Source organism: Alexandromys fortis, unplaced genomic scaffold, assembly GCF_014885135.2.
Source record: "Alexandromys fortis isolate MF-2015 unplaced genomic scaffold, M_Fortis_MF-2015_v1.1 scaffold_0, whole genome shotgun sequence".
Lineage (NCBI taxonomy): Eukaryota > Metazoa > Chordata > Mammalia > Rodentia > Cricetidae > Alexandromys > Alexandromys fortis.
In genome coordinates, this window is record NW_026067949.1 from 46,770,688 (window position 1) to 46,826,431 (window position 55,744).

The 55,744-nt window shown below is 43.5% G+C and overlaps 1 protein-coding gene across 3 annotated transcripts; it reads left to right on the forward strand.

Annotated features, from left to right (window-relative positions):
* The first annotated feature begins 31,443 nt into the window (after positions 1 to 31,443).
* Prdm8 (PR/SET domain 8) lies at positions 31,444 to 37,959 on the forward strand. 3 transcript variants are annotated; one of them, XM_050150332.1, is made up of 4 exons: positions 31,444 to 31,700; positions 33,842 to 34,062; positions 34,911 to 35,139; positions 35,606 to 37,959. In XM_050150332.1, the coding sequence occupies exons 2-4, from the start codon at positions 33,844 to 33,846 to the stop codon at positions 37,225 to 37,227; spliced, it is 2,070 nt and encodes a 689-aa protein (XP_050006289.1). In that variant the 5' UTR covers positions 31,444 to 31,700; positions 33,842 to 33,843; the 3' UTR covers positions 37,228 to 37,959. The 3 variants fall into 3 exon arrangements, with proteins under 3 accessions (XP_050006289.1, XP_050006290.1, XP_050006288.1); XM_050150331.1 differs by lacking the exon at positions 31,444 to 31,700 and adding an exon at positions 31,905 to 32,377; XM_050150333.1 differs by lacking the exon at positions 33,842 to 34,062.
* The last annotated feature ends 17,785 nt before the right edge of the window (positions 37,960 to 55,744 follow it).

Sequence of the window (55,744 nt, forward strand, 5' to 3'; positions counted from 1 at the left end):
CATATAGAAAAAAAAATCAGCTCAAAGTGGGTTTAAGATCCAAATGTAAGATTTCAGAATGTAAAATTGCTATTTTGGAAAAAAAATAGTTTGTTAACAGTGATCTCAATAACAACAACAAAAATGTTGGACATGTTCCCAAAAGCACAGGAAGAAAAGCAAAAACAGACAAGGAATTACATCCAACTAAAAAGCTTAAGCGTAACAAAAGAATCAACAGAATAAGGAGAGCTAATTTATGAAATGGAGGAAATAATTGCAAAGTTTACATCTGATACAGGATTAATGTCCAAAGTATGTAAGGAATGCAGAGAACTCAAAAATGTGAAAACAGCTCAACTGAAAATAGATGAAAGATCTGAATTGGCACACCTCAAAAGATATTCAAATGTTCAAAAGATATGTAAAAATGATATTATCCAGGAAATTAAGTTAAAACTAAGATGAGATACCTTCTCAATTTTTCTAGAATGGAAAATAGAAGATGGTAGACATTGAGAACAGTATGGAGTAAAGGGAACCTTATGTACTCTTAGTGAGACACTATAAATAAGTGGAGACAGTATAAAACTATGTGGACAGCATGAAAACAAAATGTAGGTTTCTCAAAAAAATTAAATGGTGCTATCATATTCAGCAATTCCTTTTCTGAGTATATATTCAAATAAAATGAAATCGGTGTGAAAGAAGTCTCTGCACTCTGATTTTCATGGAAGCATTACTCATAACAACAGCAAGTTATGGAACAAATTAAGAGCCCATTAATAGATAAAAACATAGAAAGTGTGGAAGGATGCAATGCAGCTCAGTGGAACAGTAATTGTGTAGTATGTGTAAGACTCTGGGTTCTATCCCCAGCCACAAAATCACACAGATGATCAAAATGAGTAAGACAGAGAAAGGGAGGATTCACGCCTACACAATAGAATAGTACTTGGGCTCAAGGAGCAAATCAAGTCATTTACAATCATGTAAGCAATCCTGAAGATCATTACACTAAGTGTGATAAACCAAATAGACGAAGGAAAACCCTGCCTGATCTCACCCAGACAAGGAATGTAAAAAAAATGGACCTCTGAGAGGCAGAGAGCGTAGAGCAGTGGATACAAGAGCTAGAGGAGAATAGAGGAGGATTTAAACTTCAGTTATAGAGCAGAACCAAACTCTGTGACAGATCTAGCATGTTGGCTGTAGTCAGCACTTATGTGCTACGCAGTGAAATTTTTTGTGTTGAAAGTATGGGATTGGAGGCTGGGGAATAGGGAAAGAAGCAGGAAGTCAGGAAGTTAATTAAAATTAAGGATGTATAAAAAAGTTCTTTGGAAACCCATTTGTTAGTAATCTATTTTGAAAATACAACCTCAAAAGAAAGAGTTTGGGCAGAATTGTCCTTCGTGGGTTGACAATTTCACTCCAAGAAAGCAAGGGCTATTAAATGAACAAATTGTGTAAGGTATGGGAGACCTCTGGGTTGTCGGTCAGAGAGACTCAACAGGTCTCCAAAACAACAACAGGCTATTACTGTTGCCCTTGGTTATCCACCATATATACATTGTAAGACCCACTGCTGAATATATAATACACTTTGGCTTTGGAGAGTAAAGAAATCAATCTTAACCTGACAAAGCAGCTTCCTCCCTGCGGGCTAGCTTTCACAGTTCTAGAAAGACTATACAGGCTCCTGGAGGAAGAAAGGTACCAACCATTTTGCCCTCCATTGGATACTGCATGCTGCAATATTGACATGCCAGAAAAGATGTGCCCAGTGGTGCGATAGTGGCACAATTGCTAGAGGGTAAATAACTGCTTTCTGATGAGATTTCAGACATGTTCCATGGGAGGAAACATCACACCTAAAACTGTAACCCCAGTCAAATGCCCATAGCTAGGGAGATATAGACCCATAGAACCTGTCATTGTTATATATTAAAGGCTCGTGCTCTCAGGGTGCTTGTAGGCATTTATGCTTATATCTGGGGAACTGAGCTGATTTAAAAATTGGTCAGAGAACCCTCTTTTAGCAGGAAGCAGTATGTGAGAGATGCATAAATAGTCAAAGTGCTGAGAATAAGGGACAGTGCTCAGAGCTAAATGGAATATTTCCATGAACCCTTTCCTCTGCCGTTGAAGAGGAGGCAGAAGGAGTCAGGAAAGCTGCTGTGAAATTATGTCTGCATGACAAGGCACAGCTACTGAACTCATAAACTCACAGCTGCTGGAATTATCTGGACAAGACCAGGCCAATCAAACGTATAGCATTGATGGAGGCCAGGGTGATTTCCAGGCTTCAGGATTTACTGGGAAGCTATTGACAATTGATTATCAATAATAATGAGGGAAGATCATTCTATTTTGAGGATGTGACTAATGACAGGCTCCCCATGCTCCAGTGGATGGGCCAGTTAGTGCATATTAGCAGGACTAACTGGACTTAGTGGGTTATTTTTAAGAAGACATAAAGTAAGGAACATGCTTCCAGAGGTTCAGGGAGAACTGGGAAAAGAAAATGGGGATAAGCATGATCATGCATGAAATTCTCAAAAATAAAGAAAAACATTTTAATGTGATTTTCATATGTTCATCACACACAAGCCTGAGCATGGTGATGCACACCTCTAACTCCAGCACTTGGAATGCAGAAGCAGGTAGATCTCTGCAAATTCAAGACTACCCCCTTGAACACAGAAATTCCCAGTTTTTCTGTATATGTGTCGCTTTTATTGGTTGATGAATAAAGCTGTTTCACCCAGTGGCTTAGCAGAGTAAAGCCAGTCAGGAAAATGAGAGAGAGAGAGAGAGAGAGAGAGAGAGAGAGAGAGAGAGAGAGAGAGNAGAGAGAGAGAGAGAGAGAGAGAGAGAGAGAGAGAGAGAGAGAGCAGAGTCAAACAGACACCACGTAGTTGCCAAAGGAGAAGGATGGCAGAACCTTAATGGTAAGCCGTGGCCTCGCAGCAATACACAGGTTAATAGAAGTGGATTACTTCAATGTGTAAGAAATAGCTAAGAATACACCTGAGCTATTGGCAAATTGTTGTAATTAACAGAGTTTTTGTGTGTGATTATTAGGGTCTAGATGGCCATAAAATGAAAGCACAGTGTCTGTTTACAAAATGTTGAACCTGATAAGCTGTTGAGGATTCATGGACAAGGATTGAATACATTTTTCCTTATGAAGCTGACATGAGCTTTTGTGGGCCATGGGTGGGATTTTATTTTCTGAAGTGAAGTAATTCTGACAAGCTGTAGACTTGTGGCAGTTAATCTTCACTGTCAACTTGACTATATCTATTCTCCTGTAGATTAGTGTGCACACCTTTGAATATGCAGGCAAGCATACTTTCAAAGAAGATTAAGTGATAGGGGAATACCACCTCTGGGCTGGGTGCCTGGATGTACTAAAAAGGGAAGAAAGAGAAAGGCAATGGAGTCCTCAAACTCCTACTAACTCTGCTTCCTGGTGCACCATGATCTGAACTGCACTGCTCTGTGGGATGTTCTCATTGTGAAGGACTGGACCCTAGGGAAGTAGAAACCAAGTTTAGCTGCTCCTTGAGTCTCCTGCTCACAATCACAATAAAATGAACTAGCACCATGCTTGGTTTCCCGCCCATTATAGAGAAAGGAGTGTCTGAGACTCCACCTGTATTTGCATATTAGCTTATGTCTCCTCACATGTCTGTAGCTTTTCATACTTATGATTTAAAGTGTGGTTGTTGCTGATTTTTTTACCTGATATTTCCCTTAGCTATGAAATTTGTATCTGCTAGTGATATAGCCACTACATATATCTTCAATTATATTTTCATGTAACTATTTTTATGTCTCTATATTAACTTATCCTTATCATTATTTTTGAGATAACAGTTTTATGATGGCATCAATTTGATTCGTGGTGACATTTCCCCTTAACTCACTTTTTATCGTGTTTAGAACAAAAAAAAAATTAATGCAGTTATCAAGTTTGCACTTCTACTCTGAGCTGTCATTTTATTATTCTTTCTTCCACATATGTGGTTTTCACACTTCTGTTTCTTCTGTTTTACCATTTTAATGTGCTAAATCATGTAATAAATTCGATTTAATATTTGAGGCCCTGCCATGACCTTTGTGATTGTCTGTCTTATATATCATAGCAATTCTGGAAATGACATCACATGATTTTGACTCATCTTAATTACATTTATATATAGTTTTTAAAGAAAGATGTCCCACACAGCATAGCAAAATTTGCCAGCTAATTCTTAAGGGAATAATTGTCTTTTAAATTACATTACCAGGTTGATATGAAAGTACATAGAGAAACACAGCCTGCTACTATACAGAGAGGATCAAGAAGTGAGTGACCAGCCATCCTGTGGGACATCCCACTCTCTAGACCCTCCATACCAGGGCAAAACCCTGGGCCACTCCCCCATCTGTCTTGGCTTCTCTAGTCAACCAGCAAGAGAGTTTCTTGCAGGTAGGCTGTTCCATTAACCCTATCCTGACCACTGGACCCTGCAAGCTACAAGTCCCATTCTGCTTCCAAACCCTCCTACCCCCTACAACCTCAGTGGAACTCTGAAACACAGCCTGCTACTACACAGAGAGGACCAAGAGGTAGGCTGCTCCACAACCCCTAAAACACAGACAGTAACAGTACAAAGCAGACCAAGAATAGTTCCCAAGACAAAGACAGCCACTGCAAGTATTGGACCAAGAGGCAAAGACACTTCTATCAATTGAAGGAAGAGATGGGTAGGTGCCAATGCAAGAATTTATCCAACAACCTAAAAAGAAACATGGTAGCACCAGAACCCGGTCATACATCAGAAAGACTTGATCATCCTAATCCAGAATAAGCAGAAGAAAATGATATTTTAAACATAACTTTATGAAGATGATGGAGACCATTTAAGAAAAAATGAAAAACTCCTTTAAAGAATCAGAGGAAAAGACAAACAAAAAATTGGAAGAAATTAATAAATCTCTCAAAGAAAACCAAGATAAAACAACCAACAGGTAAAGCAAACAGTTAAAGATCTGAAGTCTAATGGAGGCAATAAAGAAAACACAAACCAAGGGAATTCTGGATATGGAAAATCTGGGTAAATGAATGGGAATTACAGAGGCAAGCTTAACCAACAGAATACAAGAGATAGAAGAGAGAATCTCAGAGGTTGAAGATACTATAAAGGAAATAGATTCATTGGTCAAAGAAAACATTAAATCCCACAAATTCTTAACATAAAACATCCAGGAAATCTGGGACACAATGAAAAGACCAAACCTAAAAATAATGGGGATAGAAGGAGAAGAACTCCAGCTCAAAGGCACAGAAAATATAGTCAACAAAATCATAGGAGAAAACTTTCCCAACCTAAAGAAATTATGTACCCTATGATGGATGGTACAAGAAGCTTACAGAACACCAAATAGACTGGATCAAAAAAAGTTCCCTCACCATATAATAATCAAAATGCAAAACATACAGAATAAAGAAAAATATTAAGAGTTGCAAAGGAGCTGTATTGTAATGGTGCATGCCTTTAATCCCAGCACTTGTCATTAATCTCTCTTAATATCAATGGTCTCAATTCACCTATAAAAATATACAGGCTAAGAGAATGGATTCAAAAGCAGGATCCAGCCTTTTGCTGTATACAAGAAACACACCTCAACCTCAAAGACAGATATTACCTCAGATTATAGGGTTGGGAAAGATTTTCCAATCAAATGGACCTAAGAAACAAATGGGTGTAGCTATTCTAAATTCTAACAAAATAAACATCAAACTAAAATCAATCAAAAGAGATAGAAAAGGACACTTTATCAGAATGGAGTCTCAATCTGGAACATGTATGCCCCAAATACAAGGGCAACCACATATGTAAAATAAACATTACTAAAGCTTAAATCACACAGCAAACCCCACACACTAATAGTAGGAGACATCAACACCCCACTCTCACCAATGGACAGGTCACCAAACAGAAACCTAACAGAGAAATAAGAGAACTAACAGATATCATGACTCAAATAGAATTAACAGACATCTACAGAACATTCTACCCAAACACAAAAGAATATACCTTCTTCTCAATACCTCATGGAACCTTCTCTAAAATTGACTATGTACTTGGTAACAAAGCAAACCTCAACAGATACAAAAATATTAGAGTAACCCCATGTATCCTATCAGATCTCCATGGTTTAAAATTAGAATTAAACAGCAACACTAATTTCAGAAAGCCCGCAAACAAATGGAAATTAAACAGTGCTCTATTGAATAACTCCTGGGTCAAGGAAGAAATAAAGAAAGAACTTAAAGTCTTCCTTGAATTCAATGAAAATAAAGAAACAACCTACTCAAACTTATGGGACACTATGAAAGCAGTGCTGAAAGGAAGTTCATAGCACTAAGTGCCTACACAAATTAAAAAAAAAAAAAGTGGAGAAAGTTCACATTAGTTACTTAACAGCACACCTTAAATCTCTAGACCAAAAAGAAGCAGATTCACCCAGGAGGAATAAAAGACAGAAAATAACCAAATTGATGGCTGAAATCAACAAAATAGAAACAAAGAAAATAATACAAAGAATCAATGAAACAAAGCTGGTTTTTTTTTTTTGAGAAAATCAACAAGATAGACAAACCCTTATCCAAACTAATCAAAAGGCAGAGAGAGAACATCCAAATTAACAAAATCAGAAATGAAAAGGGGGACATAACAACCAACAATGAGGAAATCCAGAGAATCATTAGGTCATACTACAAAAACCTGTACTCCATAAAATTGGAAAATGTAAAAGAAATGTACAAGTTTCTGGATAGGTACCATATACTAAAATTAAATCAAGACCAGACGGACAATTTACATAGACCTATTACCTGAAAGGAAATAGAAGCTGTCATCAAAAGCCTCCTAATCAAAAACAAAACAAAACAAAACAAAAAAACAACTCAAGACTGGATGGTTTCAGTGCAGAATTCTACAAGAACTTCAAAGAAGAGCTAATCCCTATACTCCTCAAAGCGTTCCACATAATAGAAACAGAAGGAACATCGTCAAACTCTTTTTTTGAGGCTACAGCTACCCTAATACCAAAACCACACAAAGACTCAACCAAGAAAGAGAACTGGCAAACAGAATCTAAGAACACATCAAAAAAAAAATCATCCCCCATAATCAAGTTGGTTTCATCCCAGAGATTCAGGAATGGTTCTGCATATGAAAATCTATCAATATAATCCATCATATAAATACATTGAAAGAAAAAACATAATCATCTGATTAGATGCTAAAAAAGCATTTGAGAAAATGCAAAACCCCTTTATGATAAAGGTCTTGGAAGAGATCAGGGATACAAGGAACATACCTAAACATAATAAAAGCAATATACAGCAACATCTAATTAAATGGAGAGAAACTCAAAGCAATCCCACTAAAATCAGGAACAATCTCACTAAAATCAGGAACAAGACAAGGCTGTCCACTCTCTCCATATATATTCAACATCATTCTTGAAATTCTGGTTAGAGCAATAAGACAATAAAAAGAGATCAAGGGGATTCAAATTGGAAAGGAAGAAGTCAAACTTTCGCTATTTGCAGATAACATGATAGTATACATAAGTGACCCCAAAATCTCTACTAGGGAACTTCTATAGCTGATAACTTCAGTAATGTGGCAGGATAAAAGATCGACTAAAAAAAATCAATAGCCCTCCTATATACAAATAATAAAGAATCTGAAAAAGAAATCAGAGAAATATCACCCTTCACAATAGCCACAAATAACATAAAATATCTTGGAGTAACACTAACCAAAGAAGCTAAAGACCTATTTGACAAGAACTTTAAGTCTTTGAAGAAATAAATTGAAGAAGACACCAGAAAATGGAACGATCTCCCATGATCTTGGACAGGTAAGATTAAAATAATAAAAATGGCAATCCTACCAAAAGAAATCTATAGATTCAATGTAATCCTGATCAAAATCTCAACACAATTTTCACACACCTTGAAAGAACAATATTCAACTTCGTATGGAAAAACAAAAAAAACCAGGATAGCCAAAATAATCCTGTACAATAAAGCAACTTCTGGAGGCATCACCATTCCTCACATCAAGCTCTATTATAGAGCTACAGTAATAAAAACAGCTTGGTACTGGCATAAAAACAGAGAGGTGGACCAGTGGAATCTAACCAAAGACCTGGATATTAATCCACACACCTATGATGACCTGATTTTTGACAAAGAAGCTAAAATTATACAATGGAAAAAATAAAGCATCTTCAACAAATGGTGCTGACATAACTGGATGTCAACATGTAGAAGAATGAAAATAGATCCATACTTATCCTCATGCACATAACTCAAGGATTAAAGCCCTCAATATAAATTTGACGACACTGACCCTGATAGAGGAAAAAGTGGAAAGTAGCCTTCAATGCATGAGCACAGGAGACCACTTCCTAAATAAAACCTCAGTAGCACAGACACTGAGAGCAACAATAAATAAATGGGACCTCCTGAAACTGAGAAGCTTCTGTAAAGCAAAGGACATGGTCGGTAAGATGGAAAGGCAACCTACTGAATGGGAAAATATCTTCACCGACCCCACATTAGACAGAGGACTGATTTCCAAAATATATAAAGAACTCAAGAGATTAGACATCAAAATTCCAAAACTTCCAACTAAAAATGGGGTACAGAACTAAACAGAGAATTCTCAACGAAGAATATTGAATGGCTGAAAGATACTTAATGAAATCTTCAACATCATGAGCCATCAGGGAAATGCAAATCAAAACAACTCTGAGATACCATCTTATACCAGAGAATGGCTAAGATCAAAAACACCAATGATAACTTATGCAAGGGGAACACTCATCCATTGTTGGTGGAAATGCAAACTTGTACAACCACTTTGGAAATCAGTATAGTGGTTTCTCAGAAAATTGGTTATCAATCTCAGGTTATCTCAGGACCCAGCAATACCACTCTTGGGCATGTTCCCAAAAGATTCTCAATCATACTACAAGGACTTTTGTTCAACTTTGTTCATAGTCACATTATTTGTAATAGCCAGAACCTGGAAACAACCTTAGATGCCCCTAAGCTGAAGAATGGATAAAGAAAATGCGGCACATTTACATATTAGAGTACTACTCAGCCTTAAAAAACAATGGCATCTTGAAATTTGCAAGCAAATAGATGGAAGTAGAAATAAACATCCTGAGTGAGGTAACCCAGACCCAGAAAGATGAACATGGTATGTACTTACTCATAAGTGGATACTAGCTGTAAAGCAAATGATATCCAGCCTATAGTTCATGATCCTAGAGAAGCTAAGTAACAAGGTGAACCCTAAGAAAAACATATATAGATCCACCTGGAAAGGGGAAACAGACAAGATCACCTGACAAAATTGGGAGCATGGAGGTGGGGAAAGTAGGGAGGGAAGAAGGGGAAGATGAGGGGAGGAGAACTTGAGGGAATGGGATAGTCAAGATGGAGGAAGGACAGAGAGCAAGGAAATAGATACTTTGAGGGAGCTATTCTGGGGCTAGCAAGAAACCTGGCACTAGAGAAATTCCCAGGAACCTACAAGGATGACCCCAGCTAAGACCCTAAGCAATAAAGGAGAGGGTGCCCCAACTGGCCTTGCCCTGTAGTCAGACTGATTATTATCTTAAATATCACCATAGAGCCTTCATCCTGCAACTGATGGAAACAGAGGCAGAGACCTGCATCGGAGCACTGGACTGAGCTCCCAAAGTCCAGCTGAAGAGTGGGAGGAGTGAGAATATGAACAAAGAGGTCAAGACCATGATGGGTACACCCATTGAAACAGTTTACCTGAGCTAATGGGAACTCACCAACTCCAGCTGGACAGGGAAGGAAACAGCGCAGGTCCAAACTAGTCCCTCTGGATGTGGGTGACAGCTATATGGCTGGGACAGACTGTGGGGCCACTGGCAGTGGCACCAGGATTTATCCCTATTGCTTGTACTGGCTTTTAACCTATTCTCTTTGAATGGATACCTTACTCAGCCAGATACGGTAGGGAGGGCCTTGGACCTTCCCCAAAGCAATGTGCCTTACCCTCTCTGAGGCTTCAGTGTGGGGTGGGACAAGGGGGAGGGTAAGTGAAGGGACTGGGAGGAGAGGATGGATACTGGGATTGGTATGTAAAAACAAAAAAAAAATAGTTTGTTTTCTTTTTAAAAAAATAAATATTTTAAGAAAAGAAAGTATATAGAAAAACATTATTGTCTTACATATTTATTATGATGCTGTCATTTCTTTATCATACTCCTTTTAATAATAACTTAATGGCTTTCTTGGATTTTTTCTGTATAAGGATCATCTCTTCTACAAATAGATATTGTTGAGTTTCTTTATTTTTAGGTGTGAATGCCTTTTCTTTATATTTCTTTCCTCAGTGCTGTGTCTAGGATTTTCAGCCCAGGCCTGAAGAGATGAAGGAAAATCAGATATCCTTGCATTGCTCCTGATCTCAAGAGGAAGGCATCCAGCCTCTTGGCAGTAAGTGTGGCATGGGCCTTATGGGTATCCTTTATTAATTGAGGAAGTCTTCCTCTATCACCAATCTGTGGATGTTTTAGTCATTTAAAAATGTGTTAGTTTTGTCAAAAGCTTCTTATGCATATGTAAAGTGATCATATCACTTATATTTATTCTGTTGATATTTAATTGAATTTCAATTAAACCAAACCTGAATCTCTGAGTAAAACTCCAAGTGTTACTAATATATATTGCCTTTCATACTATGTTGTTTTTTTTTAGATGATTAATGTCATTCATAAATATTTTCTTGAAGATTTACCCACTTATGTTAACAAACAATATTAATCCAGAGTTTCCTTTTCCTATGCCTTTGTCTCATTATAGAATCAGGGTAAAAATGACCTCATAAAATTAGTCAGGATTTGTTCCCTTGTTTTCTATTTTTCAGGAGTTTTTGAAGAATTATGAATATTAACTTCTGAATACTCATTAAATATTAGTAGTTAAGACACATCTTCTGGGTTTTTCACTATGGATAATTTCCCTTTTAAACATTTTTTTGGTTTAAGAAGATATTTATTTATAAAATGAATAAAAACTGTCAGCTATAAGATGTGAAGAGCATGTAAAAAGTAAAGTGGATAGTGCTGGGGTTGGAGAGTTTTGGTTTCTTAGTGAACACAGCCCTGCTGGCCATGCCATGGCGCTCACAAGTAAAGCATTAGCTTGGCATGCTCAACATTCAGGGTTTTGTTGCAGCACATAAATAGTAAGTAAATGAATAAGTAAATAGATCAAAATGGAAAGTTGTAGTATTAGCTGTGCATGGACCACCTACAGGACAATTCTTCCCAATAATTTCAGTGCTACACATTTATATAAGGACAAGAAAACCCTTAGTCAAATGCCTCTTAAACTTCTACAAAGCAAAACCAAAAAAAAAAAAAAATCCACAAATAAAGGCTGATCCAATTCAACACAATCACTATTTTTTAAAGATTATTGTTAATTCCATGTATATGTATGTTGGGGTGTTTGCTTGGGGATATGTGTACTGATGCCTTGAATTGATCTGGTGAGGGTGTTTCATCCACTTGAGTTGGAGTTACAGGCAGTTGTGAGCAGTCCCAACATGGATGATAAAAGTGTAGGAACTTGTAGGGCTCCTGTGCTCAGGATATCACCCCGTGTCTCAGTTGACTTCCTGTTGCCTGCAAGATGTAGGACTCTCAGTTCTCCAGCATGTCAGCATACTCCCCCCTTGATGATAATGAACTGAACCTCTGAAACAGTGAGTGAGTTAGCCCCAGTCCCATGTTCTCCTTATGAAAGCTGCTGTTGTCATGGTATCTCCCCATAGCAATAGAAACCCTAACTAAGACAATGCGCTCAGCAAGTAGTGAGTGACTCATTTTACTGAAGCCACTTCTCCATTCTTTATCCCCCACCCTTCTTGAGCAGAGTGTTAAATCTCTGGTGTCTCTTATCCAGGACCCACAGCTTTGACTCTATTGCACAGGGAGCCTGAGCTTCTGGTAATGCTGAAGGTTTCTCTTCCAGTCTTTAGGGCCTCTTCGAGTTGGTAGGCCCTACTAAGTTCTGGGCAGTCCCTATCCCCCAGCAGAGCCATCATGTACAAACTTCTCCCAGATGGTTCTCATCTGTGTCATCTCAGTGAAAAGAAAAATGCCCTGACTTTAAAGCTCATCTATGTGTGTATCTTACCATACTCTTTGGCCTACAGCTCATTTGAAGATCACTTTGCAGCTGTGCACTTACTTTATAGGTTCGTTTTGACCATTTCTTGGACTTTGAATTTATCAAGAATGTAGAAATTTAAGGTAGCAGGTAAATGTTTGTGACTTCACTACCACCTGTGGTGTGTAAATGTGTGTTTTACAATGTGGAATGCTTGAGAATGACATTTCCTTCCTACGTGTTCTGGGTTACAAAATAAGTATTTTAAATGTGAAAATTTTATTACAAGCATGTTGCTTATGATAATTTGTTAAAACTAACTAAACTTTGGGTGTTAATTGTAGTTAATTGCATCCTGTAGCCTGAAAATACTAGTGACGTACATATGCAGGTATTCAGAAATTAAAATCTTAAGACTTAAAACAATAAATATAAATAAATAAATCCCTCCCAGACTAATTCATTATGCTCCTAGGACTAAGATAGGGTGTTTTCTGGAGTCAGTGCTGATATAAGTGTTCGCCTTCTCTTTTCTGTTTGTATCTCACTCGCACATATGGTATGGTATCACTCATTTTGGTGGCGTTTTCCACACTTTATTTTCAGAAGTCAATCCATCACACTTAAATTTATGATTTACAGTAACCTGCAGAAGGTACGAAATGAGCCCACCTTTGTTGTGCTTCTAATTGTCGTCAGTTTTTCTATAGTTTCTCTCTATGAAACACTGCAAACCTTAGTGTTTCATGTTTTCAGATCTAGCAGAATCAAATATGCAGTTTTGTTTGTGGTAAGATCTAAGTGCCAATTCCAGCCTCTCATCCACCTGTAATTTCTACCTTAGTCTGCAGTGGAGAGAACAGATTTTTCCACCACTATGTTCTTTCAGTCTGTTGTCTGTGACTTAGGGGTTCAGAAGAAGAGGTTAGGAATGGAAAGTCAGGAAGAGGAAGTGGCTGCACTCTGGGGTTGGAAGGAAGTTGCAGAAGACATCTCTTGCTCGGCCATTGGTGTACTATGAGGTTTGCTATGAGGTGATCCTCATGCTGAAACCCGGCTGATTTTAAGACAGAGTCAGCAAATGACTAACCAAATGTAATGAGGCTGGTCCTAACACGGGAAGCCAGAAAATGATGAAAGCCAACCCCCACTCCAGGTGGTTACCCAAAGAAAGGAGAGGAATAGGGTGTGCCTTCCAATCTTCCAGATCTTGGCTTGCAAAGCCTTCCAAGTCTTCTTGCAAACTGATAAGAGCTCTTCAGTCAAATGACTCATAAATGACTGTAAAGAAATTAAGCTTGAATTCAGGGAGGGAGGGGATTTAATAAAAAGCAAAACTTGAACGCTTCAGGCTGGAAAGATACAATCAGCCAAGCGCTTGCAATGAAAACAAGCGAGACCAGAGCTGGGATCACTTTGGAGACAAGCCACCAGTCAAACTTGTGGGAAATTATTTGGTCTCTGGATATTTTTATGAGGGTTTATGCTCAATCAGCTCACTGAAGTGAGAAGACCTACATTAGAAGTGGGCCGCACCATTCCTTTGGCTTCAGTTCTGGGCTGAACAAAAAGGAGAAAATAGCTAAGCACAAGCATCCATCCATCACTCTGGGAATGGGATATGGCCTGAAGCTGTAAGCTCCTGCCTTCTTAACTTCCCTGTGGTGGTAGACTGTATCCTTGAACTGTGCTCTGAAGTAATATATATTTGCTGGTATCTATGGCCATGTGACTCAGAGCCAAGTCACAAAAACTTAAAGTAGTTTCTTCACTGATGAAAAGAAAGAACCAGAGCTCTTTGCCCCATCCCTTTCTGATGGCAGAAGTCACAAAATAATCCCATACTAGTTCAGAATTATGTATAATAAAGGGTTATTTATTTAGAGGAGACTTACAGATCACTGTCCTAGATCAGAGTCCTCTGCATGAATGCGGAACAGGAACAGTCTATCAGCCAGAAGTGAAAGCCAGAAGCAAAAGAGCAAGCGCAGGATTTACAGCTACAAGCATAATATAAGAGACCATGCCCAAGTGGGCTAGTATCTTAAAGGCTGTTGGCTGAAGGAGCGGAAGGAACTCCCACAGCATCTTTCTTTAACCTTAAAATGACAATGTGACACCTGAAATTACAGTAGCTATATTATAACACATCTACAGCTGTTAAATAATGTTTCTATATGGCAAATAAGTAAACAAGATGCCCAATTAAATATAAATTTCTGATAAATCAAGTATAAATGTGAAGCATTCATGTCTTAGTTAGGGTTTCTATTGCTATAATCTAACACCATGACCAAAAAGCAAGTTGGGGAGCACAGGATTTATAGTCCATCTTTGAAGATCATGGTCCATCACTGTAGGAAGTCAGAGCCAGAACTCAAGCAGGGCTGGAACCTGGAGGCAGGAGCTGATGCAGAGACCATGGAGGGAAGTGCTTACTGCCTTGCTTCCTCTGGCTTGTTCAGCCTGCTTTCTCATAGAACCCAGGACCACCAGCCCAGAGATGGCACCACCCACTATGATCTGGGCCCTCCCCCATTGATCACTAATTGAGAAAATGCCTTACAGCTGGATCTCCAAGAGGCATTTCCTCAACTGAGTCTCCTTCCTCTCTGATGGCTCTAGTTTATGTTGACACAAAACCAGCCGGTACAATTGACTCCTTCAATTCTGGGCCTTCAACTGTCACTGAGGCTATACCTTCCCCACTGGCCTCTCTTTGCCTCTCACAGTGCCAAGCCCTAGCTGCTTACCATGACCCCTTCATGCCTTCAAAACCAGTACCACCACCTGTGTGACTCTTACACATTACCAAGTCTGTCTGCCAGCGGGAGGTACAACCTTGGCTGCCTCTGGAGCACAGTTTCTCTGTGCTCCCAAGATACACTTTCCAGAAGATTTCACTTCAGGGACGCTGGTCTCTTCTTAATCACTGGTAATTTCCTAGCTCCAGCTGGCCAGCATCAAATAGCCCAGCAACACAAAATTTTGCTTTAGTAGTTCTGGTATCTTCCTAATCACAGCTGATTCTTGAGTCTCAGTTAAACAGATCCTTAATTCAAATTAACACGGCCCTGATAGAGTCTTCAAACTTCCCTGTTGAAACATCACAAGGCAGACTTCCATCTTCTGCACTACTCTTAACACTCTTATCTTCCAAGTTCCCACAGAAAATCCCATTGAACTCCTAACAGTCAGTGGCTTTTCAAGCCTAGAGTTTCAAAGTCCTTTCACAGTCCTCCCAAAACATGATCAGGTCTGTCACAGCAATACCTCCACTATACTGATACCAATTTCTGCCTTAGTTAGGGGTTCTATTGCTGTGAAGAGACACCATGACCACGGCAACTCTTATAAAGGAAACCATTTAATTGTGGTGGCTCACTTACAGTTCAGAGGTTCAGTCCATTAGTATCATGATGGGGAGCATGGCAGTGTACAATCAGACATGGTGCTGGAGAAGCTGAGGGTTCTACATTTTACAGGCAACAGGAAATGAATTATCTCACTGGTTATGGTTTGAGCATGCATGATACCTCAAAACCTGCTTCCACAGTGACTCACTTCCAAAAAGACCACACCTACTTCAACAAGGCCACACCTCCAAATAGTGCCACTCCCTTTGGGAACCATTTTCTTTCAAACTACCACAATTAGTATGTTCAAAATGTTTTAAAGTGTATATTTTTAAAAGCATAATTTCGTAGATAAAAATTCACAGGTATACTAGTTATATTGTGAACAAGAGCCAGCATAGTAGAAATAAAATAAAAAGCTGTTTCAATGAATTTTATACTGAGTGCCACAAACTCTTTAAAAAAAACATCCATTGGTGGGATTAGAGAAATAGCTCAGGGGTTTAGAGCACTGGCTGCTCTTCCAGAAGTCCTGAATTTGATTCCCAGCAAGCACGTCGTGGCTCACAACCATCTATAGTGGGATCTGATGCCCTCTTCTGGCATAAAGGTGTGCATGCAGATAGAGCACTCATACATAAAATAGATAGATAAATCTTCTAAGTTTTGTTTCTACTGGTTTTGTTATTAACTGTTAAATACAAAACTGACAAAATGATGTTTATAGAGTGTGCATGCCAAAAGGAAAACAATGGGCTGATGATCTAGCGAACACCTAAGACTACAACAACCTCTCCCAGGGTTGTGTTTAGTTTTCCTTTTCCTCTCAGATCGTTTCCTTGTTCTATTCAGCCCTGACTGATGAGAAAGTCTAGGGATTGAAGTTAGCAAGGCCTTTGCAGCTCTGCGGTAGAATGAGCACAACATCCCTCTGCCGCCTTACAAAGCCCTGGGCTGAGGGAAGCAAATTCAAAAGACCACCACCAAGACAGAGAAGTTGATCTTTTCAGACCCAGTCCGGGTTCTAGACAGACAAAGGTACAAGACACAAGCCGCAATCAAGCAAACCTTGCAGTCGACGTTGGAATGTGGGTGTCTGTGTTTTCAGAGAACCAACCTCAACCTCCAGGTTTTCTAAGGAGTTCCTCTGCCTTTTCCCACCCCACTCAGCCGCAGGCATGAGGCACACCCCTGCCCAAGCCTCCCTCCTGCGATTCTGCATATGCTTTCTTGCTAAACGACTCTTACCCTGGTTATCTCCTCACGGGATACATCTGCTGGGTGCCTAGCATCCTCAGCTCCGCTTTCATCTTTTCGTGTCTCAACACATTGTTTCCTCCAGTCCTGATGGCGGTGTGGAAGGCAGCCATCCCACCCGGCCGCGCTTTGGGATTGGCAGTGAGTGAATGATTGGCAGCGGGCATCTCTGTCAGAGCTTTGGCATGCCGCAGAGTGGGAGCCCCGTGCTAATGAATGCCATCTACACCTACCAGATGTGCCACTGGGTGACATGCCAGGTCTTTTACATAATGCCATTCTGCCGGACACGAGACAGCTGGGGGTGGGGGTGTCTTTTAATGCCTTGGGGTAGCAGTGGGTCTGTCTTCCCTTTATTTTATTTTTGTAGTCAGACGGTCCTTCACTATCCATAAGCCCTATCAGCTTCCATTATGTTACCCTAAAGACTATAAAGCTGAGGATGTCTAAGAGGCAGCTCTTTAACTGGAGAAACTTGAGTTCGCGAAATGTGTCCCCTGTCGTCCTGCACGCCCCGCCTATTTTCTACTTTCTCGAGTTTGCTCTCAGCTGGCATCATTAGAGAAACCTCTTAGAAGTATATAGTAAAAAACTAAGTAAGCACCCATAAGATCTGAAATGAAAGGAGGGGAGGGGAGACGCCACAGTTCCAACCCACCCCCAGGTTAAACGTGCACCGTTCTTCCCACGCTTCGGGGGAACCCTGGTTCTCCTATCTGCCACCACCCTTAGGAAACTAAAGACAGGTTTCCCCAAGGAAGATGCCTTTCCCAGTGGCTGTCTCAAGTTAGGGATAAAGTGTGGAGGTGTCCAAAAAACCTGTCTTTAGGGAGAGGAGGAGTGTTTCCTCGGGTAGGATGAACTATGTGGGAGGCAAGGGAAACTAAAGACTAGACTAACCACAGTTCTGAGCGAGACTGGAGGTGACGGTCTCCACCTTAGAAGAACCGCGGAGCTCAGGGGGATGCTAGACTATCCTTTAAGCTTCCGCCACATCTACATCAGGGGATGCCCCGAATCTGGGCTACCTGAGGAGGGCAGACCTCGGATCCTCCCAGGAGCCGTGCCTTTCTCACACACGCCCTCCCACGACCGCGATTAGCTCTGAGACCACAAGGAAGACGCCGCTGCCACCAGGGACTGCTCCCACCCGCAGGCCGCTGCCCTTGGCCTCGGGTCCTGCAGGCAGGGCCGGTCTCTAGCACCCGCGCCCCGCCCGCCGCCAGGCTCCAGATGGCCGCTCCTTGCGCTCGACTTGCGGGGCCCCAGACGCCACCCCGCAGCAGCCGGCAGTCGCTCCCTCCCAGCTGCTGCTGAAGAGCCCAGCACTGATCCGAGAGACTACGCTGGGATTGGGGCGGGACCGCCGGAGACCGAGCGCGGGACTTCAGAAGTCGGCTGGCCTGGACTGAGCGCGCCCCGCTTTCCGCAGGTAAGAAGCTGGGCTACGCCCGCACTCCCCCTTGACCTTCCTTCCCCAACCCTTCGAGGGCGGGGCTGGGGCTGGACCACCCACGGGACAGCGGGAGCCGCTGCACAGCCGCCAGGAGAGGGCGCCCAGCACCCAGAACCTGCTCCGTAGTCGGACAGTGTTTAGGCCCCCCGACCAGCGCAGCCAAAAGCTGCTTCGGCCAGAAGGACTCCCCCTTCCGTCCGAGAGTGGTAATGCCCACCACCAGGCGAGACACCCCACTTTACCAGTTTTCTTCTCACTGTCCTCCACGCTTTCCGTTTTTTTCTCTTCTCCCCTTCCCTCCCCTCCTCTCCTCACCTACCCAATTCTTCCCCTCCCCTTGCCTCCCCAACTACTCCCCTCTTTGCTTCCCTTCCTCCCCAATCCCCACCTTCCTGGTTCTCTTTCTACTCTGGCCCTTGCATTTTGGTAATTTACCCCAGAGTCCCTACACTGGCTCAGGAAGGTTTTGTCTGCCCCTGGAAGATGATGTGGAGGGAGGGTGATGGGTTTCCGGCCCCGACTTCTTGCTCTGTGGGGTGCCTTCAATCAGCCGGGAGTATGACAATCATGAGGAGCTGGAGTTGTCCTCTGATGATGGAAAAAAATGGGGTGTTTGATTTGGGATTGAGTGTTACGGTGCGGAGCAGCGCGTCTGCAGAATGTGGGCCTCCGGGTTCTTGGGGGACTCGGTCTCCTCATACTGAATTCCTTCTTCCAATGCAATTCTGGACTTCCCACACAGTCCTCCCTTTACCAAGACACTCCAAAGACCTAAAGTTGACCTCCCAGACCAGTCCTCTCCGTTTCTACTAAAGCTGGGGCTGAGGGTAGGAATGCAGAAAAGACACTAAGGGCTGCGATGCCTCCTCGACCCTGCACGCCCAACTGTGGTCTCCTCTAATCCCTAAGTGTCCCCGTGCGACAGTGCCTGAGAGCAGGTTCCATAAGCTCTCAGAATAATCCCCTCGGAAACATTAATCACAATGACCAGCGAGTGCAAACTGTGAGCCCACGCGGTGTCTGCCTTTTAATCCTGCACGTAATTTTGAAAAGCAACATCGGACAAGGGCTCTATTGATCCCTTACAGGAGTTCCTGCGCGGTCTCTGACCTCCCGGACGGGCTTTCCTGAAATTCCACGAAACCTTAGCCAACGTAAAGAAATATGAGAGGGCAGAAAAGAAGCAGTGAGGGGAGACAAATGGGAAACTGGGGTGCACGTTAATTACTGTGGAGTTAACCCTAGGCAGGAGTCCAGAGATTGGACAGGAGCTGCGGTCCTGCGGCGGGGGTTGGGAAGCAGTTGGCTGGGACAGGTTAGAAGTGGAAGTCGGAAACCCAGCTTTTTCCCTACCAAGCTTCGAACCCACGTGACCTCACGCAGGCACTGTCCTCCTGTTTGGGTCAGCTTGCAAGAATCAGAGTTTACTCCTCTGGGGCTTGTTGCTCGCACTTGAGATTTCACTATCTTGTCGTTCAATTAATCATATTTCACTTCTCCCATTTTATTCAAAACCGTCTTTCAGGTCCCTCATAATCGTAATCTGCGCCATTGCCTTTTATCTTTGATTAATTAGGAAGCTGAAAATGATAATGGAGGGTTGGACCAATAAATTAGCTTTAGGAACAGACGGACCGACGTCCGGAGTAGCTGTGTGGGTGGGCGCTACAGGATGGGGGTGGGGGGCGGCCGCCAGGGAGCGAAATACACTCGCTAGGCACGGAAAGCACCGGCTAGGACCACTCTCTGTCCGGAGTACTGAAAGACCCCTTCTGCAGCTTGAGTCTGCGCTTTGGAGAGCTGCGAGTGAGGGCAGGGCTTGCTCTTTCTTTCTGAGGCCTGGCCACATCAACTAGAGCCCCAATTTAGTCGTCCTTGTTGAGCACATTTCTCTAACAAGGAACTAGGAAGTTCTATTTGGCTTTTGCACTCTCTCCTTTTCTCCCCTTATTGGTTGGGGGCGGGGCGGGGAAAGACTGACAAAAAAAAAAAAAAAAAATCAGTCTCCAGGCTCCCAGGCTCAAGAGGCAAGACCTATTGCATCCCTTTTCTCCTTCGTGAAGTCGCTCACGCCTCCAGACGGCTGAAAGAGAGAGCACTTTGCGGCTCTTCACGGCTTCACCCCAGCCCTCTTTAGCTTTCAATTGAAAACCAATTAAAGGTTTCTATAAATCTGTTAGCTCCCCTTTTATCTGGGGACCCCTGATGCATGCGATATTGCCCTTTAGATGCCTCTTCCATGTTTTGTTTTACAATTGTTGTATCAATATAATGCGGCCTTTCTTCTCCTGTCTCTATAGATACAGATACACAAGGCAAACCAGAGCTATTGAGGCTCATTTGTCCCGGAGCCTAGCAGCGCTCCCCTTTCTCTCCGGCTGCTTTCCCTGCTTCGGTAGCAGCAGCAGTTATGGTAGAAGCAGATGGCGGCTGATTGGGGGAGCTTTGTGGCTCTAATGCTGAATACTTTATGGAAAAGGACTTTATCATGCTTGGTTGGGCAGAGGAACAAGGGGGTGAGATTTATGGCCAGGAAAAATAAATCTTTTTTCCAAGTTGTGGTTCCTTCTCACCAGTGTCTCCTTTGCCCCTGGGGTCAAACACTAAGGAATTGGTTTGATTTGATTTGATTCGCCTCTCCGCTAACAGCATTTTTTAGTCAGGGTCTGCGTGGAGCGTGCACCGAGAGCCAGCCGTTTATGAAATGCACCTCGCTGGTGCTGCTTCAACATTGTCTGGCCACGGGGTGAGGAGCAGAAGGACAAGGTCTCAAAGGCTGTCAGAGGCTGTGTTTTCCTGTAGGTCTTGCTGATTGGGGCCTTGTTGTTGTTACCCTGCTAATCAGGGAAGAAGAGAAAAGGGTGCTTTCATAGTCAAAGCCAGAGAAGGGCATTAATCTTGAAGAACAGGAGAACCGACAGATCTGGGGAGACCCCGGCATGCTTCCCACTCTGAAGGAGTCTGAACTGGAAGATAGTTAGGCACTTCTGTGAAGGCAACGTTTTCAGACTGGAATTTAAATTCAGTTCTTAAGGGATCCACACAAGGCAGCCTTCTACCAGAGGGCAAATCCATCTCCACACACACCTTTATCATTAGCCTTCTCCCTTCCTCTCCTGAGTTTTGCTTCTCTTAAGTTAGATGAGTTCTGCAGCTGCTACCAGAGTAGGTGCCCCCCCCCCCCGCCTTTAGAACCTGTTCTACAACAACGTTACCCTAAGGTCATTGTGTCCCTAAGGTACAGTGCCACCCTGTGCCTCCCAAGGGCAAAGAGAGATAACATGCATAGCTAGCTCATGGAAGCCTGGCACCAGGAGAGGCCAACTAATCTCAGTCGTTGGCTCTCTCTTCTTCAGGCATATTCATTGCTTTTCTGATCTTTGAAATGCCATTTTTTCATTAAATATATATGCATATTAAGTATATATTGTCCATTTAAATATATAAAGTATATATATATGTGTGTGTGTGTGTGTGTCCTCCTCCATGTTCCATACCCCTTTGTCATACTTTTCATATTTTATCCTGATCCTAGAAACTGAAAAAATTAAGAAAGCTTCCATAAATGTCACACAGTTTTCTGCCACTAACTTCCTCCTACCTCTCTTAGGAACACTGGCACCCACATGCCAACATGCACCTTGGCATCTTATTTCTCTCTAGAAAGGAGAAAGCATGTGATAATAGATGATGGAGCTAAGACTCAGAAGTTATATTCCCTGAGCACCTCACAAGGTGGCATGCAGATGCTTCAGACAACTAACCTCTGGCCTTTTCCTACGTGCCAGGCCAAATGTTCTGCCACACTTAATTCTTATGCTGACACAGTGACTATTTTTTTTATCATCATAGGTTTACCCTTGCTTCACAGGAAGCAGCAATGCAGAGAAACTAGCAGAGAGTCAGAGCTGTGATCTAAACACTACTAGCCTGCTCTTGGAAGTTCAGAGAGGTTAACTCAGACTTATAACTTGCTAACTCAAGACACAGTTTTCAAATATACGTGTTAAGCATCTCAAATAGACAGCTCTTAACTACTGTCTGTTATCCTTTCGGAGGAGGAGCAAATGTCTCTGGGTCCAGGGACTGGGCTGGAGATTTTCAGATAGCTGAAGATTATAAGCTTGGGACAAACATAAGTAATCCTGGCTGCGGAGGATGTGCACAGTAACACGAAGTGATTGCTAGGCTAGTATGTAGGTATTAGGGCTGGGGAGGGGTGAGGGAGGAGAAACAAGTTGGAGTGAGAGCATAGCCCAGTGGTCCAGAGCCCAGATAGTGTTTAGGGTGTGGCTTGGGGACCATCCCTAGGAAAATGCTGTGCTCTGTGCTCCAAGACACTGTGGATGCAGCAGGCCCTGTAGATGCTGCTCTAGAACCAGCTGCTTGGTTTTTCCCACAGGGGAACCTGAGGACCATGACATCTCTTTCCAGCCAGGGCTAGCGAACTTGTGACCCCTCGGCAAACCATTGCAGGCCTGGGTTTTGACTGTAGGATAGCACTTGAATTACCCAGCAACACACTCATGTTTCCCATCCACTAACTGAGTAGTCTTACCTCTGACTATGTTACCCTGATTTCTCTTGTATCTAAAGTGGCACCCTGACCAGTGATACCTCCCAGGCCAGAAGCAAAGTTTCCCAATGGGAATGGGTGAGGGACCCTATCTATTCCTTCTATCCTTCTAGCTTGGTCTCCTGCAAATTCCTGGAAATAGGTTGGGTGGAGAGGCAGATAGTAGGATTTTGCTATATCTTCTCGTGCCTCCATCCAGAAGTCCTCAGCCTTCATTTAGCATTCTGGAAAGCAGGTGAAGGGTGTACTTTACTGCATTCCCAATGAGGACATGAGGCAGCCTCAGTAACCACAGACATCACTGACATTGGGTATTTGCCCTATACCAGGCATTTCTGTGCTCTTGCTAAGTAGAAACTCTATCCTCACAGTAACTCTGTGGAATGGTTCCTGCATTGCCTTGAGTTCCTAGATGAGGCTGAAGCACATGTCCGGATGCTCCCAGAGCAAGGAACTGAACCCAGTGTGACTCCTCAGGTGGGGCAATGCACCTGCTGGTGCCTTAGATGCTGCTTCTTCTCGGTCAGGTCCATGCTCTAGGCTTATAACTAAGGAGGATGTTCATTAATGAAGGCGTTGAGACCTCCCCAGGATGTCAAAGACTGAAATGAAACTAACCCTGGCTCTTGGAAGTAATCCCTTACCATCTGCCCAGCAACTGGCTTTCCAAAGCTAGCTCGCCTGGTTCCCTCACCGAGAACTCTGCGATCCCAAGGCAGCTCTTGCCAGCTAGTTCAATTGCAGGAAATAGGAGGCTGAGCTAGGTCACTGGCAGCCAGCTAGTGAGATTGCTAACACCAGCAAGCACTCTCCAAAGCTGGGCAACCTGCCAGGGCTAGGTCATGCATTCTCCAGCATAGCAGGTGGAGAATGAGGCTGGGGAAGAAGTGAAGGAGTATTACTATCAGAGCAGGCTTCACCCTGGAGACCCCCCTCAACAACAGTCACCTAGCGCCTAGCTTTGCCATGAATTGAGAGGAAGCTTTGGGAGGTTAGGCAGTCATGGAAATATGACAGGCCCTTAGAATTTCTCTGGGCCTCTGCTTAAGGAGAGCCCCCAAGCACACTGGTTGGCCTGTCCCTGCTCCAAGCTCAAGGTTCCTCATGCCTCTCTAAAGACGGTCTCCTCCATGCCAGGTGACATCTTTGGTCAACAGCTCTGCATTGTGGTGAATTTAAGCAAATATTATGGAGCCCCAGCTAACTTCAGGCCTGGGAAATACTGTTGGGTACTCCCTCCTTGAGGCCTGTGGTTTGGCTTTCTCTGGAAGACTTTTAACTCTGTCACTACTGCTAAAATGTGGGCACCTGAGAATCCAGACATCAGAATTTTCTCAGATCTAGCAGCAGAGCCCATACTTTGCCTTGCCTCCCAAGCTCTGAGTTCAGATTCCATTTTAAGGGGTCTTGGGATATAGCACCCAGTGAGTGTAGGGAGGAAAGGTAGTCTGCTGCAGTCACAATGCATTGGCTTTCTCCATAAGTTCAGAGGAGCCCTACTTGTATGCAAACAATATGCTAGGACCTCAGACAAACCGAGAACGCATGCACAATGCTGAGAGTCATCTGCTCATCCACAGACTCTTCACAGTAAAATTATATTGAGAAAATATATCTTTCATAACTCTACCACTTTGGCTCTCTCTGGGGCCAATGGTTTTATCCTATGACTTCCCCTGAACTGTGTTCTCAAAACAGTGTCTCATGAAGACATGCAACTAGGAGCAATGAGTACATTACAGACACACAACCAAGGAAAGTAAGAGAAAGTCATATTTTTAATTGCTCCTTTCGACAACCTTCATGCCCTGTTGTAAATACACAGGCATATGGAGAAAGGGTTAGCAAACGTTACTGGAATGGAAGATGACCCTTCAAACATCGTGGACACAAAGAGAGCCTGAAGTGGAAAGAATGCCAGTACTGAGATTGTTTGGCCTCCCTTGTTGCAGGCTTCCCGGGGCCTTATGCATAGGTCCCTACACATTTACATTTCTGTGTGCCTTTAGTTAAAGTCCTTGGGAGGGGAAGGTCTTGGGGACAGGGTGAAGCTGCTTTAGAACAGGCTCTAAAGGCAAGAGATAAGTGCACTCCAGCAGCAAGCACAACAATCTGAAGTAAGAGAAGCCAAAACTCAGAGGAGTGGAAGATAAGATGGAGGATATGGACACAGCTTGGGGTGCATTTGGCCACCAGTTGGAGATTGCCCTATCTGTAGCTCTAGATATTTGAATTTCAATTTTACTCTAAAAATACTTCAGTCATCCAGAGGGAGACAGAGGAAGAACCATGAAGTGTATGGTTGTTTTGGCCTACATTGAATTTGAGGCCTAGGAAATCAAAATACTACAGTCATCAGAGTCTGTTATGTTTACTTAGAAATATTTCAAAAGATTCATTTGGCAATTTTAAATGTAAATAATTTTCTAAAAAGATGAATTCTTGCTGGAGGTGGGGGCACATGGCTTTAGTCCCAACACTTGGGAGGCAGAGGCAGGCAGATCTCTGTCAGTTCGAAGCCAGCCTGGTTTACAGAATGAGTTCCAGGACAGGCTCCAAAGGTAGAGAGAAACCCTGTCTCAACAACAACAACTGAGTTCTTGTTAAAAATCTTAGGGAGGCTCATTAATATATTGGTTATCCTGTTACTGGTGACTAGCATACCAGTTTAAGAAGTAGCTTCTCATCTAATCATTCAAAAGCACAAAGAAGCATCCATGTCAGTCCCTACTGCCCAGGGTTTCCTCTATCTCACAGAGTACAGCCACTGTTGTCTGTGACACCTACAATGCTACTGTAACTTCTGATAAACTTCTCATCTTCGAAAACCATATTTGCTGGTGATTTTAAGTACCTTTTAACAAGCTGTTGAAAGTTACAGGCTTTCCACATAGCATTTGAGAAAACATCCTCTACTGATGTTAAACTAATGTATGTCGCACCTGTTGGCCATTGGCGTTGAGATGATGGGAGATGGTGTGTCCAGTAGTTCAAAGGGCTATAAGCAGGGGAATGATTTAGGTTTCCAGAGGACTTCTAGGACTCTTGCAAAGCAATGTGTTTTTCTCACTATTGTTATTGTTGATATCATTTCCCACCCCCAAAGGTCTCAACAACTATATCATCATTAGCAAATTCCCTGCTAGGAAGGCCTGATTATGTGTACACTCTGGCTAGACTCCTTCCCCCAAAAGAAGAAATGTTTTTCTTGCTCACTCCCTGTAACACAGTTCCTTGCAGGGTAAGTGCTGATCTGCTGGGAAGGTCAGCTGGAGTCAGACACCAGGGGATGAATCTACCTGAGGTTTAGAGTTACAGTTTGAACTGAGGTATGGGGTGGATGGACCTCAAGTGTTGACTGACAGGATAAAGTCTTTCTCCTGGCTGTGTGAAGAAGTTTGTTGTAGAGCCTCTCAGCTTGGAGACATTCTCCAGATTTAGGCCAGCCTCATCAAGAATTTCCCTCTTGACAGTTAGACACTCCGCAATCCTACCCCGCCTGGCCTTGGAGAGAAAAGCTGAGGAGCTCACTGGGACCTGCTGCTCTGCTGTTCTGCTCACCTTGTATAGAGCCCTTGGGGGCCAGCACTGTCAGAGTCTGGGAAGCATTCAAGAATCTACAGAGGTGATAGAAAACTAGCTGTCCCTTGATAGATCTCCAGATATTCATCTAGGGTCAATATACTTGACTTGGTTCACACTTCTCCCCATTCAGGTGAGTGTGAAGTAGTCATTTTTAGATTAATATATCATCTTCTAGAACTCATATTCAGAAGCCATTGAGCCAGTAGGCTGCCACTCCTGCCCAGGAAAGGATGGCAGAGCAGGGCATGAATGACGCGTGCTCTTGAAGACTAACTAGCTCTCAGGTCAACCCCAAGACAAGTATAACTGAAACTCAGAATCCCTCAGAGGGGGATTTAAACTTCGGAAAGGTAGCTTGCAATCATAATGGCACCAATGGTGGTAGTGTCTACACTTACAACTGCACTAAAGACAGTTGAGGGAAAAAAGAACGGAAGGAGAGAAAGCCTTTCTTTTTCTTTCTTTCCTTTTATTTTCCCCTCTGAAGAGTCAGAGTGAGTGAAGAATCAGGAATATTAACTTCTTCCTGACAGGGTATAGAATTATCCATCCCATAAAATGGATAATTTCCCAGGACCAGACCAGAAAGCACTTTTTTTTAATAACCATCCAGTGGTTATTAAGACAGTAATATCCCAAGACAGCCATAGACCCAAAATGAGCTTACCACATATGCTTGTAAAACACAGATTTGTGCTCTTGATTTTGGTGAACCTTTATTCTCAGCAAGATATAAAACAAATAATCAGATTAATCTCTCACTCTCTCTCTTTTAAGTCACCAAGTATCATTCTAAGAATGAAAGAAATTGGCAGCCTAGTGTGGTGGCTCAAGCCTCTAATTCCATCCCTCAGGAGGCAGAGGCAGACAGATCTCTGTTTGGGGGGGCAGCCTAGTCTAGGAGTGAGTTCCAGGACAGCCAGGGTTAAACAAGGAAACCATGTCTCACCCCACTCCCCACTTCTTCCCCCCAGAAAAGGAAAAGAAAATGAATTGAAACCCCCATCAATAGTTTGGGTATCTGGCAGGTGTTTCTCCCAAACCAGCGGCGGTGTTTCCGCTTCTAAGTGCAAATCATCAGTCATATTTTTTCCCTTAGAAAACTCCTTATTCTGAGTGATGAGGTTAGATAGAATCTGCTGTACCTGGAAGTTTCCCCATCCCCAACTCCTACAATCCCTTCTGCAGACATCCCTGTGGGAACTTAACCAGAATAGGAAGAGCTGCCACCCTCTGCTTTGTGGACATCCTTTCATCTCTGAGAATAATGTCCCCTCCATCTTTAAGAATAATTTTCTGTTCACTATGAATTGCGTAAGTCTTTTGATCATCAAGACTATGAGGGTGGATTGCTTTGGCAATAGAATCAGAGATAGAAACCAGGACCTTGACAGACAGAAAAACACTGGGTTCTTGCCACCAGTGGCCAATCCTTCAGAGACTTCTTGGAGATGTCTTTTTTTTTTTCTCCTATGGTGGACCTTTTATATATGTGAGGCCCTGCTTCTGACACCTGAGGGATAAATTCACTGAGAACCAAATTTCACTTCTGGCCCTTTCCTCACTCTCTCCTTTAGGTCATAAAAAGGGCCACTTCAGTACTCATCTGTCAGCGTCTCTCACCTTCTCTGCCATCGTCTACATGGGTGTTTTTTTTTTCTTTTTTTCTTTTTTCCACAGCTTCAGAGAACCTCGCCATAGCAGAGCGGAGAAGTGCCTGTACTCATTATGGTGGCACTTCTCCTTATTTAGTTGGAAATAAACCCCAAGGAAAGAGCTCCAAGTACATTCATAAACCCAGTGTTCTATGTCATTGCATAAAACCATTGAGTTGCGGTGTAGTTTTATAGCGCTGTCTGAGGCCAGATAAATGTCTCATCTCTTCATTTAGCATTGCTGAAATCCAGTAAGTGATTTCAAAGTAGGGTGTGTGCTACCTTAGCCCACACACTGCTAGAAAAATAAAATAATTTGTGGAGTCTATTAATTATTGATTGTCATTTTGACCACTTATATTACCAAATAAAGTGCACACCCCTTACAGTATCAGAGACCTCTGAAGCTGGAATTTGAGTATAGCTGCTTGTTTGGATATGCCAGTCATGTGTTTAATCTTCAAACAAAAGGGCAACTCAGATCCTTAAAATGGTGGGATTTTAAAATGTAGATACTTTAACCCGAAAGCAGGAAGGAAATTCACAAAGAGGATGAGAAAAAAAAAAAGTGAAATAAAACATCTGTTGGCCAGATTCTTAAAAAAAAAAAAAAAATCTTTCCTCTGAACTGGAAGTGGTAGAGAACTTGAGGAAGGTAGGCCTCCCTCCTCCCTGATGGACTGAATTCTAGGTTCCCTCTAGCTTTAGATTTGAAAGTCAAGCTCATCGACTCCCACCTTAAATACCAGAGTCATTCTTTATTTCTCACCAGGTAGAACCAAGAAATTAGTACTTGAGCAGAGATGTACACAGAGATGTACACAGAGAGGAAGGAGACATGCCACTAGAGGGGAAAGACGGTAAGATACAAGAAAGACAGTCTCCATTTAGAGCTGGTTTTCTACAAACCTACCTCCTGTAGTGGAATGAGAGTTTGGGGTTTTTACAGGATGTACACAGATTGTTAAAGTGCATGGGCAGAAGATGTTTTCTGGGACAAACAAACTTTGTCTTTTCTAAATGATAATCAAAGCAGACACAAAGTGCTGTACTGTTCAACTCATCAATGGAACTAAGTTCCCCAGCAGGCCTCCCACTGATACCTGTGTTACCTGAATCAGGCCTTGGGTTCTACACTACCACAGGTCTCTGAGAACTGAGTTTCTTATGGCTTTGGTTGGGAGCCTAGTCTCATCTCTCCAGCCCTAGAACTGATTTCTAACATGCCTTTGTATTGCTTACCTCTTGGCCTTTCTGGTCTTCCATGTCTTTTCTTCTCTCAAATATCTTCACTTATAAATATTTTGCCTATATTCTTTTACCCAGGGGCTTGTTTTCCAGATTGGAGACAGCTCTTTCACATTTTGAATTCTCTTAAATATCAATATGGGGATGCTGTGTGTATGAGAGAGAAAGGGGACAAGGAGAAGAGTGAGGAGGAGAAGAGGAGGGAAAGAAGTAGAAGAGGAGGAGGGGGAGGAAGAGAAGAGAGTGCAGAGGGTTCAGAATGAGGGGAAACCAATGGAGTCATAAGAAAAGTGGTGGCTGAATACAGCTGCAGCCTCTTACATAGATATATCTGAAGACTGCCACTTAACTCTTTCACCTGGATATTTTAAACTGAACCTACTTACAGAGTAGAAAGGACTCTTTAGGTGGAAGAAGAGCTGCTTTTCAAGAACTTTCTTTAAAATGTCAGTAGTCCACCTGGAAGTCAAATGAGAATGTTGACCTTTTTCCTGGTCTGTGCTGGTGGTGTCTTTTTTTCCCCCCTGAAGCCCCAGCTTAATTCTAGACAGGGGTTCTGTCTCAGCAGGACTGGCAACTTTCTGGGGAAGGTGAAGAGAAAGGATTCCAGACAAGTGAACTTCTAGGAAATTCCTTACATTCCTCCAATATCCATTCCTCCCTTGCCGCAGGTACCCGCAAGGAAAGACACTGGTGCCTTGCTGGCCTCCACGGTTCCAGAGAGAGGTCTTAGGAACTGCATGAGGATCATACTCTCAGCTGCTCTTTGCCAATCCTTCACAAACTCACCCTGAGAGGCAGGGACAGGGACTGTCGCCTTAAATCCTGGTCTTGCCTCTTGCCCTTTAGCGAGAACACTATGCAAGTGAATTTATACTAAGCCTGACCTATTGCCCAACTGAATGCCGTGAGAGTGCGGTGTGGGAATTGAGGGATCGCCTGTGCCACTCAAAGGCCTTTCTTCCCTTAGGAACAGAAAGCCTACCAGAGAAAAACAGCCCGAGAGCCCCCAGCGTCATTGTATTGTGGCCCCTGCAGAATGGGTAAACTCTCGGGGCTGTCAAAGACCGCAAGTCATTAGCATCATCTGCTGCTCTAAAGGACAAGCCAGCGCCTCTAAGTGGCTTAGAGCACAAACGAGGCTCCCGAGACAGCCTCACTCCTGCGACTCCATCCACTCCTCCATAGGCGGCTGGATGTGAAAAGCTCTTGAGAGACCGTCTCAGTAATAATTTTTACTTTACTTTGAACCGTCCTCTTTTACCCCGAGGTCTTAGAATCCCGCAGTTCTCATTATGGAACCCCTTGGAGACCACACAGAACACCACACAGAGGGTGAAAAGCTTTAACGCCTGAGTCCAAGGACTCAGGCTCTTCCCAGCAATGCTCTCGCAGCTCATATCACTCAGGGACCCTTGTCCTGGGACCTGAAGACTACCCAAATCCCTTTAGGAGGTCTGGCAGCATTCGGATTTATCTTTGTACCCCATCCCTTGGGGCAGGAGAGGACTAAGTGAAGTTCCCACAAAGTGCATCCCCTGAACCCCCCCCCCCCCGAATTTACACAAGTCTTTCTGCTAGGTAGGGAGAACGCTTTTTAAGCTTCACAGGTTAACTGCAACTCAATAGCCAGAGAAGCCGGGGGGGGGGGGTTAAATTCTCTCACACACCCTTATTTTTTGAGGGAGGAGTGCACAACACTCAAACTCTAGAGACTTATGCGAGTAATCCAGGCGCTGGCAATATAGCCAGTTCCTTGTCCTAGATCCTCCCAGCAAAACGGAAAAGAAGCACTCTGCTCCTTCTGGTACCTTCCTTCCAGAGCCTGAAACTGACTTGGCCACCCTAGGAGTTCCAGAATGCCCCAGCCACTGGAGGAGGCGAGCCAGGCTGCTCTTGGGGAGTCTATGCCCTTTGGGAAAGGAGCTCAGGAATTGCCTGGCGCTGGCAGGCCGGAGAAGCTAGGCTTGCGGCAAAGGAGGGAGCTCCCAGACCAGAAAGAGTTAAAGGGAGGGGACGTGGGCTGTCACGCGTCATTGGGCAGATTATGTGCAGCAAACAAAAAGTGTGTGTCTGCGTGCCAGTCAGTCACTGCATCGGGTCCATCTGTACAACTCGCCTCCTCTCTCTCTCTCTCTCTCTCTCTCTCTCTCTCTCTCTCTCTCTCCTTCTCTCCTCTCATCTTTCTATCTGCATCTCTCTTCTCTCTTTGGACAGAACCTACAAGACTGACACCGACACCTCTTGACATGGAGATACACTAATGTAATAAGCAGGAAGGAACACTGGGTTGCACCCTCTCGGTTCCAGGTGGCCTTATTTGGGCGACTCGTTCCTGACCTTATTTCTGGTAAGTCTATTTGCATTGACGTGGGAGGGGGATGGGAAAAGAGCAGGTTGAGTGGAAAGAGTGAGGCAAAATTTGCCTCCTTTCTCCTCGGTATCTAGAAGATAGAAGGGAAACGATTGCTGAATGTTATCTGCACGGGCAATAAGATTATACAAAGGGAGGAGCGGGTGGGAGCACTTTACCGGAGAAGCCAGGGACTGGGGAGCTCGTGGCGGCAAGACAATGCCAGCCCCGAGTAGAGGCAGAGTATCAGGAAGCAGCGAGGGCAGCGACAGGGTTTTCAGCAAGTCCACCGGTCTCTAGGTTTCCCCGGGGTATCTGCGGAGGAAGAGAACCCGGGGCCTAGAGATGGGCGTCGCACTGTGAAAGGCTAGCTGGACTCTGTCTATCGCTTATTGTGGCTGCTTTGCGTCCTGGAGGCCACCTTGGCATCACCGACCGCTATTAGCCCTGGCGCGGGACCTTTTCGCTGTATTGTTAGATAGAACTGCATTTTAATGACTGCGTCCCTGCTGTTGCCGAAGTAGTGGGCGATCTCCTGTCGCAATGAAATGCTTCCGTGTTAGACACGGGCAAAAGCGGGGCAGAAATCGAGGTAGGAAATGTTGGAATGGAGGAAGCTGGGAAGAGAATGGGATTCTGCCGAAAAGGAGGCAAGAGAACCTGTATTCTGCAAGGTATTTGGTCTGCAATTGGAAACCAAAAAAGAAAGAAAGAATCGAACTCATATAGGACAGAGTGTAACATCAAAACTTTCCGTTTTGTGACTATTTCCTTATCCCTGCTGTCTGGAAAATATTCTTGCCATTTGGGTCATATGGAAGAGTGAATAGAAAGGAGGCTGGCCAAAGTTTCAGGCATTACCTTTTGATCACTTTTGTAAGACTAATTGGTTAGTAGATGTTGATATAAAAAATACACATTGGCAATATTGTTCTTTAATGAGCCGCTAGCTGTACAAGAAAAGAATAAGCTTTCCCCGTCACTTAAATACAGAGAGATCACAATGGTGAAATTACTAGGGAAAAATCAACTTAGAGGATTCATTAGATCACTTAGAAAAATGGCCTGGCCAGCTAAAGGCTAGTTGAAGTATCTTTAGAGGATTGCTTCCTTTAAGTGCTAAGTTTTGTAGGGGTGGCCAGCGGCTGAGGAAGGAAACCATCCCTGTATGACAGCTTAATAGAGAGCCCTCCACTGGGGCATTGCTCTCTAAATGGCTGCGGATTAAACAGCTGGAGGGACCACTAAGGACCATTCAAGCAGGGCTGCCCCCTCTTGCCCAAACAGGGTGGTATCCAGGGATGTGAACACTCACCAATCATGACACACTGTATTTCAGACAGGGGACCCTTCAGGCCTGCCCTATACCTGCTCGCTTCATGGGCCACAAGCGACTCAATCCACCCCCTTGTATAACAAGGTAACTGGGATTCATCCTCATCCATAAATAAGCGTGTCGAGAAAAAAAATAATTACCTCTGCTTGCTGCTTTTAATTAAAGCCTCGGAGGGACAGTGTTGGATTATGGTAATGAGCAGACATGCATCCCTTCTTGTAGGCTGCAGAGAAAGGTTAGCTGACACAGAATTAGTGGCCCTGACACTCAACTTGAAATCCATTCGCCATGCTCCGTTGTCCCCGCCGCCTGCTAGCTAAGGCTGCTCCCCTCATTAGAAGAAAAGAAGAAATTAGATCGAGGCACCAGGTCCAGTGCACAGAAAGACAGGACTTTCCCCCAAGGGCTAGAAGTTTTGGGGGCTTTGGTATTCAATCAGAAAGAAAATCTATATATGCTGGTTAAAAAAAAATACCCTCCCTTTCACCCCAAATCCTCAGTCAATGCATCCAGGAGTAATGTAGATGTGATCTAGCGTTCACACACTCTTTATTTTCTTTTTCTCAAGCAGGAAGCATGATCTCGCGCTTCCCTTTCCAGATATTTGAAAGGAAAGAATAATACTTCGAACTTGGCGTCCTTAAAACCTGCCAGATTGTCCTGCTTTATTTTTAAAATAGGAGCGATGTAAAAAAGCCGGCAAGTGCAAAGAAAATATGTCTAGTAGCGGAAACGCTCTGCCGGAGATCATAGCAGGAAAGGCAATAACAACTCGCTTCTTGTCCTGTGTATCTGTCTCCAGTGATGGAGGATTCAGGCATCCAGAGAGGCATGTGGGATGGAGATGCCAAGGCTGTCCAGCAATGCCTGACAGATATTTTTACCAGTGTGTATACAACCTGCGACATCCCAGAGAATGCCATATTCGGGCCCTGTGTTCTGAGTCATACTTCCCTCTACGACAGCATTGCCTTCATAGCACTCAAGTCCACGGACAAGAGAACAGTTCCTTACATCTTCCGAGTAAGTCTCCGCTGCTATGGTGGAGTTGTCTGGGGGCAAGCATCCCTGTTGGGAGTAAGCAAGGAACCATCCTAAGGACAGTGAGACAGTTTGAGCAATCATAGCGAGCACTGTAAAAATTAGAAAAGAAGAACTAGACTCAAATTATCAACTGATTTTCTGAGAAAATTTGACTCAGAAATACTAAGGATTCGTAAATTGGTTCCAGGCAGATTAGCAGTTCCTAAATTGCTGGGGCTAGGGACCTCTCTGGCTGGGACTATTTAATTAAGAAGTACTACTCCCTAGGAGTGCTTTTACAAGTCTCCAGTATGTTTGTTTTCTAACCTGGGAAGTCTCCTCATTTTCTGAACGTTACTTTCTTTAGTCAGGATTAGTTGGTGTTCAGAGTTTGTATTTAAATAAATGGTAATTGTATTGGCAACCAAGCATCTTTAAATCCACGTTTGTGTTTGCAACAGGCCTCACATTTCCTAGTCTTTCTTTTTGAAGAAAACCTGTCAGTCCTTCAAACCAGGGCTAGGAAAATGGGCAGGGGTGCCATAGAATAATTTCTAAGATCCAAACTTGCCTTTTTACTTTTGAAACACACGAAATTCCCTCCATTCTGTGATGACTGAAAAAGAAATTCTCAATAGGCTAATCTATAAAACTAACTTAATGTTGCAAAGGATCGTTATCTTGCCCATTTGCTGCAAATATAGGGATGTGGTCCGACTCTGGTCAAGTTTTGTAAACTTGGGTGCGGATGTTTGGAAAGAGCAAAAACCAAAAAGAAAAAGCCCTAGTTTTTCTGGTTTCTGTCTTTCACATGGACGCCCCTTCTTATCTTTTTTAAAACATTATAGGTAGACACTTCTGCAACAAATGGCTCCTCAGAAGGTCTCATGTGGCTACGGCTGGTCCAATCAGCCAGAGATAAAGAAGAACAGAACCTCGAAGCATATATAAAAAACGGACAGCTGTTTTACCGCTCTCTCAGAAGGATTGCCAAAGACGAGGAGCTACTCGTTTGGTACGGGAAAGAACTGACTGAGTTACTTTTGCTCTACCCCTCTAGATCCCACAAAATGAACGGTAGGTTGGCTTGCGACCTGCGTGTAGGTCGGTCGCTAGCGCGGGGGGGGGGGGGGGGGGGGGGGGGGGGGGGGGGGGGGGGGGAAGGGGGGAGGGAGAAGAGAAGCGCAAGGAACAGCTGGGACAAACCCAGGCTCCTTGGGCGGACCTTGCTTCTCTTGCGCACCTCAAAGGACAGAGGCAGTTTCTGAGGTTTTTGTCTAGAATGGAGCTGGGACAGAAAGGGAAGGAAAAGTTGGTGTGCATCTGGGTTGATAAACATACTTCACCAAGTCAAGAAGAAAAGTTGCATCAAGTAGGACAGTATATTCTCTCCTCGGCACTCAGCCCAGGAAGATAAAGTGGATTTGTTATGGGGATGATGGTTAAATGGCCTGTGGGTAATGCTGACTAACCATGTGGTGGTGTGTGTGTGTGTTTGTGTGTGTGTGCTCGCGCGCGTGTGCGTTGTTTGCTCACTAAGCAGGGTCGTCCCCTTACACATGCCTGGAATGCAGCCAACGTTTCCAGTTTGAGTTCCCCTACGTGGCGCATCTGCGATTTCGCTGCCCCAAGAGACTTCATAATGCTGATGCGAATCCCCAAGACCAGCAAGGTGTCGGTGTGGGCACCAAGGACCACGTCGGCGGCGGTGGCAAAGAGCAGCAGCAACAACAGCAGCAGCAACAACAACAGCAGCAGCAACAGGAGGCGCCCTTGGTCCCGGGCCCCAAGTTCTGCAAAGCCGGTCCCATACACCACTACCCGGCGCCGTCCCCGGAGGCTAGCAACCAACAAGCCGCCGCAGGTGCCGGCAGCGCCAAACCGTCCACGGACTTCCACAACCTGGCCCGGGAACTGGAAAACTCCCGGGGAGGCAGCAGCTGTTCGGCGGCCCCAAGCGTCGGCGGTGGCCGCACCGGCCACCAGGAGGCGGAGCTGAGTCCCGACGGCGTCGCCGCCGGCGGCTGCAAAGGGAAGAGAAGGTTCCCGGAGGAGGCGGCTGCCGAGGGCGGCAGCGCGGGGTTGGCGGGTGGCCGTGCGCGCTTCTCGGAGCGGCCGCTGGCCTCCAAGGAAGAGCTGGTGTGCACCCCGCAACAGTACCGCGCCGCGGGCAGCTACTTCGGCCTGGAGGACAACGGGCGGCTCTTCGCACCACCCAGCCCGGAGACCGGCGAGGCGAAGCGCAGCGCCTTCGTGGAGGTGAAGAAGGCCGGCCGCGCGGCGGGCTTGCAGGAGGAGGCGGCAGCGGACGGCGCGGGAGGCACAGCCGAGGACCCCGACGCGGGAGGCGGCGGCGGCGGTGGTGGCGGTGGCTCGTCCACGCCCGCGGCCGCGTCGCCGGGGGTCGCCGAGAAGCTGCTGGCCCCGCGGCCCGGAGGTGCTCTGCCCGGCCGGCTGGAGGGCGGGAGCCCCGCACGCGGTAGCGCCTTCACCTCGGTGTCGCAGCTGGGCGGCAGTGGCGGCGCGGGGACCGCGGGGACCGCGGGGACCGCGGGGGGCGGTCAGGCGGCTGCATCGGACGAGCGCAAGAGCGCCTTCTCGCAGCCTGCCCGCTCCTTCTCGCAGCTGTCTCCGCTGGTCCTGGGCCAGAAGCTGGGTGCACTCGAGCCGTGCCACCCGGGCGACGGCGTGGGCCCCACCAGACTCTACCCGGCTGCAACCGATCCGCTGGCCGTGAAGCTGCAGGGGGCAGCGGACCTGAACGGAGCCTGCGGGCCCCTGGCAAGCGGCGGCGGCGGTGGCCTGCCCAAGCAGAGCCCCTTCCTCTATGCCACCGCCTTCTGGCCCAAGAGCTCGGCCGCGGCGGCGGCAGCGGCGGCTGCAGCCGGGGGGCCCCTGCAGCTGCAACTCCCCTCGGCACTCACGCTGCTGCCGCCCTCCTTCACCTCGCTGTGTCTGCCCGCGCAGAACTGGTGCGCCAAGTGCAACGCCTCCTTCCGCATGACCTCCGACCTGGTGTACCACATGCGGTCTCATCACAAAAAGGAGTACGCCATGGAACCACTGGTGAAGCGCCGGCGGGAGGAGAAACTCAAGTGCCCCATTTGCAACGAGTCCTTCAGGGAGCGTCACCACCTCTCCAGGCACATGACCTCGCATAATTGATCAGAAGGACCCCGGCTTTTCACGCGTGTGCACGTACAGTCAAGCCACCTGCGGGAGCAGACACGCAAGGACATCCAACACTTCCTTATGCCCCCAAACACTGCAACTAAACACATGCACACTAAACACACAGGTCCTTCCCCTGGCCAGGGGCCTCATCATCCAAATGTTTAACTTGGGACACACATGCACACGACAGGATGGTGGGTTTTGGATCGGGTGGGTTGTTTGAGGGGGTTTTCTTTTGAATGCACGGATTTTCACTTTCCCAAAAAAACAAAGGTACATTTAAAAAAATGTCATATATTGCAACATATTGATGCATTTGCCATACGTTTCTACTTAAATTATTAAGCACTTATGGTTTAGATGTAATAACTCTATGTAAGGACAAAATTTATTTTAGATATAAAGGAATAGAAAATGAGATGCGTTCTGCATTTCCTGATGTCAGCTGTGTTCTTACAAAAATAAACAAAAGAAATAAAAAGGGGGTCACCGTTCAATTTAAGTTTCCAGGGGGAAGTGCATGTATCATGAAATGATTATGGACTTCAATGAAGAATGTCATCAATTATGTAAATATGTATTTCCTTTTAATACAAAGTGTAACTTTGTGGCAGTGAAATGGAGTCTGGATAGTTATGTGTTTCTTTTATCCCCAAAAGATTTATTAAACTTTATAGTTTATCCAGGTATGTTGGATGCTTTGTCAATAAATAACTATTTTCTTCAAAGCAAATATTTGGAAAGTTTTTAAAATTTTTTTGCAGGTCTGTATACTTTAGGTAGTTAATGTATCTTCATTGATTCCTTGAGAAGAAGCGAGGAGGCAGTAGCAGTGAGGTACCACAAAGCCTGTGTCATCTTCATTTATTTGAGCCTAAAACAGGAGTGTTGGCTGTCACTTGAAAATTCTGTGGATGATGAGTGTTAGGCTGAGTGACCAAGGGCAAGTCATTTAGCACTTGCCATCCAGCTAACTTACCATGGTGTCAGCATCCCTTCCAGAAGGAAGATAATACATCTTCACACATGTGACCAATTTTTGTACAGCATCTGGGAGAACAAATTTTAAAAAAGGAAACAAAAATCCACTTTAGGATCTAGTAGTGATGCTTCCACCATGGGAAGTTTCTAGAACTTTCCGTTTCTGTCCTCCATTAAGGACTCCAAGGAGAATTTATCTAGTAATCAGGTTTTAAAGATCATGGTTTGATAATAGTCAGTGTGTATTAAAGGGCCCAGTTTTACTGGGAGTGATCTTGAGATGAACATACCGAAGAATCAACTGGTTCTTTATGAAAAACTTCCCTGTCCTCTACTGTCGACAATTCTCAGAGAATATCTGTGCGTGTGTCTGTGGTGTGCACTGTAGCTTCTACACTAAAAGCCAAACGGCCAATGAAACTCCTTGAGCAGCATCCTCACACCCCAGGAGCAGACATTTCTTCAGAGGTGGAGCCATCACACCTCTACACTCCCCCCACCCCCGCCACACACACACACACACACACACACACACTCTTTCACATTCTGTTGATTTCCCCCTTACATCTAAAGGATGTTTGTGGATAGATTTCTAGTGGGATCTTCTCCAAGGTCTTCATTTCGAGACTTTCCAATAACTTTTCCCTAAAGGATTTTGAAACCTGCAGTATTTTAAGACCATCAGAGACAGCAAGTTGCATTTAGAGTAGGGAGCCTGTAAAGAGTAGATGTAGGGCTAGTAAAATTATTCAGGGAGTGTGACCGAGTTTGGTGAAAAGTTGGTTGGCTTCCTTAGATCCATGTGGCTAAGGTATTTCTTTAAAGCGGTTTTCATTTTTCCCACAAGGCAGTTCGATGATATTACAGTCAACCTGCTCAAGATGCGGGTGAAAAGAATGGTCCAACAATCACCTCTGCTAACTTTGGGTGGGGTCATCCTCTGCCATTATCCACAACATTTGGGGTGCCTGATGTGGCCTTACTTATGTCATCTGGAGAACCAGCTACACATGTTCTGGTGCCTTTAAATTACTTCTAGCACTCAAGAGGGTTTTTTTTGTGTGTGTGTGTGTGTGTGTGTGTGTGTGTGTGTGTGTTTTGTTTCCCAGGGAACCAAACATTTGAACCTAAAGAGAGAATTCTAGAAAAAGACCGAGATCAGTTGTGAAGAAAATGGAATGGCATGCACAGGATGCTATTTAGGTGTGAATAGAAAATGGTCCTTAGGAGGCACTTGCTTCCAGTGTATGGCAGACCTGTGCAGGGAAACTGCTCTACCACTGGAACAAACATCTACTAAAAGCCAGCAAACACAGAACATCTTGGGAACCAACTTTAAGAGGGGGAAAAATGATTGAATTTGCCTTCCTGCCCTGTTCTATCTGATCCTTCTGGAACCCCCACTCTAACTTAAACAGCTTCATTATCACTGGAGATTCCAAATGGGTTGTCTGGAAACGTTCAGCAAGCACTGCCCCTGGGAAGGGTTCTGAAGGACACAAGTAGACATGGAAGTCCCTTCGTTGTTCTCTTTGATTTGGCCATTATCTCATACAGACTGTCAAGCAGAAAGTAATCGCCTAGGTGATCCAGTTAGGCAGACACTCTAGTGCCCAGTTCGCTGTGTGCAGGCGGGAGGTGGTAAAGGAAGGATTCCCCAAACTAGTTTTACCACCACCCAAGGCAAACTCACTAAGGTTTGCTTTCAAACCGGCACTGTCAGCTCACTGCAGTCCTGCAATCCTTTCCCTTGTTCCAACCCCAGAAAAGAGTTTCTAGAAGTCACAGCCTCTCCTAGCTGAGGTCATTGACTAAAGCTGTGCTAATGCCCGCGCACAGCTGCGGAGGAAATAAGGTCACAGGGCCCCAAGACAAGCTGGTTCCACAAATTCCGTGCCAGGTGTCCCAAGCTTCCAGGCCTCACAGGTGGCCTGAGCTCTGAGTGCCCTGCCGAGCGCGGGGGTGGGAGGGGGTGGGGCGGGAGGAAGCAGGTCCCAAAGCCAACCAGTTACTACCCGGCATTTGTTGTGTCCCAGTCCCTGGAATAATGCCTGGACATGTTCCGACATCTGGGGTCTGAGAGTCCTTCATTTGCCTCGTCTCCAAGCGTTTGCACGTGGAGGAGCCCATATGTTACAGGGCGTATTTATGGGGTGCAGCCGACACCCACAGGCCTGCACAACGGGGGAGGGAGGCAGGAAGGGACGCACGTCTATCCGCTGGAATGAGCAGCACGGGAGAGTTATGTCCGAGACGGATCTTATCTGGAAAAGTTCCCGACTCCTAGCAGCCTCGACTTTGTAGCCCTCATACACCTGGAGCCTGGAGCGTGACAGCCTCTGTAGAGCGGGCAGGGACTAGTTGCAAACACAACACACGTGTGTAAATGTGGCCTTCTACGTATCCAGTCCGAATTGTGTGATGGGTCCAGTGCCGAATCTCTGAACTGTGGCTTCCTGTTTGCGATAAACTTGTCCCCGACAGCTTATTTACCTCAGCAGGTGCTTTGACAGCGAATGTGACCTCTAATGGAAAATTGTTGAACAAGCAAGGACTAGTAGCATCCGGAAAAAGGCCAGGGAAGTGTCCTGTCTCAACAGTCCCGTCCGGATGTGCCCCATCCCCAGACCTTTCATTCCACCCCACCCCCATCTTCTCTCTTTCCAGGACTGAGGGCACTGAGCAACCTACCTCGCCTGGGTGCAGGCAGCTCTTCCAATCTTTCTATTTCTCAGTCTCGCAGTGAGCATCCTTAGGTAGGTTCTCCCCCTGCCTAATATGTGCCCGGAACCCTGTTGCCCCACGGATGTGGCATAGACCTCGCACCCAAACTAGTTTCACCATCACCCAAGGTGAACTGGAAGGCCAGCATCTGCCTGGAGGGTTTAGTTTTCCCCTCTTTTTTCCTAGGTGGCCCAAGCTCAGGTTCTAGCTAGGAATCAGGTTAATAGAGCTGATTCTATGGTATCTTCTGTTTTCCTCATCCCCCACCCCTTTCTGCCACACCTCTCTCTTAGTCTCCTAAGCTCTTGTGGAGGTTTTCCTCTGCAGGTTTATAAGAAAAGTCCCCTTGGAAGGTCTGCCCTCCAGGCAACTGGCCCAGTTCTTCACTTGGAGACTACACTGCAAATTACTAAGCTTGGGACAGGAAGAGAGGGACTGACTATTCCTCTAAACGCCCCCCCACCCCCCAACCAATAAACCATATACCACACACTTGACATCTTATTGTTTTCCATTGAAGGTGACAGGCAAGGGATGCAGAAATGGAGGCTACCTTAAAGCTGATCAATGTATCCACCTGAGAACTGGGCCATCTTCCCTTCCTCTTTCACAGGCATGGAAACCCAGGCAGGGGGCCTGAGTGAACCTTTCTAACTCCGGGGCCTAAAAGGGCTCAGAGAAGCAGAGCACAGCTTCTCCCTTTCCTCACTGTAGACAGAGAATGAACGATTATAGAATTATGTCTAGTCTGCAGGATTTGTGGGTGGTAAAACAACATTCTTTATAAAAGGTTTCTCTTTAATATTAGGTTGTCCAGCCTGAAGTATTGTACTTCCCCCTGATTACATAACTACCCTCTTCCAAGTTGTGTGTATACTAGAGTATCTATTTAAGTTTGAACGTGCACCTACCTATATACAAACATGTGCATTTAGTATATGTACAAATCTATATACAAATATAAAACATATTCAAGCACATAATAGGTAGGAACTATTTTAAATAGTTTTCCTATATTGACTTGGCTTTATCATCACAACTTACTGAAGAGGATGGCAACTAAGGAGCCCTTCTTTGTGTCTCAGCCTGGTTAGCATAGCTGTCACTCTGGAAGAGATGTTTGAGTGTATAATTGGGCATAATACAAAGAATTGTGGATTATAAATTAGTAGCCCTACTCCAAAGTTTGTAGTCTAGCTATTTATGCTTCCATTCTAGAAAATATGCATAATACCACCTGTGGACTTATCCCATAACAATGTCTTGAAAATTAAATATAGCCGTATGTGTAGAAGTTTGCCATCCTATCGTAAAATGGATGGAACTGTTGTTGAATGGGGTAGACTTTTATTCTCTCTATTCATCTTTTTTAGCTGATCAAGATGCTCTAATACTTTCATTGGATGCCTTTTCTGGTCTTAACTTTCTTTGATGGCCTTTGCTCATCTTACACCATAGGTGAAAGTGATCACTAGCTGATTTGGGAGGTGTATATATGTACCACTTTTGGACTTCTAGTATTTCAAGCTTACATGAGAGTCAGTGGGGTTGGGGGGAACCTGAGACATAAAAGCAAACCAAGTCCAGGTCCATTCATTTGTAGTTTTAGTTGGCTTAGATGTAATGGACTAAATTGTAAGTATTTCCAGTGCTTATTAATAAGTAATCACCACATGATTATAAAGATAATAATGAACGTTACAGAGTCTGAGCTGTAACGTTTCCTGCCACAGACAGAGTGACCAGAAGGTGGACAAGTGGATTACTCCTCTTCCTAGGTACTGTGTGACAAACAGCTCTTCACTTGGGAAGCTCCGCTGTGCTCGGTACCTGAGGGAATGTTTCCCCTTAAAGATGTGATGCTGATACTCATTTACTGGTAAATATTATCCAAAAAAAAAAAAAACAAAAAACAAACAAACAAACAAAAAATAAACTTGCTCCAGTTTTAGATTTTCAGCACCATGTTTTATGGTTAATATTTTCAGTACTTAAAATGTACTTTGAGCCACGGGACTCTGCATCTATTATAAGTAACTCTGCTACTTCCAAACATCGAGGCCTGAAAGCATATGTCCTATTTTCCCTTTACTCCTGCTCTTTAGGGAACAGGTTCTTGGTTGAGATAGTAAAATCTTTTGTAAACAGAGAGACAATGGGCATGCAAAATTTGTCAGGTAACTGTCTGTTCTTCTGTTTCTTCACTTTTCCCCAAAATGCTCATCAACAGCCACCTCTAAATGCCTTCCCTGCCCCATCTCCTGGGTTTCAGAAGAGAAACACACACATCACTTCTATCCTTGGTGGAGTGCTCTGTGTGGATTGTTTCCAGGGTTGAAATCTGGACCAGTGCCCTAGCGCGACACCTTTCCTCTGAGGTCATCTCTGGGCAGCTGTTGCCAGTGTTACAAAACTGCACATTGCTTGTGCAACACGAGTAACCTTTTCTGTTTTATTTTTGCTTTGTTCGTTTTCTAGTAAAGTTTTAAATTATTTTTGCAAAAGTATTTGATGACTTCTTTTCTCTCAAATAAAGTAAATTAAGATCTGTTTTCCCCTCTGGCAAGATGTAACACTGGTTCTTTAAGAAAGACAAATGTAGTCAAACAGCGACACCCAGCACAAAAATCCATGGAAGCCACAGAAAGGCTAAGTTTGCTGCTTCTCTGGGCTCAAAAGAGGGTAGGAGAAAGAAAATAAAGGGAATTCAACTTCAGAGGCCACCCTAGAAAGATTCAAGGTAGCATTCTGGGAGGGCAATTAATGTTTCCGTTGAAATGCTTTCACGGAGAGTGCAATCTAACTACTGGCTTTAGAAAGGAGACTAGGAAGGGCTAAGTAATGAGTGTGTGAAAGCTTACCTCCAGGGAGGTTTAATCTGCTGGCGAAATTCCATCTCCAAAACCCCCATGTTCCACTGCTCACACCTTTAAGCTTTTTAAAATTTTCCTTTGTCCCTTTCCTCCCTCGAGCAAAGAGGTAGCCTCCAAAATCACCATTAGTGGGAATATTTGCTGAGATGAAAGTTTCAGTCTATACACTAGACTTTGACAAACGTTGCCTGGTTTTTCTCTACTTATTCTCTAATTTCGGAACATCTAGACAAAGACGAAGCATTGGTATGTGGAGGTACCTCTCCACCTAGGGTGATAATGCTTCCAAACCAGAGGTATTTGATTTTGAGGCTCTTGGCTTTTTAAGCCTCCAAACATGCCTAAACTGAAGACCAGGAAAGACATTTAGAAAACGTAGCTTTCAAAACTCAAATTCCACACCCAGTAAAGAATGGCAGGATAAAGCAAGTCTCATCAGGTTGCATGATTGCTAGCAGCTCACATCTGAGTTTCTTAAATCCTTTGAATATTCAAAATAAGTTCACTTTTAACAACACAGGTATAGGGGTTGGGATTTTATGCATTAGTGTAAATTGACATGCATATGTATCTTCCCAACTTTCTTCCTCAGGAGATGGACGGGTTCCTTTTGCATACATTCCAAGAGAAGCTGCTGCTTTATTACTGCTATTATGGCTCATGTTTGGATACAGAATCTTCCTGCATAGCCCAGTTGAAGAAAGGCTGCTTGTTGGTTCTGAGCTGCCCAGACTTCCAAAATAATCGCATAGAAACTATGTTATTTAAAACACCACTTGGCCCCTTCGCTCTAGCTTCTTATTGGCGAACTCTTACATATTAATTTAGCCCATCTCCATTAATCTGTGTATCACCATGTGGCAGTGGCTTACCGGCTAAAGTTCTGGCATCTGTCTCCAGTGGGGCTACAGGCTTCTCTCTAACTCTGCCTTCCTTCTCCCAGCATTCAGTTTAGTTTTCCCCACCTAACTCTGTCTCCCTATAGCTCTGCTATAGGCCCAAAGCAGTTCCTTTATTAACCAGTGGTAATCACAGCATACAGAGGGGAATCCCACATCATAGCCCAAACTGGCAGCTCAAAACTCCTCTTTCTTCATTTTTGCAAATGCTGAGATGGTAACCATGGATCACTCTACTAGGTGGGAAGAGAAATCTAAGCTTCAAGAATGAGTAGTTTTAGAGTGCCTGCCACCACCACCCAGCTTTAAGAGCACCTTTAAATTAAACAGGGGAAATTGTTTAAATGTTCACGGATTAGTACCTTATCAGTAGTTTCCGTTTTACTGTTTGTTTGTTTATTTATTTATTTATTTATTTATTTATTTATTTATTTATTATTAGTTGGTTCTCTGTGTAACAGCCCTGGCTGTCCTGGAATTGGCTTTTGTAAACCAGGCTGAACTCGAATTCATAGAGATCCACCTGCCTCTGCCTCCTGAGTGCTGGGATTAAAGGTGTGCACCACCACCGGCCGGCTCCATTTTACTCTTTAGACAATAATGCATGGGGCTTTCTGAAATTGCTTCAAAAATTATTGGTATGTACACCCTTTCCAGGACACGAAGCCCCAGGGAGTCTCCCCAGGCCAGGTTTTTGAAAAGTTAATAGCAGCAGCATCAAAAAGTCCCTTGAGTTATCAGTTTGCCCTTAGTTCTAGTCCAATAGCCAACCACAGCTGTGTCATTGTCAGCGACTACCTTCATAGGCACCCCACTTTCTGGTGGGGCAATGGTTCTGATCCTTTGCGCTTCAGCAGCAGGTGCCAAATCAGCAAGTGCCCACTTCCTTCCCATCACTGTACTGCCACATAAGAGAGTGTCTCAGCAGGCATGGCAGAATATCTCAGGGGCACCAATGTCCAATCACCCATCAGACCTGAAGCTGCCCATGGCTCTTGGGCACACTATGGGTTCTTGGCACTCATCCTTTGTATAAACATGGCCTTGCCAACCCTGATTCTCTGGCTCTTGCCATCTTTCTGCCCCCTCCTCTACAAGGTTGCCTGAGCCTTAAGTGTGGGAGTGCATTGTAGATGTGTTGGGACTGGGCTCCATAATTCTGCCTGTTGACTGGTTGTGGTTTTCTGCAGTGGTCTCCGTTCCAAAGAGACATTTCCTTGATGAGGCTTGACGACTAGATTTATCTGTGGGTATTAGGACAAATGTTTATAGATAGTTGTTAGGGATTATGCTGCTTTAGTAAATTAGTGGTTTTATATTCTCTTCCAATAATTATTTTATTAGCCCTGAAAAGTTAGCTAGGTTTCTGGCACTTTGAGCTCCAATTTCTTTGCTAGGTTTCTGGTTCTGTACTCTAATAGTTCAGCCTGTAACTATGAGCTGACTTGTATGTACAGAGGTACTAGCATTATAGTCAAAATTGCTTTTCCACAAATGTATACCCTGGGGTCCTAATGCCCAAAAATCTTGAATGTGATTGTATTAGGAGAAAGCTGTCTCTCGGGTCACTAAGGGTAAATGAGGTTCCTGGCATAGTTCCTCATTCACACGATGGATGTCCTTATTAGAAAGAGGGATAACCGTACAGAGACAGTGAGAAGGGGGCCATGTATGGGTCAAGAAGAGAGATCTCAGAGAAGGCAGACCTGACAGCACTTTTTTCTTGAGCTCATGAGTCTGTCAGTTGGTGATACCGTGAGAGAAAAGTTTCTGTGGCTTAAGTCACATCCTGCAATTTGTTTTAAGGTGGGCATCACAAGCACACAGTAAAAAATGTTTACTAAAACCACCTGACTTTAGAAATCATAGTGTTTGTCTTATTTGTTCAGAAAAAGTACTACTAAATGAGAACAAATGGACTAAAACAAGCCTAACTTTTCAAAACAAATGAGTTTAATAGGATTTTACACAAAAATGATTATTAAGAAGAGCCATGGAAATAAGAAATGCATTTAGCAACACTAAAACCTGTTCCCAAGGCTAACATATTAAGTAATTGGACTAAGAAAGAAACAGAACAAAGAAAATATTAAGTGCTTTTTGGTTAAAATAATAACAATCCTAATTTCACTTAATAAATCACTAATAAATAGTTAATGTGATCCTTTAAGAGTCAATATAATTCCTAATTATAAGCAAATGTGGAACTCACTTTATTAATTTAGTTTGTATGCTGGGTATATATGACCTCCTATAGTCGCAGGCTCCTGCATCTCTATGTGAATATCTCTTTAATGTTATTTTTTAATGGTAATTTTTCAGTGGGTTCCACTAAAGGGGAAAAACCCAAATAGGGCTTTTCATTTTACCAAAACTGTAAAGAAAAAGATAGATTGCCACCTAGTGGAAAATGAGCTGAATCTCTGTGTAGTTCAGGGTTTAATCACAGACCGGGTAGCGAGTAAATGTTTCCAAGTGACGTTTTATCATGAATATGGGCACCTTGTAAATCCACGTGCAAACTCCATGCCTACCTGCCGTGTCATTTTGGACTTTTGTACCGTGTGTCACCACGCTCACCAGCCCCTCCATGCTCTGCTGACCAACACATCTGAACACAGTTTTCTCAAAGACATTTAGCTGAAATAATAAGACACTTTATAAGAAGCTATAAGACAATTGTCACTACAGAAAGCCAGTAAGTAAGAGGGGAACCAGCTACGGTAAATATGGTAGACTTAATTTGGATAATTCAAGTCTCTAGATGCATTTCTTCTTCCAAAAAAGGAGGAGCTGGTTACGTGATTTGTAAAATGTTTCAATTTTAAGATCTTACTACATACTTACACTGCACAAAATTTTCTTCTTAGTATCAAAGGTTTTTTTTTTAATTTATTTTAATTTATTTATTTATTTGTACTTAAGTAACTGCCCAAGTTGTTTTTAGAAGTAGTGTTCGTGAACTAATAGGAATGTGTCTTGGAACATTTCAGAACAGAACTGAAGGAGATTATTAATGGGAAGGAACTTCCTATCTATTTATCTGGTTACCAGGTTCCCAGAAGGATACCCCCCCCCCCCACCCCGTAAGAGTAAGGTGACCTAGCTAATTTTATCTTCAGCAATTACGTTCCACCCAGCTGAGATATCCTCATGGCTTCTCTCTGGATACAGCATCTTTATTGTTTCCTGTTCCCACCTTTGAGGAAGTTGTTCTTAGCTGATTTACCGTGGCTGACCTTTAACAAGTGTGGAGGAGGATGTTAATTGCTTGGTAATTCTGGAAGAGTCTTTCCTACCAGACCAGGGGAGGAAAGAAGGGTTTAAAAATACTTCCTTTTCAGTAGCTGCTGGCATGTCCTGAGAATGTCACGATCTTTAGTTAACCATAGAACGTGGATGGCCTTCGGCAGGCTCTATTTCAGGTAATGCAAGTAATACAGGGAGCTTAAGTTATCAAATAGTTGGATGGGGTTTTAGTCTGCAGGGGTCACTAATGGAGTCCTGTCATATGAGTGGGTCTCATATGAAAATGCCAAGTCTAGGAAACAAGGAAGCTGTAAAATGCCCCAAATAGGTATTTGGTATAATTATTTAGCTTTAAAACAATTAGTTATGAGAAACTGTTCATGAATCATGCCCTTGGTGATATGAATGTTAAAAAATAAACAACATGGGACAGATTAACATCATATTTCTGGTAGCTTCCTTTGCTTCTTTCTTCTATTCCATCTCTATTACAATAAAAAAACAGTAATAAAAAAAGTGAGAGAAGTGTTGATTTTTTTGAGACTGTATTTACAAGTCTCACAAATCAGCAACAAAGAACAAAAGAAATGGGATCTCATTTTTCCTAGAAACTCTTAAAAATGTATCCTCTTCAGTAATAGTTGATTTGTAAATGTATTTTTGTAGCATTTATTGCTTTTCTTTTTTCCAACCAACAAACAACAGAAAAAGTTAAATCTTAAATGGGAAACTACAGTCACCTGCCTCCCTCTTCTTGCCTGTTGTCTTTTCCTTTCATATAGAAATTTTTAGATTGACATATTTTATGTATTATTTTATCTGTATGAGTGTTTTGCCTGCAATTATGTATGTGTGCCACATGTGTGCTTGGCCCTAGAAGGGCAAAAGAGGCCTTTGGATCCCTTGGAACTGGAAGTATAGATGGTTTTGAGCCACCATATGGGTGCTGGGAATTGAACGTGGATTCTCCACCAAAGCAAATGGTGCTCTTAACTGCTAAACCAACTTTCCAGCTCCCGTTGAATTTTAAATTATAAGTAATTTAGTAAACAGGTTCCCCTCACTTCAGAGGTAAAACTTTCAGCTGTAAAGTACCTTTCTCCTATCAGCTTTGAAAGTAGTCTCACGTCACCAGCATTACCCGTGTTGACATATACATACCTACGCACATACGTGTACATACATGTATATACATATACATACATACATACACAAATACATGTATATCTCCAGTTTCTAAATCAGGCAGGTAGCTTCAGCAATAAAACACGGAGAGGGAGTACTGCAAGCCTGAAGCAACAGTTGAATGTGACAAAGACAGATTAAAGGTCATGACACGTGTCATCAAGAAAACTTTCTTTAGTTTTTTTTTTTAAAAAAACTTTTAGATTGATCTATGACTCAAATTCCATCATAATTTAGTATGTCTGTTCCTGATATAGAAACATCTGCCAACTCATTACCATTATTCTCTGTGAGATATCACTTCCCCTCCGCTGAAATAAGGTACTACCAGACAACGAAAACAAAAAAACAAAACAAAAAAAAAACTCACTTTGAGAAGATGTCTTAAGTGCAAACCCCTAGAATGAATACTTTAAAAGACAGTTTGTTTTGACTGTACTATTTCCGGCTAGTATTAGTTGATAATACAACATTATTTGATAATAAAGAGTTTTATTATTGGAATGCATGTTGTTTTAATCCACATTCCAGGAAAGCTGAGGTTAGAAAGTTAACGGTCTTATCATAATAAATGAGAAGAGATTTCTAAAGTCCTACGTGTTAAATTCCAGGCATTTTCTGTGGCTCTTAATGGAAAAAAAGTCATAGTAACATGAAAGACTTTGGCAGTGCTGTTCTCAGAATTTAGACAGTATTAAGATAAAGAGATGTCTGAGAAGCATATGCAAACTGACAATGGTCTTTTCTGTTAAAATGTTGCTCTGCCTAGGTATAAAATGCTTTATTAGCTCTTGGTTCTATTGAACGCACTCATACATATGCATGACAATGAGCTTATTTATATTCAACAAAACATTCGTTTGGCAAGCAGCCTGGAATATTCCAGTACGCTAAGAGTCAAGCAAATGCCGCAGAGATTCAAAGTCTTTGTTGCTTTTTCAATATTGCAAAGCATAACAATTCTTTATCTTCTTGTTGCTACATCCTAAAAAGTATATTAATTGACAAGTGACACAAGTTGTCCAGATGAGTTCTATGATGAGGAGCGGTAGAGAATTCATTTGGGAATTCCACCTGGTACCTTCAACACGCGTGCACGCGTGAGCGCACACACACACTCACGCACACACAAACACACACACACTCACATATATGTATACACACAATATATATTAAAATATATCCGCTCAAGTATATACTTGTATAAATATACTTGAGCGGATATATTTGGTTTCCAGACAGCAAATAAAAGCCACTAGTCAAAGCGTGTGTTTGATTTCACTTTGTTTTTGCCATTGTTTTCCTCTCATGCTTCAGTGACATACAGCTTAGGTTAGGGTTCAGAAGTACCAGACAGGCATACAGACATTGACTGTTAAGATATCTGATCTTACTGTGTGAAGGAATGACCACCAGCCCCTCCTTAAGCATTGATTTGTATTAGGAGGTGGAGCAGGAGAAGGTATTGGGGTCAGAAAGGCCACGGCACTTCAATTCAGGTTCTGTTCTGTGACTGTCTGCACTGTTGGCAAGTTGCCTTCTGTTTACTCCTCTGTTTCCTGGAATAGCTGAAAACTCCACAGAGTTATATAAAGAGAGGAGATAAACCATTAAAAGCCAAGTTCATGTTGTACATAAATATTATTACTTCCATAAATTTCCTTGTAAGTTTCTGTGAATTTTCTATTACTGATGACTTCTCCACTTTAATGGCATAGTACTTTTTTTCCCTCACTTATGAATGAAAGAGGCATTTCCTATCCTCTTTCTGTAAGTGAAACAGAATATTGTTGGGAAACCCAGAGAAGAGATGTCTAAGGAATGTTCCTTTTCTTTGTGAACGGTAGCCGGAAAGTTAAACAAGATCAAGTCCAGTTTGAATCTTCTCCGGCACTCCTCAGAGTGGATTTCTTATCTTCCCCAAACATCTTGGGTAAAATATTCACTCCCCAAGACAGCCTTGGAGGTTTAGTACTCCCCAGCTCCCTTCCCTGGTGGTCCAGTGAAGCCCAGGAATGCTGGCCTTTAGGGAGCATGGCCAGACCTGTTTGCTCACTCCTCTTGGAGTGAGCAGTGTGGGAGGTCCTGATAAGCGGGCTACTTAGGGGTGCGAGATGCTTTCTGAAAATTTGTATACACTGGTGAGACAAGCTGTCAAACCGTCACCTAGAAGTTTCCAGATTTTTTAAAAAAATACAAGTGTGCATTGTATTGGCATATTCTCCTCAGAGTCATCACAAAGCTTCTCTAAAAATACTTTCTAGTATTTATGCAACTTTGGAAAGTAACCAGTAGATTCTTTAAAATAGTCCTTTAGCCTTTTCTGAATTGTCTGGGTGTTAGACGACTCTAAATTCAATTTTGGTATGAAATAAGTAAGTTTCTTTGAAATGGAAGAGAGTGTAGATTTCTGCCTTTAATTCATTTACTGTTTGAGTAGTTCTCGTGGATATGAAAAGAGAATGCCAGTCACAACGAGCTTCCATAGCCTGCTCACTCTCCCTGCCTGAGTCCAGTCAAGCTGGACTAAAGGAGGTTACAAGTTAGTGAAGTGTCTCTGGTTCTGTAAGGTGACCTTGTGTGAATGCAGCTTCTAAAGACCTACAGAGTCCAGCTCTGAAGTTCCCTGAGCTTTGTCTAATCACTGGGTGGACAATATTCTCAGATGGGAAGAATCAAAGTGACAGTGGGTGGCACATGCTTGCACTCTTAACACGTGGGAGGCTGAACTGAGGCCAGGATGGACTTCATAGCAGGCACCTCTGTCTTAACAAAAACCAAGGAAGGAAGCAAGGAAGGAAGAGAGGGGAAGTGGGAACAGGGAAGGAGGAAAGGTGGCGGGAGGGACAGAGGACGGGAGGGAAAGAGGGGACTTTTTAGGACATTCCTACATGTTCTTTGACTCGTGTGTTTCTGGAATAACAGAAGACCCCATTCTAATATGTTTTCTATTCCCCCTTTCAATCCCTCTTTTCCTCCTTATTTTCCCTTTCCTTTCCTTTCCTTTCCTTTCCTTTCCTTTCCTTTCCTTTCCTTTCCTTTCCTTTCCTTTCCTTTCCTTTCCTTTCCTTTCCTTTCCTTTATTGGTACCAGGCAAGTGCTCTATCATTGAGGAAAAACCGCAGAGTCTACATTTCCCTTTATTGGCCTGGGCATGATGGTGCACAGCTTCAATTCCAGGCAGGCAGATGTGTGAGTTTAGGGCCAGCCTGGTCTACTTAGTGGGCTCCAGGCCAGCCAAGGCAACATACATAGTGAGATCCTGTCTCAACACCCCAAACAAACAATCAAACAAAGCCAAATAAACTAAGTTCCCCTTTTATATCTTTTTCCCTGTCTGAAAAAAAGTCTGTATTTTAAAAGTAAAATAAAATACATTTAGAGGTGTATCCTGAGATATGTATCTTTAATTTGTTGAGGCTCTCCTGCTATCATGGCTTCATCACACAACCATAAGTCGTGCTTTGAAATGAATTTAATGCAATCCTGAACCAGGAAGCACTTGATATTGATTTATGGCCCTAGTTCAACTTGCTCAGTGGAGAACCTGGACGACAGCAGAAGGTTAACTTCATTTTAGAATTCAAGGGACCAGCATAAGCCATCTGGTCAGTTGTGGCAAAGCTTGCTACAGACCAGCTCCATATGGGAACAGTGAACACAATAAACCTCATACCCGAAAATACATGTGCTGATGGACCATTCTGGCTTGCACTCATGATTCTGAGCTGTATCTGCCATGGACTGACCAGACAGGTACTTTCGTCGGATAAACACTATGCTGCACAAGCAAAACAAAACAAATAAGCAAATTATCTTTCCCCACAAAACAACAATTTAAAAAAAAATCTTCTAAAGTTCACCTTATTTCAAACATATAAGACTAAACTATGAAAATTCACGAACTTTTTTTTGAAATACCAATTTAGAATTTAAATGCAACTGAAATTAATGAACTAAGTTTCTAAGTTTGTTTTTAATGTTGTCCTGAGTGAGTTGCACACACAGAGTGGAAAAAGAACAGTGGTGAAGGCAAAAAAAAAAAAAAAAATCTTGCTTTTTCAAAATACAGAGTCAGCTTTGCCAGTGAAGACAAAGCCCACTAGAGGTCACTTTTCAACTTATTTTTCTGAATAACTGAAAAATCGACAGTTGATTCTTGCCACTGTCCAAGCTCCCTTCATGTCCCGGAACAACTGGTGAGTGGCTATTAGGAACCCATAATTGTTCCTTGGGGCGGCATATTGTTATGTTTCCAGCATCATTTCTGTTGTGACTTATCCGATGATTGTTTTGGGTGCCTCGTTAATTATATATCATTTCTGATTATTGAATGTCACGGTTTGAAGTCTAACAAGGTGTGCTCATTTCCTGAAGTTTTGGTGAGCTTGGCAATGCTGTCTCGGCATGAATGAGGACTGTGAAGCACTCCTTCAGCCTTTGCCTCTTGCTACCAACACCACACTCCCACACCCCAGTAGCTCATTGGTTGACTTGACTCTCTGACAACAATCCCAACCATCACTCTTGATTTCCCCGAGTCTTTGTTTCTTTTAAATTTTTATTCATTTTACATGCCATCCACAGTTACCCCTCTCACCCACACTAGTATTTATTAAACTAGACTTTAAACCACTTTGTAAAAAGTAAAGGCTCAGGACTGGCTGTTCATTTCAGCTCAGTGGAAGAGCATTTGCCAAGATTTAGGCCCGGGGATTAATTCATGGTACCACACACACACATACAAAAGGTATAGTTCTCAGCTGTAAATTCCTAGCATATTTTATTTAACAAAAAGACATTTTAAAACTATTTTTCCTTAAACTTGAGCATCAAACACTCACAAGCTGCTATTATGTTAATTTCACTACTTGTGCATAAAGGTATCATTATGAACATTCTTACACATTTACTAAAGACCTCTGACTTCTCAAATGCCCGCTATATCCCTCCATCCTTCCGGCATTCATATAGTTACCGATCTTCAAACATTTCTCAGTTATGTGAAAATTCAGTCAAAATAAGGACCTTTAAACTTTGCATTTTTTCTATGTCAGGGAAGCATTAACTTTTAAAAAATCACATGCAGGAATTGATTTTTGGCTTCTAAAACCATGTCTGTCTCTTTACGACATTCTTGACAGTAACCCCTCTAAGTTCCACGGTTCTTGATTCCCAACCGCTCCCCCAAGCTTGGTTTGTTACACAGCTTCATCAAAGCAGCTCAGTGTGGATTCTGATCTCACAGCTTCTTGTTCTAAAATAACCTCAGAGTTACCTGGATTCTTGAATTTTTCCCAATTTCACAGACAGTTCACTCATTTTTCCAGTGCTCTCCATCAGAAAATGTGGTCCATGCCTCCTTATTTCTGTCCTTACCAGTCTAACTGGCTCACCCATGGTGATCATCTGGCTGATAGGATAAACTTGTAATGCCACTCTCCTTCTGCTACCTTTTTTTTGTTGTTGTTGTTTGTTTTTTTGTTTTTTTTTGAGACAGGGTTTCTCTGTGGCTTTGGAGCCTGTCCTGGCACTAGCTCTGTAGACCAGGCTGGTCTCAAACTCAGAGATCCGCCTGCCTCTGCCTCCCGAGTGCTGGGATTAAAGGTGTGCGCCACCACCGCCCAGCTCTGCTACGCTTTTCATCCTCCCCTCCCCTCCCCCCTCACCTTCCAGTTTGGATATGACTAGCTCACACACAATTCTTTTTTATCTGGAATGTGAGAGCTCAGCTTAACATTCAGAGAGAGCAAACATCAGTTTGATGATCCCAAGAAAATAGAATAATAGTATGTTTGTCCAAAATAAACTAATTTCTCATGTAGCTCAGGCTAGCTTCAAACTTGCTTTGAAGCTGAGGCTGGCCTTCAATTCCTAGTCCTCCTGCCTCTACCTCCTGAGTAGCAGGAATACAGATATGTGACCCCATGTAGTTTTTCCTCAAATCTACTTTTTCTGAAAACAATTAAGAAAATACCTAATTTAACTCCTGCCAAACAACAAAAAAACAGAAACTGTCTAGAAACCACATACTTTTAAGTGTGACTGTCAGCTTTGCAATTTTGTGGATTCTGCATGATTGACTTGCAGTAAAACGATTCTTCTCTAGTTGATACGTTTCTTTTCCTCACACAGCAGCTCACTCCAGTTCCAGAGCAGCACAGTGGCCTAGTCTGGCTGAGCAATACCATCTATCTCATCAGTGAAGAGGCAAACATGTTTTTCTTGAGTAGTTTGCAAACACGGGCTGCTACAAGGTAGCGCTGAACTGAGTTAGGCTGGTTGGTTTCTCCTTAAGTAACTATTCTGTTGCTAGTGTTCACAGTTTGTTGCTGTGGACACAAGGAATTGGTGAGTCAAAGGGCATGCATGTGCAGCATTCCTTCATTACCATCAGTTGAGCACACCTGGATATTCTGAACGTCAAGCTGTCAGGACTGGGTCGTAGGATATATAGCTGGGCTTGGAATGAGCAAGCAAAAATAACTCTCAGAGATGTAATACAAGAAACTTGACACTTAGACGTCTGTTCCTGGTTTTAGGGGAGAGTTTAGTCAAGCACTTACCTCTGCCTGAGTTTTTCTGCCCTGCTATAAA

What these genes read in the sequence shown, in the direction of transcription:
- Prdm8 (XM_050150331.1), top strand. Translation starts at nt 32,311, where the DNA reads ATGGAGGAAGCTGGGAAGAGAATGGGATTCTGCCGAAAAGGAGGCAAG. An exon ending in GAGAACCTGTATTCTGCAAG is followed by an intron (nt 32,378 to 33,841) that starts GTATTTGGTCTG and finishes ATCTGTCTCCAG; the next exon opens with TGATGGAGGATTCAGGCATC. An exon ending in CAGTTCCTTACATCTTCCGA is followed by an intron (nt 34,063 to 34,910) that starts GTAAGTCTCCGC and finishes AAAACATTATAG; the next exon opens with GTAGACACTTCTGCAACAAA.